The following is a 72,089-nucleotide window of genomic DNA, read 5'->3' as shown; positions in this document are numbered from 1 at the left end:
TGGATGGAAACTAATATTTTGATTTATTATTTGGTTTCAGTACTAAACTTACCACTTCCCACTTCAATAATGTTGATGTAGATTGCTAATATGCAAAATTGTTTTAATAAATCTTTTTTAGGAAGATGGTTTTACATATGAAAATGTGGAGAAAATTTCACAATAATGAAAAAGAGTGTGCATATTGATCCATTAGATGATGCAATGTCTCATTTCACAATGACGTAATTCTGAAATCCTTAAATATTAATTATTACATTAAATTCCTTATTATTACATCACGTTATTAGTGAATAGTTATTATTCATTTTCTAAATTTTAATACAACTAAGTTTTAAATACGACCATTAACTCCAACACCATTTGATAATGGTCATTTTACATGATGGCTCAAAATACAAAAGAAAAATCTTTAGACAAGCAAAATGTTTGCAATGCACAAGATAAGATATCCAAAATAGCAATTGGATGTGAAATGCATTTAGCACAGTTGATAAAATTCAATTTACGTCACCATCCCTCTATCTAACCATTGATTCACCAGCCATATGCAAGACAATTATGGTTGAATAACAAGTATTTCCACCATTGACAAGGGACTTTGCTTGTTCACTAAACTGGCCTCCTCCGCATCTTTGTAATCCAACATATCATAATGATGTGTTTGTTTCTCTAAGAAAGCACCATCACATTCACACTCCATATGAATCTTCTTCTTTACCATTTCATCTTCACCTTCACTAAGGGTCTTCTTCGAGGGAATTACAATAGATAAGGTGTAATATATTTGTTGTTTTCCTTCTATTCTTTGTCTATTCTTATCAATTTCAACAACAATGTCATATAGAACTCCCTCTTGATTTGTGTATCCCCTAACACATCTCTAGCCTATGCATTATGGTTGAATGTTTGGGGAAATTACAACCATATTATTGTGGAAACTAACCATGCATTCTCAACTTCTAATTCTTCCTCACGAATAGCAATCATCCTTTTTTTATTCTTATCAATAATAAAATACTTATATTGTTGACATTTGTGTCCAAGTGTGATCTATGCTTTATTACACCAATGGGCGTGTCTATTTTGGAATAGGGCTTCCATAATTTTAATTTAATCATCAATAATTTTAAGGTGGATGGTAGGGATATAACCTCTACCGAATATCCAGGGAATAGTTTTAGTAGCAAACAGAATAAAGGGTTAATATTTATCATAAAGTTAGTTACGTCTTTTTATTTTCAATTTAATCAAAATAATGTCATGTCCACAAGTGTCAGAGTCCACTCAGTTTTTATTTATGGTATTGAACTCTTATTTTTTATTGTTGCTTACTATGTTTTTCTTATTACATCTCTTTTTAAATGGATATATGTTTAACTCATACATCAATTCATTTTTATAAATAAATAAAAAATTGTAAGCTTGGTGGGACTACATCTTCATCATGTCCAATATATCACCCTGATCAGGGTGGGGAATTGAACCGGTGACTTCCAAGACCCATGGACAATTCATTTTTATAATTATTATTATTAATAATTTAAAATAAATTGTACTTTAGTTAACTTTTATGATTTTTTTAATCTTTGGCAATGTGAGATGTATCATGAAGTAAGTGGCTTGATGCTTACTATGGATTAATGCCTATCAGCATTTACCAACTATTTAGTTTATATGGTTGTGCTAGTTATACCACTCACTGAAAGTAGACTACTTACATTATTTCCTCTACATCTTCCTTTTCCTCCAACCCAATATTCTTCTCTACTACTTAACACAACAATAATCAAATTGAGATTTACCCTTTATAACACATACCAAACAATATTACTAGTAAAATATCCAAATGCCCATCAATCAACATACTAACCAACCTTGCCAATCTTTGAATCATTGTTTATCTACCATAAACACATGGAACTCTTCATCATCCTTATGTTAATCACATTAATACGTTTATTTCCTTATTGATCACTGAAAGAATGCTCTTTGTTGTGATTTTCATCCCATGATTGCTTCGTACAAACTCTCCCTATATGCCTTAATTTTCAACAATAAAAACATTTAATCACATTTCTACTCTTAACTAACTTGAAAGAGTTATCTCCATCATTATACCCCCTCTATTTGTTATCCATGTTTTTAAACTTCCCTATAATTTGCTAAAAAACGTAGTGTTCAACTACTCCAAGTATCATATCTTTATTAATACTAATAATGTTCAAGGTCTCAATCAAACTTACAAAGGAATAGGTAAATTTTTCAAAGTTATAATAATCATATCTTCTTCCATTTCCATATAATTTATTTCAATTAATCTACTCTCCTCGATTTTGAGGAAGTGATTTTGCACAAAGTCAATCCTCTACGTTTGAAGTCTTATGCATCTCAAATAGATTCCCCATATGATAAATGCATTTTACCACCTACTTTGGAAAGCACCTCATTTGATTCCTTTTATTTTGAATCTCTGTAAGTTTGTCCAAATATTTATATGTAAGGTTGTCCAAATATTTGTATCCAAATAAGGTAAACATCTTTTAAATATTTTCATTATTTAAAACTCTGACTTTAAACTGTTTAAACAATGTAAACTTTGAAACGGGAACCCATACTGTTACTCATTTTGTAGAGATAGCAAAAAAGTGATCCGATTTTGAAAATGGGTTATGCAGAACACACGTGTTTTTTAAAGCTTAGTTTTTGGCATTGTAAAAAATTTTATGTACATTGCGTTTTATAATGGTAGTGTTTTTTATGCTGAATTAAAAACGTGGTAATTCTACATCAGGCCCTTTTTTTAAAAGGTTCTTTTTTTAATTTTTTTAATTTTCTAATGTATGAAATGTAAATAATTATTTTGTAAATTTAATAATTTTTGAAGTGGTCTTTTTCTTCATATTTTCTTGTTTTTCAGTCACATTGAGAAGGAAGGAAGTTGGGAGCTTGCCATCATTAATTGAATGTATTAAGAAATCATACATGCCAGAGCCTACTTTTGATGTGTTGGAGGAAACTATTGACATGCGAAGGTTTATTATGGGATCATATGGTGAGGGGAAATGCATTGAACAACTTAATGACATTAGCTTCCAACATCAATTTCGTATCAAAAAAATTGATGGAAAAACACTAATATGGGGCAAGAAGTATTCAACCACTGTAGAATGGGCACCGTCATCAAGTTTGCAATTTTTGAAGTTCATTCCAGATCATCCAATATTTGCATCAAAAATATTGTTATTACAATCAGTTGGTGAAGTTCATAATGCACGCAAACAAAATAGAGATATAAATTATTCTGATTGCCTAGAAAAAATCAAAAAATGTATTAGATATACATATGAGTACTTTGACATTGTTGATTCAGTTTGGTGGGAGTCATTTTTCAATAATCAAAGTGATATCATTTCAACAAGAACAAATAAAGATATACCTTTGAAAAATCCATTTGTTTTGCCACAAAATGTGTCGAATGCACATGAGGAAATAAACATTGTTGAACAACAAAAATCTCAAGGTATTATTAATTCTTCACAGGCAGAGGAAAGAGAGATGTATATTGGTTCCAGAAGATCTCGTGCACAATGTGAAGCCATGGAAGACCTTTACAGGGGTTCAGTACAAGATATTAAGGAGGGTTGCATGATCGCAATGCTAGCAGATGGAGATCCCAATGGCTATCCATTCTGAGTTGCTAAAGTTATAAAGGTCTTTACAGAAAACGAGGATGTTACAAGTGTTGAAGTACATTGGTATGCCACAAATACACACCCATTCAATGGTGTGTATAAGCCAAAGATGGTAGTTGACAAAAAAATGGTGGAAAGAGAAAAAGAAAGGGTACGAATATAAATCGTCACAGCACGGACATATTGAAATTGGAGGATGTTGACATACTTGTTTATGACTTCAATTTAACAAAGAGAAGAACTCTTCGCTTCAAGACGATAGAGATTCTGAAAAGGTTGTTACCAGAAGGAACAGTGTTGAGATGGGAGTCTACTGAAACCAGTCGTAGATCAAGAAGAATTTTGAAACCTGAAATGATGGGCATGCATGTGGACTCAGATGGGGCACTAGTTGATGAAAGAGAAGAATATGGAACATCTTCGTCAGCATCCAATCACTCATTTGAAGATGTGAATTCTAATGGTGTGCAAGAAAATATGAGTGATTTTGAATAATTGTTTAACACAGTTTATCTAATTGATGTATGCATCGTATCTTGAAATAAAATTTTTGATTTCCATATGGTGTTTAATGAGAAGTTATGAGTCATTTTTATGTTGTTGGATCATTTTACTAGCATTTTTTTTAAATTTTGAAGATTGACCCTAAAATAAAATCATCATTCCAGTATAATCACTTTTTCGTTTTCAAGCTATATTTTGCACGAAAATTTTGTTTTCACTGCCATTTCTAAAACACGTTCAAAATTGTCCCTAAAAAAAAACCATTGTTCCAGTATTCACACTTTTCGTTTTTAGCATTGTTTTTGATGTTTTTTTGGCGTTTTTTTACCAGAGTTCCCGTTTTGAATTTATAGTTCACGTTTCAAAATTTACGTTGTTTTTATTTCAATCTAATAATAAATTATCAATTTTTTTTTAATTCAAGACAACCATGACAGCAAATTTAATAGGGAATAATGAAACCCTATTACAATCCATTATTTGTTTCAAGAAAATCTCAAAACCCAATTGCAATTTAAAAGTGTTTTTTCATGGAATCAACAAATATCACAAATTTAAAAATATGTTTGGAAAATCTTTTACAACTTCTCTCCCTTGTGGAGTTTTTTCACATAGAACTCTAACCAATAATCAATAGCAAACTTACAAACTTGTAGGTATGTGAAATCTTTACCAAATCAGCTAGATCTCTTACACAGCTTGCTTATCAAATTTGTATGGTTATTAATTGTACCATATTCATATGTAAACATTAATAATACCAAAACTCATAATCATTAGGCCACTTTTTATTTAAAGGAATTTCAAGGTGTTAAAATGACTATAAAACTTTAAACATAATCCCATAATCAAAAAAGAATTAAAAACATTAATATAAGAGAGATCGTAATCTATGTATCCCATATAATATATGTATCTATATGAATCATGAGAAATGCATCATATGTTCAAATTTTTGTGTCTAAGAGGCGCTCTAATATAGGGCAGATGTTGTAGTCAAACGTTAGATGAAGCATTAGATCAAAAAATAGTAATAATAAAACATAATATATTGTAATTTTGTGCTTATTGATAAATTATAACAAAAATTCAAAAATAAAAATTACAATATGCATATCAGATTAAAAGAAAATTAAATATATTGATTCATATTTATTTCAGAACGTATAACTAATAAACAAAGAAAAACATTATATATATATATATCTGTGTGTGTGAGAGAGATTTATATAGTATTATTAAGAATTAGCATAGATCCATCTTAAACTGAGAAAAAACAAATCTCTCAAGGTGAAAATGTTAATTTTAAGTATGTTCTATGCTTAGAGCAATTTATTTCAATTTTCACAGTTAGCTCAATATATTTTGCAGATTAGCAATCACATCAACATTAAAATAAACTGCAAATAGAACATAAACATAAATCCCAGAAGACAAGTCAAGACAAGAGGACACAAGCTATGGCGCTAGCCAGGGACAAACCCCAATGTGGGGAAACCCTTGATCAATTCTTCTTATATGTTCTTCAATAGTTCAGTAGAAAGAGAGAGAAAGAGAGAACATTTACAACAAAAGTCAACATTTTGACTTATCTAGATAAGAGCATAGATCATCTCTAAGAAGATGATACATGAGATCAGTTGAAGACATGCTGCTTCAACTGATTCTCCAAGGTGACTCCTTCACCTATCATTGTGTTGCATCTCGTCATCATGTTGCACCTCACCGTGTTGCACCATGTTGCACCCATCATCACAATGTTGGACCTCATGACCATGTTGTACACATCATACTGTTGCACCTTATGCTGCATTGTTGTCCCATGTGCCATTGTTGCACCATGCTAGCCATTGTTGTCCTATGTGACATAATGTTGTCCCACTATTAGTGACATAGCCATTCCATGTTAGTTTGTTGTCCCATTGTTTTTGTTGTTGTCCCATCATAGTATGTTGTTGTCCCATCACTGTCATCGTTGTTCCAATTGCTATTGCAGCACCATGCCTTGATGGTGTCCCAATTGCTATTGCAGCACCATGTCTTGTTACTGTCCGAATTATTAGCATTGTTGTCCTGAGCATGTTTGAGTCCTCAAACTCTCATGACGTCCCTGTTTTGAGGGTCACTTACAGCCCACCTTTTCATCTGTATTAGGCTTGCATATAGGGCACCGTAGGTTAGCGTTAGGGCTGCCTTTAGACTGTGTTAGGGCTGCCTTTAGACAGCGTTTAGGGCTGCCCTTTAGACTGCATTTAGGGCTTCTCTTAGACTGCTTCTAGGGCTGCCTTTTGGACAGCGTTTAGGGTTGCTCTTAGACTGCATCTAGGGTTGCCTTTTGGACAACGTTAAGGCCTCTCTTAAACTACGGCTAGGGCTACTTTTTGGACAGCGTTAGGGCCTCTCTTAACTGTGATAAGATTCCTCCAAGACTGCAGCTAGGGCATGCTTCCTTGACAACGTTTTTGACTTCTTCTTTGATAATGTCTAGGGCTAGGGCATCTCCTCTACGGCAGCTCCCTTAGTCTTCTTTCCTCCAACGTCTAGGGCTTCCACTCCTAGATTTCCCTTCCACTAAAACCCAAGACAAGTGGAGAGAAATCAAGATAGAAGTGTGTGTGAGAAATGACTCTCAAGTCATCTCCTTTTATACTAAAACGTTGAGCACTTGTGGGGTTTATTTGGTTGTTGGCCGACCTTGACGAATTGTCTTATAACACAAATAAATTCATATCTCCATGAATACTTATCGAAATCGGATGATCTTTAGATCAATCCTACACCTCTCAATGAGAGGGATCCAAGAAAAATATCAGCTGCCATAAATAAGATGACCCACATGGAGTTTGTCCCTAGTTGCCAATTTAACACTCCCTCTCAACTAGGGAGAACTCCATCCGCTAATCCATCTATCTGACTGTACTATCTCTGCCATCAGTGCCTTGCACTGCGCGGCTCTGCTCTGTTGAACCATGAAGAAGAAGAATTGATCGAGAATGTCTCATACCATTCTCTGCTGACCCAAAGTCAGTTTCATATGAGGAGAGTGTGTCCTACCACTCTTACTAACCCGAAGTCAGTTTCATTAATCCCAGATCAATATCATAAGAGAGTGTCTCAAACCACTCATACTGATCCCAAGTCAGTTTCATTGATCCCAGATCAGTGGAGGTCATCCTAGCATAGGGAGTACGGTAGTTACAACGATGCATCCATCGATAGTACTACTATGGTCCCTAACCCCATTTCCTTGCCCATTGATTAGATGAGAGGTACTTCCCATGAGTCCCAGACTGCATGGGTAGGATGCCTCGACAAGAGAACTAATCATCCTGTCCACAGGAGAACGAATCATCCTGTCCATTGGTCGCCACAGGAGAACTAATCATCCTGGCCCACAAGAGAACTAATCATCCTAGCTCACAGTCACCACGGGAGAACTAATCATCCCGGCCCACAGGAGAACTAATCATCATGTTCCATAGTTGCCACAAGAGAACTAATCATCCCAGCCCACAAGAGAACTAATCATCATGTTCCATAGTCACCACGAGATATCACAGGGAAAGGTTGAACCTGTGACCTTGTACATAGCACACCACCAGGGGAGGGTGAGTCGCCCTGTGGTTATATGTCGCTCCAATAAGTACCCCAAGCCCCCCAAAGCTCCCAGAGCTCAGTGCATGCAACATGTAGGACCCTTATACGAAGGTCTCTCAACGACTCCAAGTCGTTCGGGAAAATCACATATTTGACCTTTCCCCGGGGCTTTGACAAAGTGTCTGCGACCTATACATCAGTCTCAATGCGATGGAGCCTCCTCACTCATCGACTTACCATATCCCAGATAAGGTAGTATCTGATGTCTATCTGCTGGCATAATCGAATCCCCCCCTGGTTGTCACAAAGAATCACAGTGGTATTCATCGTGTGTACAAACAGCTCACTGATGAGCTTCCACAACCAGGTAGCTTCACACAAGATCATACTCGTAGCTATGTATTCAATGTTGACAGTGCTTATAGCAACCGACTTCTGCTCCCTGCTCATCCATGATATCGAAGCAGAATCTAGAGAGAACCAACACTGAAAAGTGCTCTAGAGATCCTCCACACTGCCTACCCAATCACTGTTCGAATAATCATGCAGCTTCATGTTTCCGACAGTTTATCTCAATCCATGAGAGATTGTGCCCTGAAGATATCTCAGAAGATTCTTGACACCAATCTAGTGAGGCTCAACCAAATATGAGCTCACCATGCTAACTGCAAAGCATATATACAGACAGAAGTTCACCAAGAACATCAATGCATTTCCCAAATCTGGTCCAGCGTCACCACCATATAACTTCATAAAGTTATGATCCTCAAGGTAGTCACGAGCTTGCAGTTTACCATTCCATATCTGGAATCCAACTCCTTCTTACTTTTGCAAGTGAGAGGGTCTGCACCTGTCAGAAATAGGTCGTTTCTCAAAAGGTGCCGATATGAGAGGTCTATCATCCACAACCTTCAAACAATGGTTTGGATCGGCTTCACTTTTAGTGAATCTCAGCTTCATCAGACAGCTATCAATCCTCTCAGATTAGGCCCGAGGTGTTTTGCTTCAAGCCATAGAGGGCTTTCTTCCACCTATATACATGAGATTCCCAATCATAAATCTCAAACCCCTCGGGTTGTTCCAAATTTGTGGACTTGCTACATGAGGGGAATGATCCCGTTGTAAGATTTTCATTCGGTACATCTCGGACATGTACCTTCATGCTCTTCTTGAATTCAAGCATCCCTGTCACCATTTGACTCACATCGGGTAAGGTCCCATAATAAGTAGACATTCAGTGCTATAGATGAGATATGTCAATTAACATGATCCCCAATGGACCATCCTGCAACTTGATACAAATTGCCAACCCTGAACCCATGAGAAAAAGTATCTTTGAAAATTTCATTTTCAAACACGTACCTTTCCATCAATGAATGCCACCATGTAGCCTTTGACTTCCATTGCTGAAATGGACACCAGGTTCTTCTTGCGATCAGGTACATAAAAGAGATTCTGTAAATGAATCAGGTTACCCTCATACAATTGAGGGTAACATTTCCTACACCCTTTCCGGGATAGGTGGCACTGGCTCCAAGTATAATCCCACGATTGTTTCTTACCAAATTCGAGAGAGCACCCTTCTATCCGATGAAGTGCCTTGAAGCACTATAATCAATAAGTCAAATTCTGTAAGGAGAGGGATAATACAAGATAACTTTATCTTATCAGAAACAACATTTGATTTTCCATACCTGGGGTTCCTTGCTTTCTCTGAAGAGTCGGTCGTTTCCTTGATGACCTGCGTTACCTATCATTCCTCTGACCATTGAATATGCCATGGAATGATTGTTATCATCATCAAGTGACATGTCCCTGCCATTCGAACACTCCTTCGCATAATGGCCGAACTAGTTATCTGCCTTTCCTTCCACCCTGAGATCTGATCTTCCCAATGAAGTGATCTTTAGGTAGGCCATATTTCGCTGCACTATTCTGATAATATTCTCTGCTTCGATTTCACCCTCGGTGAATTTGAAGAGGGATGAGGAACCCATTGATCCTTTTGTCCTTTCCTAACTATCTTCGATGATTGCTCTTTCACTCTTGCTTGGGCTTTGTCTTCAACTCAACTCTGATACCATGTTAATTTTAGATATGTTCTATGCTTAGAGCAATTTATTTCAATTTTCACAGTTAGCTCAATATCTTTTCCAAATTAGCAATCACATCAACATTAAAATAAACTGCAGATAGAACATAAACATTAATCGCAGAAGACAAACCAAGACAAGAGGACACAAAATGTGGCGCTAGCCAGGGACAACCCCCAATGTGGAGAAACCCTTGATCAATTCTTCTTATATGTTATTCAATAGTTCAGCGGAGAGAGAGATAGTACATTTACAATAGAAGTCAACATTTTGACTTATCGAGATAAGAGCATAGATCATTTCTAAGAAGATGATACATGAGATCAGTTGAAGACATGCTGCTTCAACTGATTCTCCAATGTGACTCCTTCACCTATCATTGTGCTGCATCTCGTCATCATATTGCACCTCATAGTGTTGCACCATGTTGCACCCATGATCACATCATATTGTTGCATACTGCACTGTTGTCCCATGTGCCATTGTTGCACCATGCTAGCCACTGTTGTCCTATGTGGCATACTATTGTCCCACTATTAGTGACATTGCCATTCCATGTTAGCTTGTTGTCCCATTGTTGCTATCCCATCATAGTATGTTGTTGTCCCATCAATGTCATTGTTGTCCCATCATAGTATGTTGTTGTCCCATCAATGTCATTGTTGTCCCATCATAGTATGTTGATGTCCCATCACTGTCATTGTTGTCCCAATTGCTATTGCAGCACCATGTCTTGTTGTTGTCCCAATTGCTATTGCAGCACCATGTCTTGTTGTTGTCCCAATTATTAGCATTGTTGTCCTGGGCATGTTTGAGTCCTCAAACTCTCATGATGTCCCTGTTTTGAGGGTCACCTACAGCCCACCTTTTCAGTGGTATTATGTTTGCATCTAGGGCACCATAGGTTGGCATTAGGGCTCCCTTTAGACTGCGTTAGGGCTCCCTTTCGACTGCCTTTAGGGCTGCCCTTTAGACTGTGTTTAGGGCTTCTCTTAGACTGCTTCTAGGGTTGCCTTTTGGACAGTGTTTTGGGCTGCTCTTAGACTACGTCTAGGGCTACCTTTTGGACAATGTTAGGGCCTCTCTTAGACTGCGTCTAAGGTTGCCTTTTGGACAGCGTTAGGGCCTCTCTTAGCTGTGATAAGATTCCTCCAAGACTGCAGCTAGGGCATGCTTCCTTGACAATGTTTTTGACTTCTTCTTTGACAACGTCTAGGGCTAGAGCATCTCCTCTACGGCAGCTCCCTTAGTCTTCTTTCCTCTAATGTCTAGAACTTCCACTCCTAGATTTCCCTTCCACTAAAACCGAAGACAAGTGGAAAAATCTAGATAGAAGTGTGTGTGAAAAATGACTCTCAAGTCATCTCCTTTTATATTAAAACATTGAGCACTTGTGGGATTTATTTGGTTGTTGGCCGTCCTTGACGAACTGTCTTATAACACAAATAAATTCATATCTCCATGAATACTTATCGGCATCGGATGATCTTTATATCAATCCTACACCTCTCGATAAGAGAGATCCAAGAAAAATATCAGCTGTCATAAATAAAATGACCCACATGGAGTTTGTCCCTAATTGCCAATTAAACATAAAACATTTCCTCAAATTTTGTGCTCAAAAAAAAGTTTGCATCTTGAAAGATTTGATCCCCTCTCAGTGTTTGGTAGATCCAAAGCTAAGATGGATCTATGCTAAGTGAGTACACTCCAATCCTTCTTAATCATGGGAGTCATGTTAATTTTATAACTCATGAAAACGAAGAAATTATAACATAGATTGTTTTTTACGTAAGCTAAGATGTTTATGATTTGGAACTTCCAAAGATCCATATAAACACAAATTGAATAAAATTCCTCATTAAAACCACCAAGTATATTATATTTTGTTGAGGATATTGATTATTCACTTCATCTCTTAAGCCATGTGAAAATGCATTAATTATTGGAGATCTTAGAGCATAATCAAGTGTAGTGTAGATTAATGCTTAATTCATCTTCTTGATAATTACTTGTGAGTGTTAGATGTCTTCTTATTACTTGTTATGCCCTCTTCAACAAGCAATTATAGAAATGTACAAAACATAAAGATCACACTGAGACAATAGACACCAAACCTAACCAAAATTAGGTTGTTAGCCAAAATTAAGTTGGCAGACCCCAGAATTAAAAGCATGCAATATAATGATAAATCAGCAAACACAACATCTGCAGGCATGGAAAATAAATAAAACTGTCCAATAATTTTACAAAATCAGAAAACACGCGCAGGTTGTAATGCACGAGTGAAAACGCAAAACTGGGTACACCTATTAATTATCAGGTGAATAAACTTCTATTAATAACCAAGGTAAAAATGGTCTGACCAGAATTAAAAACAGGCAACATAATGATAAATCAACAAACACATCTAGATGAAAGGAAAATAAATGAACCTGTGCAAAATTTTAGAAAATAAGAAAACGCATGCAAGAGGTATGCGAAAATGGAATGAACAAATGCTGTACACTACTTCAGCTTACTGCTGCTTCCATCTTCTTTGCCCCTCAAAATATTCTACCTCCTCTTCCTGCCTCTGACCGTCAAACTGAAATGCTTCCATCTTCTTTGCCCCTCAAAATATTCTACCTCCTCTTCCAGCCTCTGACCGGCAAACTGAAAAGCTCCAGATACAGGGCTGGAGGACTCCAGGATTTGCACAATGGCTCTTGAAAACTTGCAGAAACATGGTTTTTTTCAAGTAATGCAAACGCTGAAATCCAATATATCCAGCAGAGAACAATTGCAGAAGGGTAGGAACAAATAAGGCATCACATGACAAATGTAAAAGCAAGACTGAGAATGGCAACAGATGGAAGTGGATAAATCCAAGCTAAGACTCAAGGGTTCCAAAACTTGCACGATGGCTCTAAAGATATCCCAAAGACAAGAATCTACCATTAAGTAATGCCGAGCATTGCAATCCAATGATAAAGCGGAGAACGATTGCAGAAGGATAACAACAAATGAGAGTGCAAATGAGGAATATAAAAATTGGACGGAACGTAATGGAGGTCAGGAGATGACTCCTAACCAGCGCAATAGGAGGATGGTCGATGGCTCTTGAACATACGATTCCCAGTGAGCTCAAGGTGTGAAGAGCTATCAAAAATATGAATCCATCATTTTGCTTAGTCGATTATTATGGCAAAAAGGGGCTTATCGGATGTATGCCAAAGACACTGCTTGCTAGAGACGAGGGACTATCATCTAATTAGTAATGGTCCTTGGCTTTCTGATATAGAAAAATGGAATCGTAAGGGCTCATTATCGTATTGAGCCCGCAAATAAGTTGTGGCAGGGGGAAGTCGTCATCAAAAAAGCCAAGACAAAAAACAGCAGGCATGGCACTTAACCCAACAAACTAATTAGATATATCGATATGAGCTACGACGTGACAGATTTAACATTTCTACTTACAAACCTTGAAAGTGGCACGCAACTCAACCAGTGTGTTAAGACGGAAAGCTCCCCCGAGCAAATTTGGAGGTCTAGTTCCCTTTCCATTGATAGAGCCTAATTTCCATTATAGCCAGTAAGGGTGATTGCTAGGAACCAAATAGCATCACATTGCTAGCAAAACAAATCGAGGAAGTCTGCACTCAATATTGACACGAGCGCAATAAAACAAACTACAACGATAGAAAGTCCTCCACTGTTCACTTCACGTGAAAACTAAATTCCATTGCACTAAGAAAAAATAATAGAATGGTCGTATCTGCATGCATGTAACCATCAACACCATGACCAATACTTGAAAATTTACCTTCAGATTGATTAAACAATTCAGGTCGATCCAGCTTGGCATCCTGAATTGACTAATCAAGCCAAAAGGGTTCAAACGCTAGACAGATGAGTGTCACACTTGGCCGTCATTTCTAATCATTGGTCATCGTAGGCTATTGTGTGTTCTAGAAACCAGATAGTTTAGCTTGCAACAGCTTTTACTCGCTCAAATACTTAAGTTTGTATCATCTCTAACACAGTTCCTGAATTGATGAAAACGCCTCATTTCAGTCCATTTTTATTTTACTTGAATATTTGATTCTGCAAGGAATGCATCATTATGAACAACATATACATTTCCGAGTGAGAAAGATAGGCATGGGAGAGGAAGAGAGACCCATCTTTGACAGCCTTAGCATTCGTATAAGTAGAAGACAAACAGAGATACAAAACCTAAAAGACCGATAAATGCAAGAAAAGAACAAAAATAACCGGCCACTTTTGCCTTCATTTAATTTAGTAGTGTATGCTGAAAACAATTAGAAAAAAACTTCTGAAAATTAACAATGGATATTGTATAAAAATTACCAATACCATAAATACATTCATTTTAATGCAATGCATCTTACGACCTTTGAAGAAAATACCTATGGTTCTAGTCCTGGTGTTTTCTATGCAGCACAAACTGCATTTCTCATCTGAAAATGAAAAAAAAAACCCAAAAAGGAAGGTTCAAATGAACCACTTCATAAATGTCTTTCTCTCTCAATGCTTCCAGAACAGATATCTACTTTTTCTCATCTTTTTCTGCCTCAGCGGCCTTCTTCATCCGACCTCCAACCAACCGTTGGTTCATTCTTTCCACACGCAATTTGGCATATGCTTTGAAGTTTTTCATTTCATCTGTAACCTTGATAATTTCAACTGACGGTTTTTCTTGACTAATTGGCATATATGAGCCTTGAACTTGAGTAGCTGTAGCCAGCTCCTCTTGACTAGAATCACCCGCCTGCACATAGATATGCAATAATTATTATGCCTCGTAAAGGAAAAACAACCATTTTAAAAGAGAGTTTCCGATTTAAAGTTACTAAATAGCATTCAAAGAAAAAATCCTACCTTGAGCTTGCGAGCACTTCTTGGGAAAACAACCAACTTCGCTTTGTATGTTTTCAGCCGCTGAACATTGGTTTGAAGACCCTCTAGGGAGTGATTTTTCCGGCGATGATCAACTGCAATACCTATTGTTGGTGCATATTTCTTAGGAATGCCTGCTGCCTGTAGAACATGTCCAATGAGTTAACATTTGAATAAAATAGTCATCGTAATCCTAGCAATAAACATGAAAAATATAGCTAAGCATGGAACTCTTTAGAGGATTATATGTCCATTTAACTCGGATAGATCACACGTCAATTCAAACCCTTCAAAATTCTACCAAATTTACAACAAATTTCCCTACTGCTGCTTAAAAAGTTTTAAAATGATATATAGTTCACCACTATAGTAATTCTTAATTCACTAGCATTATGCATTTATATCAAGTTTAAATTTCCATGCAAGTTGACTTTTCAAAAACGACAAATTAACAGATCATTGTTAGTGTATTTGTAAAGAACTGAAACAAGAAAAAGTAACCCTCCATGGCCCTCCTAATAGGCCTGAACCAATTGTGAGCCATATGCTTTTAATAAATTAACTGAGCAAACTCACCTTCTATGAAAAGCTTCCAACAGCATAGTTAGATATCAAAAATGAAGCGGGATAGTGAAAAGATAAACAAGGATTCACACCATCAATGATGCTTCTTTGATAACAAATATGATAAATATCCATGTACAGAGAAAACTGTTTTAAAAGAAAAATGAAACTGAAACGACCATGGTACAAAGTTGGATCACAACTGTTAAGAGGGACTGAAAAGCAGCGAGCAGGAATGTGAGCCAACAATTTCCAAAAGACTCTGGGAGCTTTTCTATATAAAATATAGATTTACATATTTTGCTGCATATAAGTTTAAGAAAGAGCATGCAGAATGGTAAATTAGTTGGAAAATTTTGAAAACAAAGATCTTTGATTAATGATGATTAATCAGAGCATCAACAAACTGTAAGAGATAAACTGAAAAAGACAAATTATTATGCTATCTATTAAGCTTTTTTAAGCCTCTTGCCACAAGTAATTTCCAATCTCTTCTCCTGTGGTTTAATTCCGGGAGCGTAGGGAATTGTTTTGGTAGAATGGGAAATCATTCCAGGAGCAGGCTTCGATAGCAGGAACACCAGGGGGGTGGAGGAGTTCCTAGCAGCTAGGTGTTGAATGCATACTTTTCTACCATTTGGAAAACACATTGTCTGATCCCGTAATGTATATTCCAGCAAGGTTCTCACTCACAGGCACAATCTAATTCAAGATCAAGCTTTATCTAACTCATTCTGTTCAATAGGTTGTCAATCAAGAGACTACGATTTAGAAACATTAAAAAAGAGAATATATGGTGATTTAAACACACTGATAAAGACAATATACAATTTAAAAACATTCTGAGTGATGGAAAAGAGACCAGAAGGGTAAAAAAAGATAAGACCATAAGATAAATGATGATAAATAAAAGAAAAGATGACATTGTCTGACCAAACATAAGTACAATTCCATCTATAGAGCTTAATAAAATGTAAGTCAAATAACACAAAAACCTCTTTACTCTATACACAACAATTGAATATTGAAACTACAATCTCACCTTCAGCTCTTCAAGCGAAAATCCTCTGCCCGCACGAATTTTCATGTTGTATTTTTGTGTTTGGCCATGTACAATTGGTCGAAGAGGGCCAGATGTGGGGCGCGGAAAGATCTTCACAGCCTTTTTTTGACGAGCTGCAAAACCATGCTCAAACACTCAGATAAGAAGGCATTATTGAAGATATAATGAACATGTTGGACATGCAAAGCTCTCATCTTCAACAAGAAAAAAAATTTAAAAAATAAGCATGGTTAGGTTTATGGCATTACCAATGCGTCTCCTCTTCTTGCGGGCAGGCTGATTGAACCATGTTTTTACATAATTTTGCCAATGCTTCTTAAAATGCCCATTGGGCACTACATTGTTGTGCTTCACCATCGCTTATCTGAAGCACCAAAAAGATGAAATAAAAATACTGTTTTCACTTATTTAAAATATAAATTTCACAATAAATAAGCTTCAAATGATACTGACAATGATTTTCCACTTGTTAACTCTGTGTCAACACAAGTATGACAACTGATCATGGGCCCATTCTATGGCTAATTTATACTAACGTGCAACTGTATTGACGTAACATTTAAGAGAGCTTTTGTATTGGACCTTGGTCTAACACAGTGTTCCACCAAGGTTCCGGGACGAGGGGGCGAGGGAGCGAGGGGGCGTGGGAGCGGCCTATGCAAAAGCTCCCTACCATTTTTTAGGAAACGTGGGGGAGCATCAGGGTCTTAAAAATTTATAAATATAAAATATAATTTATTAATTGAGTCCACTATGACAATTTGCCAATTTGGTTTGAATTGAAAAGCTGCAAAGCATAGCATAGGCCTGTTCATGGTGAGATATGCATTAAACTGTTCATGGCTGTTCATGGTGAGATATGTATTAGACGCTGTTCATATATCAAACGCTGTTCATATATTAAACGATGTTCATGAGGTTGTTCATGGTGTGATATGTATACAAACGATGTTCATATATTAGACGCTATTCACATGTCAAATGCTATTCATGTCATATGAATATGGAACCATGTTAATGCAATATGGAGTCCATACATGGCATATACGCTGGAAATATATACATTGAATATATATGCTGGGCATTCATATAATACACCACGCAGTCATACACAGTCATGAGGATATCCACGCTGCTGATGAGGATGAGCCACGCAATAGATCCATTGACATGATACAGCCGCAGGCATAGATGGCAGCCACGCAGATCCGTTGTCATATAGCCGCAGTAAGGAAAGAAATTTAAAACACAGTCATGAAGGGAAATTACACGCAGATCAGGGAAACTTCTACGCAGTCTAAGAGACATGTAACTTACAGCCAAAAGAAGAACTGTTCACGCTGAAAAATGACAGGTGTGGCAGCCGCAGTCAAAGTTATAAACTCAGGTACAAGGTCCCACATTAATGGCACGTAGCTGTAGATGACAGCGTGGTAAATCCAAGGCTGTCTATAACAGTCTTGACATCTGATCTCGGTGGTTCTTCTGTAGCAATTTAAGCATGTTGGACAGCATAATATAACAGTGATTAGAAGATGAAAATCTCGGACGAAGGGACTGTGTTATACACAGCAGTCCTGGGATATCTCGGTAAAATCTCAGTGCCAGTACAAACATCTTGTACAGCAAGGAAACGCCCCCTCAGGGAAGGGAAACGCCCCCCTGGCACGTCCCCCTGAGTTTCCTCATTTTTGGGAGCGTGGGGAAACGTCCCCTTCTAGTCCCCAAGTCCCCAGAGCGCAGGGGAGCAAGGAAACTAGACCCCTAGGGGGGGGGGGGCAAGTCCCCATGGAACACTGGTCTAACATTAACTTCAACATTTAGTATTTACTCTATGAAAGAAAACTTGAAACCATCAGTATCCTATTAATAAACACTATTACAACAAATATCATTAGCACCTGATCCATTAACATGATGACACGTGGCTTTATATTGTTGCAGGCATAAAGCCTATATGACATACTATAGAAAATCACATTGCCGATTATGAACAGAGAAAATTATAGTGGCAAAATGACCATTAAAATGTTGAGGGGGGGAATTTTTATTAACACAATAGTTTACATGGTTTAGCCCAAAATGCATACAGTATTATGTCTTCAATAGCCAACAGAAAATAAACAAAAACAATAACAAAAAAACATAACAATGAAATGGAATTTGCAACCTCAACACGTCACATTGGAGCTTGACATTCACATGGGTTCTCCAATTCTCTGCAATGGAGGATGAAATTCGCCAAGGGCTCTTCAATTTTCTTGCAATGGAGAGGCAGATTCACCTTGGGTTCTCCATTTCTTTGCAATGGAGGGAAGAAATCACCTTGGTTTCTTCAATTCTTCACAAGTTACAACAGTAGCAGGTTCACCTTGATTGCATTTTCTGCAAAAGAGCACCAAATCTACTTTCTTTGAATCTTCACAATGGAGCCCCAATTTCATCTCAAAATGTCAGAATCCGGGATTAGATGGTCACCAAAGCAAAGTTTGAAGGGAAATAATTTTTCCTAACATGGGGTTGCTGGGGGAACTTGGAATCTTCATTTATTTGCAACAAAAGGGCAGATTTGCCTTGGGTTCTTCCATTCTTTGCAATAGAGTACCAAATCAACCTTCAGTTCTTCAAATCTTCACAATCGAGCCCCAATTTTATCTCAAAATGTCAGAATCAGAGATGACTGTCACCAAAACAAAATGTTTGAAGTCCAGAATTGTGTCCTAATATGGAGCTACTGTCCGCTATCTATGTAGCCACTTACCCACACCAGTACTCATTGGATATGTTCCTTGCACCATTAATACACATTCTTCCTCCATCTCATCTACAATCTTTGAACAGTGGCATACTTGATAACCAAAATCTCAAAGGGGAATCGGTGGACAACCTTTTGGTCTCTTGCTCATTTACAATGCAGCGCAACAGGTACTGCAATTGTTAAACTGTCCATAAACATGGAACAAGCCTCATTGGAGTAATGTCTCTGGACCTAGGTGAGGATTTCAATGGTCACTTCTAGTTATTTTAACCCTTAGTGAGTGGGGTACATAGACTTTTTCACAGTATCATTCACCACCATTGTAAGCCTAAGCTCACAAGTCAAAGCCATGTAAAAAACATATGAGGCCTTGTATTAGGTCTCCTAGACATGTGTCTTGTCAATTTGTCCATTGTGATTGGCCAAACCAATGCCCTGTCCTTTGAAAGCTTCATCTAGGCAATCTCATTCCTGAATCCTGACCAAATTGGAGGACCTTGGGAGGCTTCTCATGAGGACTCATGGTTTTATGGGAGCCTGCTTTTTGTAGGGGTGATCACTGGTGTATGGGCCAGTACAACTCATGTCAAGGTGCACCTATGTCATTCCACATGGTTAGTGTCTATAGATTCTGTAGGTGACCTTGGCCTTGGTGCGGTATTAATCATGAAACTCTCACAGCATAGCAGTCTCTTGTGACAACATTCGTGCTTCCCAAAGCAATTCACAATTCCCAATGCAAAATGGTCCAAGTCGTAAAAAAGTCAACCAAGACTCAAATTGTAGAGCGGGACTAGAGGATACCATCTGACATGGAAGTTTTCCATTCACGGCATCTGGTGAAAAGTTATGGCTCGATCATACTTGGTCAATAGTACATAGATTATTCTAGGTAGATTTTCACTTTCAAAGGTAAGTCGTGGCCTCTCTTGAGATGCTTGGAAAAATTCAACCCCCTTTGGGGAATTATCTAATATTTTCGTAATAATTTCAAGAAATTAAAAATTTCTAAGTCTCAAATTGTGTAAGACTAGCAATATTTTTAATGAGAGTCAACTAGGCATTAACTAGTTGTTAGAGATTATTCTAGGTAGATTTTCACTTTCAAAGGTAAGTCGTGGCCTCTCTTGAGATGCTTGGAAAAATTCAACCCCCTTTGGGGAATTATCTAATATTTTCGTAATAATTTCAAGAAATTAAAAATTGCTAAGTCTCAAATTGTGTAAGACTAGCAATATTTTTAATGAGAGTCAACTAGGCATTAACTAGTTAGAGATTTTTCTATAAACAACTCGGCTCTCCTCCATTGTAATTGTCGTTGTTCACTTGAGACAAGTGCTATCTAATAAAAAGGGCTTGTCTTTTTTGCAAACATTTGTGCTTTTGTGTAATTGTGGAGTGCCTATTGTTCATACTCTTCTTCTTGCTATTGCCATTGAGTATTAATTTTTTCAATTCTAATTTCATTTTGCTAATTAGTAAAGTTATCCAAGAACTAATGTTCTCTACCATTGAGAAGCTAATACGCTACGTAGGAGCAAGAAACTAGGTTGCCCACTTGTTTGTTTTGGTTTCGCAGGTAAATCGGTCTAAGAGTTCTACATTGCTTCAGAAGAGGGCATTATTATCCCAAGGGCTTCATATTTTGCTGCCCACAATCAACAATGGTTGTAAGGTTGATTAAGTTAAAATGGGGGTGATTTCCGAAAGTACCAAGGCTGCTGTTAATTTATGGTATGTTCTATGCTTAGTGTAGTTTACTTCGATTTCTTCTTATTAGCCACTGTTTAGCAATCATATAAACATAAAGTAAAGCGCTTATAGAACATTAATAGATCGACAGAAAACAAGCCAAGACAAAAGACACCAGATGTGGCGGCTAGCCAGAGACAAACTCCAATGTGGGGAAACCCCTTGATCAATTCTTCTTTAGTCTTCAATAGTTCAGCAGAGAAAAATAGTACAAATTCATAAATCTGTAATTTTATGACAGCAGCAGCAAACTCTAACCAGCAGAGTCAAATCTGGTCAAACAAGATGAAATTGACCTTCAATGTGTTTGGTCAATTTCCCGGTCATCTAGTCCTCCAATAGCAAGAAGCAGCCCATAAACGGCCCCAAAAACACAGTCAAATTGCAGTCAACTGAAGTCAACCTGCTGCCCCAAACTAGGGCAGTCAACGTTGGTCAAACCAGAGGACCGATTGCCTCAGTTTGCTTGCCAAAAATTGCGGCATGCCTAGGAGAGGCTGCCACACCAAAACCGCACTCCTGAAAAGTCAACACTTGGTCAATGTTGTCCTAAAACATCTTGTTGCAGCTTCTGCGTCCTCCTTCTCATGTGTGAGCTTCTCTTCCTTGTGTGTAAACCCAATCAGCTAAGGAGAGAAGAATGAATGAGAGATGAGATGAGTGAATAATGACTCAACCTCACTTGTATTTTATATGATATGCTAGGCATGTGTGCCACACATTTATCTATTGGCCGACCCTGACAATTTGTCAAGTAAATACAAATAAATTCATATCTCCATAAATACTTGTCGGAATCAAATGATCGTTAGATCAATCCTACACCTCTCGACGAGAGGAATCAAGGAAAAATATCAGCTGCCATAAATAAGATGACCCACATGGAGTTTGGCCCTAGTTGCCAATTTTAACACCTACTACCTAGACATGAATCAAACCTAGCAACTTAGAGGGATATCTACTTCACACTCCAACAAAGGGCGAAGCCCGAAGGCACTGGTAAAAATTTCCAACAACTAAAAAATTAAAAATATAAAATTCTTCAAATTTCTTTTACTTTTATGCACTAGAGTAGGATTTTTGCTTGCTAGTTTTTATTGTCAAACTAACAAAATTGCTAGATCTAAACCCCTCTTTGATACAAATTATTTCTTGCATTTACAATTGTATCTAGCCTTTTGGTTGCAGAGTACAATGTTAAGAGGGCACTCTGATTGCTAGACCTCCTTTTCAACCACCATAAATGACTTCTATTGGCCTACAAATAAGTATCTTGCATTATAACTTGTAATTTTTCAGCTCTATACTAGTTTATAACACTGTTTTAAAAATCGGCTGAATCGATTCCGAAACAGCTGAGTTAGACCGAGTCGTTGCATGACTGGGTCGACTCGGCGGCCAGCTCGGTTCAACCGGCCGGGTTGTTATCGAGTGGGTTACCGAGCCGGCCGAATTGGTTACCAACTCGGTCGGCTCGGTGGGAGCGATCGTAAAGCGTATTTTTTTTCAACTTGGGTTTTTGGGGACCCCAAAGCCCATTCTAATGTGCCTTTGGGTTCTTTGGGGTCCATTTCCCTCTCCCAAACCCTATAAAACCTACCCAACCCCTCTCATTTCCTCACAGCCATCTCATTGCATTTGAGTAAGAATTTGTGAGGAGTTTGAGAAGAGGTGTGGAGTTTGTTTTCGGAGCAGCAATGAGGAGTCTTCAGCAAGCATTGGAGCAAGGGTAAGGAGCTTCTTGGGCAGCCATTGGAGCAGCATTGAGGAGTTGGTTTGTCGGAGCAACTTTGAGGAGACAGTTTGTGCCTAGAGGTATTTTTTTTCACTTCTAAAAATCTGTTTTTGCTTATTTATTTTTTTGTGCAAATCTAGAAATTGAAAAGAGTGTTTTTTGTTAAAGAAATGAACATTGAAGCAATGGTTTTTTTTTGTTTTCATTTTCAGATTTTTTTTCCTTTCATTTCCAAGTCAAAAAATGGCACCTAGAGCGAAAGATGTTGCTTGGGCATATGTTGAAATGGTTGATAGTCAAATTCATTGCAAATTTTGCCATAGAAATATTAAGGATGGTCCTAGGGGCATTAATAGGCTGAAACAACACTTGGCAGGGATTAGAGGTCAAATTACTCCATGTGAATCACCACAAATTGGGGAGATTAGGAAGCAGTTGTTAAATACCTTTAAGAAGTTTAAAGAAGAAAAGGCTACAAAAAGAAATAGAGGCTGAAATTGGGAGGAAGAGGAGTATACAAAAAATTATGGCTACCAACCCCCATTTTGATTTTGAGGGTTCTTCTTCTATCCCTTGCACTGATGCATCCAACCCCTTCTGATATGTTCCTCCCTCTTTGGAGTCTATTCAAGAAAAGGGTAAAGGTAAAATGAAAAAGAAGGGTGATATGAATATCAAAAGTTATTTCACTATCACACCCTCCTCTCCATCAGATGCACATGGTCCTGAAGCTAATAGAACTTTGCAGCCCACTTTAGATGACCATTGGAAGAAAGAATTGACGGAGACTACTTGTGATTACATATGTAGATGGTGGTATGACGTTGATATCCCCTTCAATGCTTCCCTTGGGGGGAGACTACTTGTGATTACATATGTAGATGGTGGTATGATGTTGATATCCCCTTCAATGCTTCCCGTTCACCATATTATGAGCCTATGTTTGATGCCATATTTGTTGCTGGAAAAGGCTTCAAAGGCCCTACTATGCATGAGATAAGGGGGTATCGTTTGCAGAAAGAAATTTCCTCCATTAATGAGTATTTGAAAGATTTCAAAGACTCATGGGCAAAAACAAGATGTACCATCATGTCAGATGGATGGACTGATCAAAGGAACCGTACCATCATAAACTTTCTTATCTTCTGCCCACAGGGAACCATGTTTCTAAAATCAGTTGATGCATCTGATAGGGTGAAAGATGGACAATTGTTGTTTCAGCTATTGGATGAGGTTGTTGAGGAGGTGGGGGTGGCTAATGTTGTTCAAGTCATCACAAATAATGCCTCTAACTATGTTCTTGCTGGTAAATTGTTAGAGGAAAAACACAAAACCATCTTTTGGACCTGTTGTGCTGCACATTGTATAGACCTCATGCTTGAGGATATTGGCAAATTAGATTGGGTCAAAAACATTGTAGATCATGCCAAAAGCATAACAAAATTTATCTACAATCATTCATGGAATTTGAGCCTTATGAGGATACACACAGGGGGCAGGGATATTATTAGGCCTGCCATCACTAGATTTGCTATTCATTTTTTGACATTGCATTCTATGCTTTCACGACATAGAAACTTGCAAAAGATATTTCAAGTGATGAATGGAATCAAAGCCAGTGGTCTCTCAAACAGGAAGGCAAAGAATTGAAAAATGAAGAAATATTTTGGAGAAAGGCAGTAGAGATTGTGAAGGTTGTTGAGCCACTAGTTAAGGTTTTGCGGTTGGTGGATGGCGAAAGATTGGCTATGGGCTTCATTTATGAGGCTATGGATCATGCAAAAGAGCAAATAAAGAGGGCATACAAAGATAAAGTGGCTAAGTATGAGCCCATTTGGGCAATCATTGATGAAAGATGGAACAATCAACTCCATCGCCCTATAGATGCAACTGGGTATTTTTTGAACCCACGGTATCATTATAAAGCTCAGACAATAGAAGCTTTGAGTGGGGAGGTTAGAGATGGATTGATTGACTGCATTAATCACATGATCCCATTGGAGTGTAATCAGTTGGAAATACACCGACAGATCACAACCTTCAGCAAAGCCATAGGTACCTTTTGGGATGAACCTAGCAAAGATTGCAAGGGAAGCAAATGAGCCAGGTTAACAAAAATTGCAATTTTCGAATTCTTAATACTTATTTTGTTAAATTGTTTATAATTTGAAAGTTGGATATAATTTGTTGAGCTAACTCATTACACTACTATGTTTTTTGCAGCACAATAGTGGGAGGCCTTTGGTAGCCATTGTCCTCAATTGCAAAAGTTTGCAATTCGTATTTTGAGTCAAACTTGCAGTGTTACTGGGTGTGAGCGCAATTGGTATGTCTTTGAGAGGATTCGCACGAAGAAGAGAAACCGCTTGGATCAAAAACGGTTAAATGATCTAGTCTATGTCCAATACAACCTCTGGCTCAGACGCAACCAATTGTTGAACAAAAGACCTGATTCAGATCCCATTGTGTTGGAAGATATTGATCCAACATCAGATTGGGTAGTGGAGAGTCATCCAGCAGAGTTTGATTCTGATGAGGATCTTGATTTGGATTTACAGGCAGTGGCATCACTTGAACAAAATGTTCAGTTGAATGCAGATCCACTTGTACCAGCCTCAGGCCCAGCCCCAAATCCTCCAATTGCAGATGCTTCCTCTGCTTAGCCACGACGAAAGCGCATACCACGTCTATCAAAACGTGTAGCTGTTGCACAGCCTGCTAGTGTACCACTTCCACAGTTGCAGTTGGAGATGGGGATGAGGAGGAACCATGGGTTTCCATGTCTGACTCTAATTCAGAGGTTGAGCCAGATGATGTTGGCTCCTCTAGCAGTAGCCAGTAGTACTGTTCAGTGGTGACTAGTGATGTTTCACAATTTACTTTTGTTGTAGAGGCCATTTCTATATCATCATCATGTATGTATTGGACAATGCACTGGGTGCCATTTTGATATAATGGATATATTCATGAGCCTACTTTGATCATATGTTGTCTTCTATCTATATTCTAAAGCTTTGTGTTTGGAAACATGAATGAAAATATTTAAAATTATGTTTTTATTTTATAAAAAAAATAAATATTTAATGTATTTTTTACAACGACCAAGTCATTGAAATCAAACAGGGCAAGTCGATACCAAGTCGGAGTCGACCCTCGGTCGTTTCCGAGTACGAGTCAGAGTTTTAAAACATTGGTTTATAAGCAAAAACTTCATGTTAGAGTTGAATAATATTTATTTTCCAGCCATCAAAATTGCATAATAATTTTATAAAAAAATTCAAAGTTATTAAACATAACTCAGAAATCTGAAAATCAATTTCCAGCTAAGTTGGAAATTGTCTTGCCAACACAAATCTACTAGAGGGGAGACCCCAAAGCCTCTACAATCATCCTCTAACCCTTCCACGCTCTCAGGTAACTCCCTATAGGTATTTTTCACACAGTAGTTTAGCTATTTCAGCAAAATAGGTTGCTGCCCCTATGTTTCTACGCAGATTTTACAGATTGTCATACAAGACAGCAAATTATTTTGACTCGTAATTGCTTAACCAAACTTCAGAATTAATAGATAATTACATATTTGATTAGGGTAGCTCCATTAGACCAAAATCTATAGGTTATATGCTATATCTTTGAAGTACTTTCGCTACTAATATATGTTGTAGAAATCTGCACTGGTTTTAAGCAGGACAGCAGACATTTCAAGAACACCTCCACCCCATTGACTCCATACCAAAGCACTAGACATAAACCAGAGCTGTTGGGGGATATTTAGGGACTCCTCCCTTGGCTGTTTAGGAGGTGTTGAGCCTAAATAGCGAGGGCTTGTACCGAGGTTGTTGAATGGTGTTGTCATTAATGCCAACGTTAGTTAATGAATGCTTTTATATTTGTCTAGATTGCATCAAGTTGGAAGTTCCATTGAAGGATAACTGGAAACCCTAGCTCAAGGGTTTGGATTCCCTGGACGATGGACATACAATGCACTTGTTAGAGGTTTCTGAATAAGCAGATCAGTGAGTGTGCCTTGGAGACCCTCGCCATTGGATTCTCCTTGTCATGGAGATTTTGTTGATATGCGAAGCATCTCGTGGGCCTTCATGGTTTGTGAGTTATGCCCGTTAGAAGATGAAGGAGCCATCCTGTGGGCAAAACCCCCCAAAAGTTGATGATGTGGCATCTCACTATTTGATAAGATCGTGAAGTCAAATGAAATCTTCCTATTAAGAATAAATTAATTATTTTGAGGGCATTAATCATTTAATTAAAAAGATCAAGGATTGTGGCTCCAAAGTATTTATCGTTCAAATTTCAAATGGCTCTCAATCAATAGTTGGCCTCATCAAAAGGTATTTTGGCTCCATAGAATTCGAGTTTCAAATTTTTAATTCCCTCCAAACACAATTCAGGTACCTCTCATGTGATCTTCAAAATCTATGTGAAGGCATTTGATTTGACCTCTACTCAATGCAATTTTTAAACGTACATCTCTTGAGGGATTTGACTCTGTGTTTGATCTTCAGCTCTGTGATGAAGAAGTTATTCAACAATAGGCTTGAAGAGCAACCTAATCTCTAAGCAGTGAGGGTTTAAAGGGTAGGGTTTTTTTATCTTTGATCTTGCCACCTGGAATTCGTTGGTTATCTTTTACAGGACTCATCCCTTGTTAAAATTGGCAACTAGGGCCAAACTCCATGTGGGTCACCTCTTTTATGGCAGCTGATATTTTTCCTAGATTCCTCTTGTCTAGAGGTGTAGGATTGATCTAAAGATCATTCGATTCCAACAAGTATTTATGGAGATATGAATTTATTTGTATTTACTTGACAAATTGTCAAGGTCGGCCAGCAGTTAAATGTGTGGCACGCATACTCAATGAATCATATAAATACAAGAGAGGTTGATTCATTTTCTCAACATCTCATCTCACTCATTCTTCCCTCTCTCCTTAGCTTTGTGTTATACAATGAGCAGCTCACACGTGGGAAGAAGGACGCTGAAAGGAGGACGCAAAAGCTGCTGAAGGTCTCTTTGACCTGCATTGACCAAGCGTTGACTCATCAAGGGTGCGGTTTTGGTGTGGCTGCCTCTCCTAGGCAGGCCACAGATTTTGGCACAAAAATCGAGGCAATCTGTCCACAAGTTTGACCAATGTTGACTGCCCTAGTTTTGGGCAGCAGGTTGACTTCAGTCAACAACAGTTTGACTGTGTTTTTGGGGTTGTTCAAGGGTTGTTTCTTCAAGTTGTTCGAGGGCTAGTTGATCGGAAATTGACCAAGCATATTGGAGGTCAATTTCAACTCGTTTGACCAAGTTTGACTTTGTTGATCTAGGGTTTGCTGCTGCTGATATAAAATTACAGAATTCTGATTTTGTATTATTTCTCTCTGCTGAACTATTGAAGATAAAAGAAGATTTGATCAAAGGGTTTCCCCGCATTGGGGTTTGTCTCTGGCTAGCCCCCACATCTTGTGTCTCTTATCTTGGCTTGTTTTCTGTTGATAGTTTAATGTTTTATCTGCACTTTACTTAATGTATATGTGATTGCTAATCTGTGGCTAATAAGAAGAAAAGAAGTAAATTGCTCTAAACATAGAACATACCATAATTTAACATGGTATCAGAGTTGAGGTGAAGACAAAACCCAAGTAAGAGCAAGAGCAAGAGCAATCACCGAAGAGAAGGTTGGCAAGGCTATCCTAAAAACTTCATGGGGTCCTCAACACTCTTCCCCGCCGAAGACAAGCTCCGTGAGAAATCTGACTATCACGGATGGAAGATGTCTCTCAATCTAACTTTAGAAGATCAGGAAGTGTTGGACCATGTGAGAGGCAATACTGTTGCGCCTCCATCAAATGCATCCGTTGCTGCCAAAAGCAAGTGGTCCAAGGGAGAAGTCAAAGCAAGGAAGATCATCCGAGACTCTATCGACAAGCGCCTGGTGGCCTATGTTTCTAAGCTGACAACCTCCAAGGAAATCTACGATAGACTGGTGAGTTTATTTAAAGTTAATGATGCAAATCAAGTTTTGTTCCTTAGAAATAGACTGAAGGAAATTAAGAAAGGCAAAGATAAGAGTATGCAAGCATATTTCTTAAGGATCACCGAGATCAAGAATGATCTCCTATCTATTGGGGAAGTAGTTCCTGACAGGGAAATGACTATCACAACTCTTGGAGCACTGCCACCTAAATGGTATATATTCAGGACTACTCTTCTCAACAATAATGTCATCCCAGGATTTGAGGAATTGATGGCTAGACGTATTCAAGAAGAAAAAAGGATGGAAGAGCAAGAAATGCCCGCACTTAAAGGCCATCCCTCTGCCTTTTCTTCTCATGCTAAAAGAAGAAACAATTCTGGGGCTAAATCCAAAGGAAAGGTTGGACCAAAGGGTGGAAGAAAAGGTCAATGTTACAGTTGCAAAAAAATGGGCCACTATGCGAGGGAGTGCCCTGATAAAAGGGACTCACACCATGACGATGACCAAAATCACTCTCAAGGCAATCAAAGGAATGGCAGGTCCAATGGCAGAGGTAAAAGAAATGTCGAAAATCAAGGAAGAGGACAACCCTTCAAGAAGGCAAGAAACTCCAGGTATGAATCTAATGTTGTTAACAATAAGCAAGATGAATATTGTCTACCAGCAGCCCTCTCTACTACTGCTCCCTCAGACTCACTAGGAAATTGGCTTATTGATAGTAGTGCCTCAAGGCACTTCACTAGCTACAAAGAAGCTCTCTCCAATCTGATAGAAAAAGAGACCAACCTGGAAATTTCTCTTTGGGACAACGCAAAATATCTCGTGAAAGGCGTAGGGAATGTCACTCTTCAATTGAATCAGAGTAATACAATTCATTTGCAAGAAGTCTTATATCTATCTGATCTCAAAAAGAACCTGGTGTTTGTTTCGGCAATGGAGGACAAAGGCTACAAGGTAACCTTCATTGATGGCAAGGTACGTGTATGGAAAAAGAATTTTAAGGAAGCTTTCACTCTTGGGTTTCGAGTCGATTCATTATATCAAGTCAGAGGAAGTCTGCTGGGTGTCATGTCTTGTGACACATCACTTCAGTCCGAACTATGGCATCAGAGGTTTGCTCACCTTCATTATAAAGCTCTACCCAATGCAAGACAAATGGTGACAAGGATGCCCGAGTTCCAAGTAGAGCAAGAAGGTGTATGTCCTGGATGTGCCGAAGGGAAGCTCAAAAGGGGACCATTCCCCTCAAGCCAAAGCAAGACCTCTGATATATTGCAGTTGGTTCACTCAGACATATCTGGTATGATGCCTGTGAACTCTTTGGGAGGATATTTATATTACCTCACTTTTACAGATGATTATTCTCGCAAAACCTGGATATACTTCTTGAAAAAGAAGGATGAAGTGTTCACTTGGTTTCGTCACTTCAAAGCCTTGATCGAGAATCAAACCGAAAAGAAGATCAAGATCTTAAGGACTGATAATGGGACTCAGTATGAATCCAATGAGTTCCATGACTTTTGCAAAGAGGCTGGCATTAAGAGGGAGACTACAACACCATATACTCCTGAGCAAAATGGTGTGGCGGAAAGGAAGAATCGTACGATTGTGGAAGTTGTCCGTGCTATGCTCCATGATCAAAGACTTTTGAAGTTTCTATGGGCCGAAACTGCGAATACCGTCGTATATGTGCAAAATCGATGCCCTCATCAAGCATTGGGTTCCAAGACTCCCGAAGAGATGTTCACTAGTAAGAAACCTGGCGTATCTCATTTTAGAATTTTTAGAAGTCCAGTATATTTTCGTGGGCTATAGCGAAAACACTAAGGGCTATAGAATCTATGTCGCTGATCAAAGGGAAATCGAGATTAGCCATGATGTCACCTTTGACGAAGATATGGCTCTTAGCAAAGTTGACAATCTTCCTACTCAAAGGGGATCTAAAGAAGCTGACACCATGGAACCAAAGGAAAAGGAAAATGAGACGATGCCCGTTGTGGAAGAACCTATGGATCCTATTGAGCCCGCTCCACAAGAGCCTTCCTCTTCTAGGAAGAGGTCTTCATGGCTTGGGGGGACACTTGATGATGCTGAAGGGCACGTTGCACCTAGGGGAACCTTCCGGGAAAGTAAGAAGCCGACCAGGTATCAAGGATACTTGACCATCATGAGCATGATCATCCAAAATGAGCCTTCATCATTCGCAGAAGCTGTCAAGCATCAAATATGGAAGGATGCTATGACTGAGGAATATGAGTCCATCATAAAAAACGATGTCTGGGATGTGGTTCCCAAACCCCAGGAAAAAGTAGTTGTCACTTCGAAATGGCTTTACAAGATAAAGCATGCAGTTGATGGAAGTGCGGAAAAGTATAAGGCTCGTTTTGTCGCTCGTGGCTTCTCTCAAAAGGAAGGTATAGACTATGACGAGATATTTGCACCTGTTGCCTGATATACCACCATCCGCTCGATCATAGCCCTTGCTGCTTCGCAAGGATGGAACCTACATCAGATGGATGTCAAGACCGTGTTCTTGCATGGTTCGATCAAAGAGGAGGTCTATGTGGAGCAACCTGAAGGATTTGAGATTCATGATCGAGAATCTCATGTGTGCAGGTTGAAGAAAGCCCTCTATGGGCTGAAGCAAGCACCCCAAGCATGGTATGAGAGGATCGATAGCTACTTGATGAAGCTGGGATTCACTAGGAGTGAAGCCGACCCTAACCTTTACTTTAAGGTTGAAGATGACAATCCTCTCATACTGGTGTTGTACGTTGATGACCTCTTTCTAACAAGTGCAAACCCTCTCATTCACAAATGTAAGAGGGAGTTGGCTTCTGAATTTGACATGAAGGACCTAGGACTGATGCACTATTTCCTAGGACTAGAAGTTTGGCAGAAGCCTGGGGAGATTTTTCTATCTCAAGGAAAATATGTGGTGAAGATATAGGAGAGATTTAGTATGGTGGACTACAAGCCCATAACTACCCCGATGGAGCTTGACTTCAAGAAGTTAAGCGGTAGTGCTACCGGACCCGTTTTACGAAATGCTACCGAGTATCGTCAACTCATCGGAGCATTAATGTTCTTGGTGAACTCTCGTCCGGATATATGTTTTGCAGTCAACACGTTGAGTCAACATATGGTTGAGCCTCACCGCTCACATTGGATTGGTGCCAAGAATTTGTTGAGATATCTTCGTGGCACAATCACTCATGGGTTGAGATACACTGCCGGAGATGCGAGACTACATGGATATACCGATGTTGATTGGGTAAGCAGTGTGGTGGACCGAAAGAGCACTTCTGGGTGTTGTTTCTCTTTGGGATTTGCCTCGATATCCTGGATGAGCAGGAAGCAGAAGTCGGTGGCTTTGAGCACTGCCGAGGCAGAGTACATTGCTGCTAGTATGGACTCTTGTGAGGTAGATTGCTGCTAGTATGGACTCTTGTGAGGTAGCCTGGTTGCAAAAGCTCTTCAGTGAGCTGTTTGGATTTACATTGGATACCACCGTGATCCTGTGTGACAACCAGAGCGGGATTCATTTATCAGAGAATCTCGTATTTCATGATCGCTCCAAGCATATCAATATCAGGTACCACTATATTCGGGATATGGTGCAGCGGGGAGCAATAAGGCTCCAACATATCGGTACAGATGAACAGGTTGCCGACATTTTGACAAAGTCCATGGGAAAGGTCAAATTCTTGACTTTCCGAGAACGACTTGGTGTCGTTCAGAGACCCTCATATGAGGGTCGAGTATGATGTATTGAGCTCTGGGAGCTCCAGGGGGCGCAGGGTACTTCTTGGAGCGACATGCGACCACAAGGCGACTCACCATCCCCTCGTGGTGCACTATGTATAGGGTGAAAGGTTCAACCTTCCCTTGTGACAACCCGTGGCGACTGTGGAACGGGATCATTAGTTCTCCTGTGGGCCAGGATGATTAGTTCTCCGTGGCGACTGTGGAACAGGATGATTAGTTCTCCTATGGGCCTGGATGATTAGTTCTCCATAGCAACTGTGGAACAGGATGATTAGTTCTCCTGTGGGCCAGGATGATTAGTTCTCCTGTGGCAACTGTTGGACAGGATGATTTCTTCTCCTGTGGACAGGATGATTAGTTCTCCTGTCGAGGCATCCCACCCATGTAGTCTAAGACTCAGGGGAAGTACCTTTCATCTAATCAATGAGTAGGGAAATGGGGTTAGGTACCATTAGCAGTACTATCGATGGACGCATCGTTGTATCTACCGTACTCCCTATGCTAGGATGACCTCCATTGATTTGGGATCGATGATACTAATCTGGGATCAGTGAGAGTGGTATGACAAACTCTGAGACTGACTTCAAGTCAGTGGAGGATGGTATGATACATCCTCGATCATTTCTTCTTCTTCATAGTTCGAGCAGAGCAGAGCAGGGCCAAGTAGTGCAGGGCAGTGCATTTGATGGTTGGGATAGTAGCGATGGTCAGATGGATTGCAGATGGAGTTCTCCCTAGTTGAGAGGGAGTGTTAAAATTGGCAACTAGGGCCAAACTCCATGTGGGTCACCTCATTTATGGCAGCTAATATTTTTCCTAGATTCCTCTTGTCGAGAGGTGTAGGATTGATCTAAAGATCATCCGATTATGACAAGTATTTATGGAGATATGAATTTATTTGTATTTACTTGACAAACTATCAAGGTCAGCCAATAGTTAAATGTGTGGCACACATACCCAGTGAATCATATAAATACAAGAGAGGTTGATTCATTTTCTCATCATCTCATCTCACTCATTCTTCCCTCTCTCTCTCCTTAGCTTTGGGTTATACAAGGAGCAGCTCACACGTGGGAAGAAGGAGGACGCATTAGGGCAAGGAGGACACTGAAAGGAGGATGCAGAAGCTGCTGAAGGTCTCTTTGACTTGCGTTGACCAAGCGTTGACTCATCAAGGGTGCGGTTTTGGTGTGGTTGCCTCTCCTAGGCAGGCCGCAGATTTTGGCACAAAAATCAAGGCAATCCATCCACAGGTTTGACCAGCGTTGACTGCCCTAGTTTTGGGCAGCATGTTGACTTCAGTCAACAGCAGTTTGACTGTGTTTTTAGGGTTGTTCAAGGGTTGTTTCTTCAGGCTGTTCGAGGGCTAGTTGACTGGAAATTGACCAAGCATATTGGAGGTCAATTTCAACTCGTTTGACCATGTTTGACTTTGTTGATCTAGGGTTTACTGCCACTGATATAAAATTACAGAATTCTGATTTTGTACTATTTCTCTGCTGAACTATTGAAGATAAAAGAAGATTTGATCAAAGGGTTTCCCCGCATTGGGGTTTGTCCCTAGCTAGCCGCCACATCTTGTGTCTCTTGTATTGGCTTGTTTTCTGTTGATCGTTTAATGTTCTATCTGCACTTTTACTTAATGTATATGTGCTTGCTAATATGTGGCTAATAAGAAGAAAATATGTAAACTGCTCTAAGCATAGAACATACCATAATTTAACAACCCTCTACTCTGAGGCAAGTTTTTATCATTATAAGCCAGCAAAGATTGGTTTTTGGTTGTTACAAGACCACTAGCTCATTCGGCCTTATTTCTAGAAAGACCAAGCTCTGAAGGAAGGAGCAAGGGTCTTCTCTGTTTCGGCCCTATTGATTGCATTACATATCTAAGGATCCGAGCATCTAAAATTCCATACTATTATCTAGAATAGTTGATGCCTAATCATTTATGATGGATCCTTCAAGTGCATGAAACTTCAGTAATTAATTAGTTCGTTGAAGCGGTGTTTTATTCTTTATGCAGCCTTGTTCCCTTTTTGTACATCTTTGAGACTCATCTGGGAGCGTTTAATTTTTTAGTACAAGTGCACACTACTGAAAATTTATTGGCACAGTCAATCGAGTCTATTGTTGCAAATTAGGGCACTAGACATGATTATTGTTGAATTGTGGTGTTCAAGGTATGAGACACCACTCGGCTTCCATTTCAGAGATACAAATTCCACGTAATCTAAGGCTTATATTTCAATGATTTATTCACTCCTCATCTGGAACAGGCATTGCGTATATCTGTGCACCTGTGATCTTTGGGCAACGATTTTTTAAAAAGAGCAGCAATCCAATTATTGCAGACTCAACTATTAAATTGGCCTTCTTCAATTGCGACCTCGACTGTGATCCAAGACATTGTGCACAATTATTATTTTATTACATGCATTACTCTTATTCAGCAAGCTGATATCACTCAAGACTCAAGGCGGAGGTTGTTCTGGTTCCAAGTTCTAAACAAGTGGAATTGATCCAGCGTTGTGGTTAAATACATGGAGAAGACATGAATGTTTCAAATCGTCAAGTGTGTTCAATTAAAAAAGTGGAACAAGTCACGACATCTCAAGGGTTAATGTGGCTCTTGCGCAAGGTCCCCACCGTAGCTTTAGATTGACACATACATGCTCTCATAGGCACATTTAGGAATCAGCTTTTCCTGGTGACTCAATATATTGTTGTTTGATGAAGCCTTGTGAAACTTTGAGTTTTTTTAGATATATCATATGAGTACCTTGTTCGTGCATATGTAATATGGTAAGGGAGAGGTTGGGTCCCATGTTCAAATATTTTATTTGGTTGCAATTTTGTTGCACAGTTTACAAAGGTTGGTGATTGATGTTATATTTGGAGGGAGCATGGAAATTTATATATTGTAGAGTAATTATTTTGGTTTGATATGATCATATATTTGGATCAAAATTGGGAACTGGAAGACATTAGGCAATTTGTAGAATTTGTAGTTTACTATATGGTTTTTGAATGCTTTTATATTTGTGGTGATAATGAATGTTTTTATATTTGTCTAGATTGCATCAAGTTGGAAGTTCCATTGAAGGATCACTAGAAACCCTAGCTCAAGGGTTTAGATTCCCTAGACGATGGACATACCTAGCTCAAGGGTTTGGAATCCCTGGACGATGGACATACCATGCACTTGTTAAAGGTTTCTGAAGAAGCAGATCAGTGAGTGTGCCTTGGAGACCCTCGCCATTGGATTCTCCTTTTCATGGAGATTTTGTTGATATGCGAAGCGTCTCATGGGCCTTCATGGTTTGTGAGTTATGCCCGTTAGAAGATGAAGGGCCCATCCTACGGGCAAAACCCCCCAAAAGTTGATGATGTGGCATCTCACTATTTGATAAGATCATGAAGTCAAATGAAATCTTCCTATTAAGAATAAATTAATTATTTTGAGGGCATTAATCATTTAATTAAAAATATCAAGGATTGTGGCTCCAAAGTATTTGTCGTTCAAATTTCAAATGGCTCTCAATCAATGGTTGGCCTCATCAAAAGGTATTTTGGCTCCGTAGAATTCGAGTTTCGAATATTTTATTCCCTCTAAACACAATTCAGGTACCTCTCATGTGATCTTCAAAATCTATATAAAGGCATTTGATTTGACCGCTAAGCAATGCAATTTTTAAACATACATCTCTTGAGGGATTTGACTTTGTGTTTGATCTTCAGCCCTGTGATGAAGAAGCTATTCAACAATAGGCTTGAAGACCAACCTAATCTCTGAACAGCGAGGGTTTAAAGGGTAGGGTTGTTTTATCTTTGATCTTGGCACCTGGAATTCGTTGGTTATCTTTTACAAGACTCAGCCCTCTACTCTGAGGCAAGATTTTATAATTACAGGCCAGCAAAGATTGGTCATTCGGCCTTATTTCTGAAAAGACCAAGCTTTGAAGGAAGGAGCAAGGGTCTTCTATGTTTCGGACCTATTGATTGCATTACATATCTAAGGATCTGAGCATCTAAAAGTCCATGCTATTATCTAGAATAGTTGAGGCCTAATCATCTACGATGGATCCTTCAAGTGCATGAAATTTCAGTAATTAATTTGTTCGTTGATGTAGTGTTTTATTCTTTATGCGGCTTTGTTCCCTTTCTGTACATCACTCTGAGGCTCGGTCTGGCAACGTTCAATTTTTTAGAACAAGTGTGCACTACTAAAAATTTATTGTCACAGACAATCGAATCTACTGTTGCAGATTAGGGCACTAGACATGACTATTGTTGAATTGTGGTGTTCAAGGTCTGAGACACCACTCAGCGTCCATTCCAGAGATACAAATTCCACGCAATCTAAGGCTTATATTTCAATGGTTTATTCGCTCCTCATCTGGAACAGGCATTCAGTATTTCTGTGCACCTGTTATCTTTGGGCAACGATTTTTTAAAAAAAGGAGCAGCATTCCAATTATTGCAGACTCAGCTATTACATTGGCCTTCTTCAATTGCGACCTCGACTATGATCCAAGACATTGTGCACAATTAGTATTTTATTACCCTGCATTACTCTTATTTAGAACGCTGATATCACTCAGGACTCAAGGCGGAGGTTGTTCTGGTTCCAAGCTCTGAACAAGTGGAATTGATCCAATGTTGTGGTTAAATACACGGAGAAGACATGAATGTTTCAGATTGCCAAGTGTGTTGAATTGAAAAAGTGGAGCAAGTCACGACATCTCAAGGGTTAATGTGGCTCTTGCACAAGGTCCCCACCGTAGCTTTAGATTGACACATACATGCTCTCGTAGGCACGTTGAGGAATCAGCTTTTCCTGGTGACTCAATATATTGTTGTTCGATGAAGCCTTGTGAAACTTTGATTTTTTTTTAGATATATCATATGAGTACCTTGTCCGTGCATATGTAATATGGTAAGGGAGAGGTTGGGTCCCATGTTCAAATATTTTATTTGGTTGCAATTTTGTTGCACAGTTTACAAAGGTTGGTGATTGATATTATATTTGGAGGGAGCATGGAAATTTATATATTGTAGAGTAATTAATTTGGCTTTTTGGTTTGATATGGTCATATATTTGGATCAAAATTGGGAACTGGAAGACATCAGGCAATTTGTAGAATTATTAGTTTACTATATGGTTTAATATGATTTTTGAGAGCATTATTGAACCAAATTAAGAACTGGGAAAAGCATTGAGATCAGAAGCATTTGCAGTAGTTGATGATGCCGGTATGAGCAACTAGGGTTTTGTTACAGTATATTGTTTTAGCATCCTATGATCCCAAGCTCGTCAAGGATAAAACTTACAGTTGGGCATAGGTCAAACTGGTGGCATCTAGGTTTGTGCTCGTGGGCACAAGTAAACAGTGATAGCAGTTGCAATATTACAAGATTGTGATGCTTGAGCAGATACAGTTCAGATCATTGTGTTAGTGGATTGGATGTACTACTACTAGGGTTATTAACAAATATATCTATACGACAAGCAGAGTTGGGTTTCAGTTGCAGAAGTTGAAGTACATCATTGGGATTGACAGCTAGGTTTTGATAGTTGAACATATGAAATTGTTGCATCTGTTGATGACTTTGTGCCAGTATTACAAAACGACTAAAGCCAACAGTTTATTTGATGTTATTTATTTCATTGAGCACAGGGGGATCGAGTCTGAAAATTGTGAAACATGATCCGTCGGTTGATCAGGGTGGTTAGGTGGTGCAAGGCAGGAGAGTGGAGTTTCCTTAGGTTGGATTCTAAGAACTTGATGTAAATCTTTGAAAGACAAATATTAAGAAGCGTTTGATGGTTTTTGTCCCGGAGGGGTTTCCACCTAAAAATATTTGTCCATTGTCTATTGTCTCTATTTGTTATGCATTATTGAATGGTATTGATGAAGTTTATGCTTATCTTATGCTAATAACAATTAATTCTTTGTTGAATTAAAAATATACTAATTGATAAGAAACACCGATTCACCCCCCTCTCAGTATTTTCAAAGGTAAAAGTGGGTCCCATGCCATATGTGTGCCCAAGACCTTACGGCCCCAATAAAAAGATCAGTAATAACTCCCTTGAAGAACCTTCTTTATTATGTCATATGGAGAATTTGGTTACAAAGAAATCAAACTTTATTCGAAGGCAAAGGTGGATGCCCCTTGTGCATAGCACACAAGGTTCGAACTCCCTTTAAAGAAAAGGAGGTCACTATAAAGATAGGCAGGCCCCCTTCGAGCACCTTTGTTCAACCAGTTAATAGCATGAACTTATTTTGATGGTGCTTGTCAGGGGATTCCAGGCAGTTGTGGAGATGGTATTGTGTTACATCTGACCTCTGATCATTTTTTTCATTTTAAACTAGGAGTGGAATTGGCACTAATAATTGGGCTGAGAATATAGCCCTTGTGGTGCTATTAAACTTACTCAAGAAAAAGGAATAAGACTTTTATAAATGGTGGGTGACTCCAAGTTAGTCGTAGATTGGTTTATGGGGAGGGCTCACCTAAATATTATAGCTATGTTACCTTGGCAGCGTAGAATCCCAGAGTTACAGGAAACTTTTGAATCAATCTCCATAGAACATGTCTATCAAGAGTTTAATCTTCAGTCTGAAGCTCTTTCAAAGGAGTTGATTGCTCTACATGAAGGCCTTTTGGTTTGCAAAGAATTCCAAGGTAAGGAGCACATCCCAGAAATACAGTCTTTTATCCCTTGATTGTTGGTTAACAGGTTCAGGAGGAGGTCATTTGGTCTTTTTGTTTTTGGATAATACTGGTGTCTTTCTGAAGGTTACTCTCAGAGTCTCGATGTATTGTTACTTTCTGTAACCAGTTGAGGTATCTGTAAAAGCTGGAATGTACTATTGACAATACTGGCTGCCTGTCATAAGCGTCTATCTGGTACATACAGTACTCTTTCTTGACATGTCAAAACCGTTCTGTGTATATTTTGAATTCTACTTGATATTAGAAAATATAAAGTATTTTTCTTGGTAGAAGGAAAAAAATAGATAATTAAGCATATTCTAGCTGTTATGTAACATGAGATTTAAAATGTTGGAACTTGTATCTAAGGAAATTTCTGTATATGCCAGAGCAAGCAAGTGTTGGCTGGCCGTAGAAAATTAAGGGCAAAAATCTGGCCTTACATCTGTCACTACAGAAAGATACCCCCTTTCTACCTATTTCAAAACTGCTGGAACTTCTTCTGATCATGCATAAAAAGGAAGTACATACATACTGTAGATGAGTAGATAATACCAAGTTTGCAGAGCTTTGATTCTTGCTTGTTTTTCTCCATATCAGTCTTTGGTCTTAGGGCGTGGATTTTGTGGCTCATCCTTTGTTGGGCATTTAGGGAGTGGTCTCCCTCAGGCGGACAATTTCTGGGTGACAGAGGGCAACTCAGCAGGGGGGAAGAGAGAATTTTAGAAATTATGTTTAGAAAATCAGGGAGGAAGAATACGGAATTGGACATGCAGGAACTGCAGACTGAAATCATGAATGAAACTCAAATACAATCAGATGGCAGCCACCTTCACTTTCTCTATGGACCAGATCAATGAAATGAAGATTAAAATTAACCAAATGGAGGACAACATGGCTAGCCTGCGAACCCAGATTAAGGACATGAACCAGAAGATAAAGCTTGACCAGCCCTCTGCATCTGACAACTCGGTTTGTGTCAGCTCCAAGTACATCCCAGATCTGAATTTGACTAATCCTACTCAACAAGTGAACCCTCTCCCTAGGGAGGCATATACACATCTCTAACTCTGTGAATGAAATGTAAATTTTGTCAGCTTTTAGAAGTTTTTGGAGAATGTATCAATGGAACAATGTATGGATCAAAATCCTCTTGAATAGCTAACAATCTAGATCTAAAAAGGACAGTAGAGGAATTCCTCTTTTTGACCTATTGTCCAATTTTTTTATCAGACTTTAATATAGGTGTCTCTAGTGTATTTGTTGTGACACCAACACAACATTTCAATATAATATAAATTCTCGATTTCGGTTTAAAAAGTACACATTTAGAAATCTATGGATGTATGTTATAGGATTTTGGTGCAAAGGATCTAATAGGATTAGAATTGTTTTGAATCATCCATGAAAAACCTGCTCTCTAAACATTGGTTGTATATTGTTGTGCCCCGGGCATAGATTATGCTAATATCATTTCTATTGCTATCGTTTACAAAAACATTTTGTGAACAAAAAATGGCATTTTCCATGTATCAACATAAATGTTTAACAAATTTACTTGGGCAAGGTGCCTCATAGAATTGATAAGTATTTGTGAGAAACCTTTCAAGAATTGCCATTTCTAATTTTGTTCACCCTTTATTAGTAAGGTTCATCTCTCAACTTGCAAATAGCTCAAGATAAGGATAGATTTATCTTCATCAAACTTCCTCGATGTCACTGGATGATTGTAAACCAATATGTCCAAGTTAGGAACCTTAAACAACAAAAGTGATGCCTTTATCAGTCATTTGACTTCTCTCCACCCAAGCGAGTATAGGTAGTTCCCTTCAAAATAACAATATGATATTATAGAGGAATCCAAACTGGATTAGAGTTCTTATTTCATATGCTAAAAAATGGTTGAAATTAGCAATGGTTTTATACTATATCAAACAATTCACCAAGAACTTTTATGGTTGTTAAATACAATGGAAGATTCACCAAGGATTTTTATAGTTGTGTAAACTTGTCGAAGATTAACCAAATCATTAGAATTAGTAAATTAGCCAACAATTTTTACGGCTGTATGTACATTAGCCTGGGGAATTTTATACATATAAAGAAGATTTGCCCAATTATTACCCTTAGGCATCTGTTCAAAAGGTCCCTGAGCATGGAGCAGAAGGTGACCCAGTCCCACTAAAGTTACTTATTCTGTAGATAAAGCATGAAAAATAAATCATAAAAATTTCCAGGAATTAACATGGCACAAAGAGTACTAAATAACAATTTTTTTCAACTGAATGCAAATACACATCTAATTGAGTCGTTGTGCATTACTGTCAACCAATTTGTTATCAACTAAACTCATCATCTTTCCGAGGAAGAGCGAAGAGTTTTAATTCTGATTTTGATTATAATATGGAAAGATATACATTACAGCAAGTACTTATTGGTTTCCAGCATCTTTACTGCCTGGAGTGATAATTTACATAATAAACACAGCGGTCAAGAAGGCAGAGGAATACTGAAAACTGGATAGGCTTCGAATCAAACCTAGAAATTGGGACATGCCCACAGCCAATGATCTGCTCTACAAGTGAGCTACATGCCCATTCATGATCAACAACCTTACCAGCCAACTAAAGATGTGTAAGAATTTGGGACATGCCCATAGCCAATGATCTGCTCTACTAGTGAGCCACATGCCCCTTCATGACGAACAACCTTACCAGTCAACAAACGGTCTGTATTCATCCATCGAATTGAACATTTTAGAAAGGCTTCGGTAATAGTTTACTTAGTGGACACCAACAGTCGAACACCACCTGGCGATGTTGAAAACTAATGAGTGGGAATTTTAGAATTGAACCTGGAATCCTTCAACCTAGGACCCGCCACCAGTCAATAAGTTGTTTTACCACTGAGTTACATGCCCGTTCACAGTTGCCACCCATAGTAATGCAACCCAATGGTGGATTACTATATCGAACACCCCTTTCACTTACAACTCCTAGCCATCTCAGCCCTGTTGCAACGTACCATGTTGCAACTAAAAAAGGTAGGTGTACAAAGCCAGCTGACATGCTGTTCTGCAAATGAACTACATCCGATGTCATGGAGCGTTTTAGGAAACAACAGACCATCTAACACGCACAACGCTAACGTATGGGATGGGAAAGGGATTATCTAGAAAACTAGCAGCCCTCCACAATCTGCACCATTGCCACTATCTACAAATCCAACGTAGGGGATGGAAGAGTGATTTCGTTACCGTGACAAAATCCAAAAGAAAATGAATGCTGCTACGGGATCGGGACATGAGTTTCTTTTAATGACATTAGTTTATTTTAATGACAGTGCAGATCCAAGTAAAAACTATGTTACCAAAAACTAGCAATGAAAAAGGGAAACGGGAATCGCGGTTTTACAAAAGGAAACCTTCCGGGGTTTTTTAAATACAAATGCGAGAATACGACTATCAACAATCATCGTACCTACATTGTGTATCAGACTAGTCAAAAGTGAACCTGAAGGCATACCTTGCAGATCTCCGCTGCTCCTCTTTCTGATGCCTGCAAAAGATTGCCCTTTCCTGCCTTCGGCTCCCCCCGGCTCCCCCGTGGCTCACACAGAGCCTAAAGAAAGCTTCAGGCGACCCAAAGCGATTGTTTATACAAAGATCCTAACCCTAAAATTACTTAATTTTTTTCAATCATTTCATGGGTTCTATTTTATTACAAATGATTTATACGTTAAATTTTAGTTGAAAGTTTTACAGGACGACAGGGAGAGACAAAGAACACATTTCCCAGTAAAATGTGGAGATAAATTCATCTCTTTTTAACCAATATTTAACTTTTCAAAAATTGATGTATCATATTATAAGTCAATAAAATGCGCTATCTTTACGAACTTTTCCATGTGGATATGTTTAACTAGGCAGGTAAAGTCCCATCTAGTCTATAAACATGTATGATGTGATTACTGATTAATAATGTTGGTTTGTTTTTTGGTTTTTCTAAGTTTCACTTAAGATGAGTATAGTATCCATTTAAAACGTTAGGAATAAAAATTAAAATATAATTATTTTAAAAGATTCATTATTGTTATTATTAAGTTATTTATTTATTTTTTATGGAAGATATGTTTCTAGTTTGAGGCATGTGATTTTCAGGATCATTGGAAGGGTTATCAAGGAAAAAGATTAATGTGATCAAGGAAGAAGATTAATGTGATCTAACGTCGTGAGATGATATTGTGGAGAGAGGTCATTATTAAGGGTTTGGTTTGCTTTGGGTCTATTGAGTTCATATGGAGGGTTATCTAAAAACTATATTATTGTGATCAATGTTATAAGAGGAATCTTTTGAGATAGTTCTCACATATTGACCTATATATTGAGGGTTATTTCCATGTGCAAGAGTATTTACTCCTCCCTAAGTAGTTTTGTGCTAACGAAAATCTTAAATTCCTTATACTCCAAGTTATGTAGGAATTTCCTTCCTATGTTACACAGGTTAGGGCTTGCAAGGTCTAAAGAGCAAAGGAGTGTCAAGTTCTTTAGTACACATGAGGGTTTCCAACAATAGTGCTTTGTTGGTCATTCACGATGCTAACTAAGGAGGATAAATGGTACCCTTAACCATACTACCATATTCCCTATAATATGAGAGTGATCTCTCGAAGTGTTATTCTTGGTGTACTATTGCAACAAGGTGACTAACAAGTTTATGTAAGGATGGTTTCTAGTGCATCTAAGGGGCTTTTAATATACTCGAGGGTACATGGAAGATTCAATTCATATACAAGATACGTCTAATGCAACACTACTTGACAAGTACCAACAAAGTTGTACAAGTGTAACAGCCCTCATGAAAATTCCACGTAATAAAAGTTAATAAAGGTAAAATAATAACCATGGTTGATGGGACACTTATTCCAAGTTGAATGTTGGGCAAGACATCATAGTGTAGGTGTTCATTGGTTTATTATGGCTAAGGAAATTGGCAAAGGCAACGGCAAAGGCTTGGGAAAGGCAAAATGGCATTTTGGCACATTTATTTATGAAAATAATGGACATTAGTAGAAAAGGGAGATGAAAGGTCACATGTTGCATGTGATGAGGAAAATGAAGGAAAATAATGGAAAACGAAGAAAATAGAGGCTTCATTAATAAAAAAGGCTTCTAAGGATCAGTTCATGGACTTTTGTTAGTTCAGTTTTGGAGCTCTCTCTCTATTCTCCCTCTCTCATACTCTTGGACACTTAGAGTTTTCTTGGAGCACTCTTGGATAGTGTGGCATACTTGGAGTTTTGGAGCAAGAAGGCAAAGGAAGAGCAGGAAAGCGCAAGAAAACATCGGGATCAGTAGCTACAGTGGGTTTTGCTTGTAGGTACCGAGTTGCATGTATGTTTTCCTCACTAGTTTGGCATGCATGGCATATGCATGTGGTTTATTGGTCATGATCTATCGCTGGCATGGAGGATTGCCTGGATTAACAATGGATTTACCTAGCCTTGTCATTTCCTAGATAACCATGGCGTTGTGGGTTCATTTCTTTTTTTTCTGGTTAGTTCTCATGTTTCCTTTAGCTTGGGTGGAGTTATTAGTTCCTCGAAGCCCTTTAATAGCTTGGGTTGAGTTACTAGTTCTAGAAGCCTTGGTTGGACAAATGCTTTGGAAGCCCTTGGTGGGTTGAGTTACTAGTCCTGGAAGCGTTGGTTAGAACAATGCTCTGGAGCCCTCAAAGGCTTGGGTAGAGACCAATTTGGTGATGGTTTTGTGATGTCCAGTCATGAAGTGGAATCATTGTTTGATGGGTTGAGGTGGTTTGGCCTCTAGAATGGTTTTGATTGATGTGTTTTATGAGGTCCCACATTTGTGCTTAAAATATGGCATGGGGGTGACTTGCTAAAGAGATATTTGGCTTAGCCATGTCTACAGTCGAGTGGTTCGTGGAAGTCCCACAATTGGTTGGCCTTTGCATCATTAATATGAGGTTATTTCTCCTCGTTATTTCTTGAGTATTATATTGGTTTATATGTGGATGATATGATTGTTGTTTCCTTTGTATTTTTGTTGTTATTATGTTGGTTATGAACATGTATTACGATAATGGCTATGCATGGCTCTCATCATGTTTTTACTTGTAAATGAATGAACAATGTATCTATGGCCTAATGGATGGAACTGCAGCTAATGTGTTGAGGCATCAATGCTTCTTAGCGATCCTCAGATGAGTATGAGACCCCTATGCTCAGATCTGTTGTTTAAACCTGTAGGTTACGTAATTATGACATGTTTGATGAAATCCTTGTCATGGCTAGTAGGGGTCCAGTTAAGTCCTTGTTCAAGTAATTGTATGTGTATCAGTATTCTGTTGTTATCTTTCATTTCTGAAAGTGGCATTTAGTTTTGGCCAGTGACCTGAGCTTTGGGCCTAAAAAAGTGGCTCAAATCCTAGAGATGCAAGCACAACCCTGGGCAGAAATGTCCCTGGACACATTCATACTCATGTTGTGGGAGCGTTTTGGGCCTCATGGACGCATGCTTGTCCATATCAAGGGAGCGGCCGAGGGTTTAATGGTCTAAAAACTTAGTGGGACCCAGGGGTTGGTTACCTGAGTGCTTGGGATGGTTCCTGGGAGTCATTTTGTCGATGTGTAAGGTATGTATGGTGTGTTTCTATCAGTTCCACTTCCTTAAGGTGACTTAGGAGGTTGAATCATATCATAGTAACTTCTCGTCACATGTTTACCCCGGTTGGCCGATTACTTGGGTAGATGTGGGAGGAGGGTACTACAACAAGGTCATTTATCTAGGTGACTCTGCTTGTATTCATTGCATGAATGCTTGCCAACCTCAATTTTACCTATTGAACAATAAATCTCTATGTTTAAAGACACTAAAATACATCTCTAACCTTCTTTAAAAAAACAAAAGAAATCTAAAATTTGGGTGCATATCGGCATGTGAAAGTGTTATGATACCACTTGTGGTGTCTCTTAATAGTTGAAAGAAAAAACCTAGATTAGTAATCATAGAAGTGTAAAGGTGGAAAGCAATAAGATGAAACCAAAGGATGAAGAAACAACAATAACCAAACCTTTATTAATATTCTAAGTAGGAAGTAATGTTCACTTGTCTTTTCAAGGGGGAAATTTCCAATTGAGTAAGAACCCCAATACAATATTAAAAATGTGGCACCCAATTACATGGCTTCTACTACTATAAATAGATGATATTATCCCAAACCTTAACTACACGGTGGGTCTTCATTAATGAGACTACATCAATTACCTAGTGGACCTTCTTCAATAAAACCAATTTCTATTATTGATTACACATTATATGTCAGGTAAAACTTGACTAGATGAAAGAGTCAAAGTTGCTCGATCAAACAGTGGTGGTTTTGGGCACGTGATTTTAGTTTCCCGTGGGTTGCATGTAATGAAGCCTTTAAAAGGCTTAAAAAGACTCCACTGCAATGGTGCAAGGGAGGTGAGTGGTGAAGGCTCACTTAGTTGAGTTTTGGCCAAGGAAATAATCGAATTATGCTGGTTGGTTTTTCCCTCAATTGGGTTTTTCCAAGATAAACATTGTGTGCATTGTGTTTATGTTTTCTAATTTCTAGCTTATTGTTTTTAATATTCTCTCAATAAATTTATTTCTCACTGGTAATTTTAACATGGTATCAAAGCCAAAGGTTTATTTATGGCTTGGCTACTTGAATGTGATGGATATATCAGAGTTGAGTTTTGGCTTCAAGGGAACACCTTTGTTGTCAAGGATTTATTTGGCTTGGTGGATGTCAAATATTAAGAACTAGAGCAAGAGATCAAAAGTGGTTGCTCAATTGTGGATCAAAAAAATTGCTTGAATGAAGTGATCGAGATGAAGGTTTGACAAGGTGAGAAGGAAGTGAGAGTTGTAGAGAAGCCTTATTGGGTTTCAATCACTGGACACATTGATACATATTGAAGTTAGAGCAATTGTAGAGTGAGAGGATATTTTAATTGCATGGTGATAGGATGGGAATCATAATAGCAACAATTAAAAAACAAACAAACAACACAAACTATATCTATCTATCTATCTATCTCTCTCTCTCTCTATATATATATATAGATAGATAGATATATAGATTTAAGGGGGCCCAAGTCAAGGTTTAAGGGGGGATTGTTAGGTAAAAATTGACTCGATGAAAGAGTGAAAGTTGCTCAGTTAAACATTTGTGGTTTTAGGCACATGCTTATGGTTTCCCATGTGTTTGTGCTCGTGGATTGCATATAATGAAGCCTTTAAAAGGCTTGGAAAGACTCCATTGTAAGGGTGCAAGGGAAGTGAGTAGTGAAGGTTCACTTAGCTGACTTGGTTGGGTTTTGACCAAGGAAATAATAGAATTATGTTAATTGGATTTTTCCTCGGATTGGGGATTTCCCAAGATAAACATTGTGTGCATTGTGTTTATGTTTTCTGATTTGTTGCCTATTGTTTTTAATCTTCTCTAAAAAAATACTTTTCAGTGGTAATTTGCCTGGATTAACAATGGATTTGCCTAGCCTTGTCATTTCCTAGATAACCATGGTGTTGTGGGTTCATTTCTTTGTTTTTCTGGTTGCTTCTCATGTTTCCTTTAGCTTTGGTGGAGTTATTAGTTCTTGGAAGCCTTGTAATAGCTTGGGTTGAGTTACTAGTCCTAGAAGCCTTGGTTGGACAAATGCTTTGGAAGCCCTTGGTGGGTTGAGTTACTAGTCCTGGAAGCCTTGGTTGGAACAACGCTCTGGAGCACTAGAAAGCTTGGGTAGAGACCAATCTAGTGATGGTTTTGTAATGTGCGGTCGTGAGGTGGAATCACTATTTGATGGGTTGAGGTGGTTTGGCATCTAGAATGGTTTTGATTGATGTGTTTCATGAGGTCCCACATTCATGCTTGGAATATGGCATGGGGGTGACTTGCTAAAGAGAGATTTGGCTTAGCCATGTCTACGGTCGAGTGGTTCATGGAAGTCCCACAATTGGTTGGCCTTTGCATCATTAATATGAGGTTACTTCGCCTTGTTATTTCTTGAGTATTATACTGGTTTATATGTGGATGATATGATTATTGTTTCCTTTGTATTTTTGTTGTATTATGTTGGTTATAAACATGTATTATGACAATGGCTATGCATGGTTCTCATCATGTTTTTACTCGTAAATGAATGAACAATGTATCTATGGCCTAATGGATGAAATCGCAGCTAATGTGTTGAGGCATCAATGCTTCTTAGTGATCCTCAGATGAGTAAGAGACCCCTATGCTCATATCTGTTGTTTAAACCTGTAGATTACGTAATTGTGACATGTTTGATGAAATCCCTGTCATGGCTAGTAGGGGTCCAGTCAAGTCCTTGTTCAAGTAATTATATGTGTAGCATTATTCTATTGTTATTTTTCATTTCTGAAAGTGGCATTTAGTTTTGGGCAGTGACCTGGGCTTTGGGCCTAAAAAAGTGGCTCAAATCCCGAAGACGCAGGCACAACATTGGGCAGAATAGTTCGTGGACACATGCATACCCATGTTTTGGGAGCATCTGGAACCTCATGGACGCATGCTTGTCCATATCAAGGGAGCATCTGAGGGTTTAATGGTCTAAAAACTCAGTGGGACCCAGGGGTTGGTTACCTGAGTGCTTGGGATGGTTCCTAGGAGTCTTGTTGTTGATGTGGAAGGTATGTATGGTGTGTTTCTGTCAGTTCCACTTCCTTAAGGTGACTTAGGAGGTTGAATCATATCATAGTAACTTCTCATCACGTGTTTATCCCGGTTGGTCGATTACTTGGGTAGATGTGGGAGGAGGGTACTACAACAAGGTCATCCAACTAAGTGACTCTGCTTGTATTCATTACATGAATGCTTTCCAACCTCAATTTTACCTATTGAACAAGAAATATCTATGTTTAAAGACACTAAAATACATCTCTACCTTCTTAAAAAAAAACAAAAGAAATCTAAAATTTGGGTGCATATTGGCATATGAGAGTGTTACGATACCACTTGTGGTGTCCCTTAATAGTTGAAAGAAAAAACCTAGATTAGTATTCATAGAAGTGTAAAGGTGGAAAGTAATAAGATAGAACCAAAGGATGAAGAAACAACAATAACCAAACCTTTATTGATAGTCTAAGTAGGAAGTAATGTTCACTAATCTTTTCGAGGGGGAAATTTCCAATTAAGAGCGAGCCCCAATACAATATTAATAATGTGGCACCCAATTACATGGCTTCTACTACTATAAATAGATGATATTATCCCAAACCTTAACTACTCGGTGGGTCTTCATTAATGAGACTACATCAATTACCTAGTGGACCTTCTTCAATAAAACCACTTTCTATTATTGATTACACATTATATGTCAGGTAAAACTTGACTAGATGAAAGAGTCAAAGTTGCTCGGTCAAACAGTGGTGGTTTTGGGCATGTGATTCTAGTTTCCTATGGATTGCATGTAATGAAGCCTTTAAAAGGCTTAAAAAGACTCCAATGTAAGGGTGTAAGGGAGGTGAGTGGTGAAGGCTCACTTGGTTGAGTTTTGGCCAAGGAACTAATAGAATTATGTTAGTTGGTTTTTCCCTAGATTGGGTTTTTCCAAGATAAACATAGTGTGCATTGTGTTTATGTTTTCTAATTTCTAGCTTATTGTTTTTAATATTCTCTTAGTGAATTTATTTCTCACCGGTAATTTTAACATGGTATCAAAGCCAAAGGTTTATTTATGGCTTGGCTACTTGAATGTGATGGATATATCAGAGTTGAGTTTTGGCTTCAAGGGAACACTTTTGTTGTCAAGGATTTATTTGGCTTAGTGGATGTCAAATATTAAGAACTAGAGCAAGAGATTAAAAGTGGTTGCTCAATTGTGGATCAAAAAATTTGCTTGGATGAAGTGATCGAGATGAAGGTTTGACAAGGTGAGAAGGAAGTGAGAGTTGTAGAGAAGCTTGATTGGGTTTTAATAAGTGGGCACGTTGATACATATTGAAGTTAGAGCAATTGTAGAGTGAGAGGATATTTTAATTACATGGTGAGAGGATATATATATGTGTATATAATGGAGTTGAAAAATATATTGCATGTAAATGGGCATACGGTTGTAAGACCTGGTAAGGCATGTGTAACCCAGGGAAATTATTGATAAAGTCTAGAGTTAGACCTAAGTGTTAAGGTGCATGCCAAATTAACGAATACCCTGGGTAATAACTTTAATCGGGGTAGGACTTGGAAGTGAACAATGCTGACTCATTTGGTTGGTTTAGCCAAATTTGGTCAAGGGAAACCCCAATTCAAGGTTTAAGGGGTAATTGTTAGGTAAAACTTGACTCGATGAAAGAGTGAAAGTTGCTTAATTAAACATTTGTGGTTTTAGGCACATGCTTATGGTTTCCCATGGGTTTGTGCTCGTGGATTGCATATAATGAAGCCTTTAAAAGGCTTGGAAAGACTCCATTGTAAGGGTGCAAGGGAAGTGAGTAGTGAAGGTTCACTTAGCTGACTTGGTTGGGTTTTGACCAAGGAAATAATAGAATTAAGTTAATTGGATTTTTCCTCAGATTGGGGATTTCCCAAGATAAACATTGTGCGCATTGTGTTTATGTTTTCTGATTTGTTGCCTATTGTTTTTAATCTTCTCTAAAAAAATACTTTTCAGTGGTAATTTGCCTGGATTAACAATGGATTTGCCTAGCCTTGTCATTTCCTAGATAACCATGGTGTTGTGGGTTCATTTCTTTGTTTTTCGGGTTGCTTCTCATGTTTCCTTTAGCTTTGGTGGAGTTATTAGTTCGTGGAAGCCCTGTAATAGCTTGGGTTGAGTTACTAGTCCTAGAAGCCTTGGTTGGACAAATGCTTTGGAAGCCCTTGGTGGGTTGAGTTACTAGTCCTGGAAGCCTTGGTTGGAACAACGCTCTGGAGCCCTAGAAGGCTTGGGTAGAGACCAATCTGGTGATGGTTTTATAATGTGCGGTCGTGAGGTGGAATCACTATTTGATGGGTTGAGGTGGTTTGGCATCTAGAATGGTTTTGATTGATGTGTTTCATGAGGTCCCACATTCATGCTTGGAATATGGCATGGGGGTGACTTGCTAAAGAGAGATTTGGCTCAGCCATGTCTACGGTCGAGTGGTTCATGGAAGTCCCACAATTGGTTGGCCTTTGCATCATTAATATGAGGTTACTTCGCCTTGTTATTTCTTGAGTATTATACTGGTTTATATGTGGATGATATGATTATTGTTTCCTTTGTATTTTTGTTGTAATATGTTGGTTATGAACATGTATTATGACAATGGCTATGCATGGCTCTCATCATGTTTTTACTCTAAATGAATGAACAATGTATCTATGGCGTAATGGATGAAATTGTAGCTAATGTGTTGAGGCATCAATGCTTCTTAGCGTTCCTTAAATGAGTATGAGACCCCTATGCTCAGATCTGTTGTTTAAACTTGTAGATTACGTAATTGTGACATGTTTGATGAAATCCCTGTCATGGCTAGTAGGGGTCCAGTCAAGTCCTTGTTTAAGTAATTGTATGTGTAACATTATTATGTTGTTATTTTTCATTTCTGAAAGTGGCATTTAGTTTTGGGCAGTGACCTAGGCTTTGGGCCTTAAAAAGTGGCTCAAATCCCAGAGACACAGGCACAACATTGTGCAGAATAGTCCCTGGACACATGCATACCCATGTTGTGAGAGTGTTTGGAACCTCATGGACGCATGCTTGTCCATATCAAGGGAGCGTCTGAGGGTTTAATGGTCTAAAAACTCAGTGGGACCCAGGGGTTGGTTACCTGAGTGCTTGGGATGGTTCCTGGGAGTCTTGTTGTTGATGTGTAAGGTATGTACGGTGTGTTTCTGTCGGTTCCACTTCCTTAAGGTGACTTAGGAGGTTGAATCATATCATAGTAACTTCTCGTCACGTGTTTACCCTGGTTGGCCGGTTACTTGGGTAGATGTGGGAGGAGGGTACTACAACAAGGTCATCCAACTAAGTGACTCTGCTTGTATTCCTTGCATGAATGCTTTCCAACCTTAATTTTACCTATTGAACAAGAAATATCTATGTTTAAAGACACTAAAATACATCTCTAACCTTCTTAAAAAAAAACAAAAGAAATCTAAAATTTGGGTGCATATTGGCATATGAAAGTGTTACGATACCACTTGTGGTGTCCCTTAATAGTTGAAAGAAAAAACCTAGATTAGTATTCATAGAAGTGTAAAGGTGGAAAGTAATAAGATAGAACCAAAGGATGAAGAAACAACAATAACCAAACCTTTATTGATATTCTGAGTAGGAAGTAATGTTCACTAGTCTTTTTGAGGGGGCAATTTCCAATTAAGTAAGAGCCCCATTACAATATTAATAATGTGGCACCCAATTACATGGCTTCTACTACTATTAATAGATGATATTACCCCAAACCTTAACTACTCGGTGGGTCTTCATTGATGAGACTACATCAATTACCTAGATGACCTTCTTCAATAAAACTACTTTCTATTATTGATTACACATTATATGTCAAGTAAAACTTGACTAGATGAAAGAGTCAAAGTTGCTCGGTCAAACAGTGGTGGTTTTGGGCACATGATTCTAGTTTCCTATGGATTGCAGCCTTTAAAAGGCTTAAAAAGACTCCAATGAAAGGGTGCAAGGGAGGTGAGTGGTGAAGTGGTTGAGTTTTGGCCAAGGAACTAATAGAATTATGTTAGTTGGTTTTTCCCTGGATTGGGTTTTTCCAAGATAAACATTGTGTGCATTGTGTTTATATTTTCTAATTTCTAGCTTATTGTTTTTAATATTCTCTCAGTAAATTTATTTCTCACCGGTAATTTTAACATGGTATCAAAGCCAAAGGTTTATTTATGGCTTGGCTACTTGAACGTGATGGATATATCAGGGTTGAGTTTTGGTTTCAAGGGACACCTTTATTGTCAAGGATATATTTGGATTGGTGGATGTCAAAGATTAAGAATTGGAGTAAGAGATCAAAAGTGGTTGCTCAATTATAGATCAAAAAAAATTCTTGGATGAAGTGATCGAGATGAAGGTTTGACAAGGTGAGAAGGAAGTGACAGTTGTAGATGTAGAAATTTTGAATAATAAACACTTATTCAACAGAGATTATCCTGATTATACACTATTGCGGAATACATGCATAATACATAACCTCCTCTACTTTTATCATCAATTTAGCAGCATAAAAAACAATGAAACATCAATAGCATGCACACATTAACACAGTGTGTAACCCGGGGAAAGCTTACAGCTGAAAACCCCACACTATCTGTATATTAATGATTGAGAACATGTAACATTACATAATACAATACTCCTCACAAGTATCCAACACTATCTCCACCTGTTACACACAAAACTAGCTCAGATCTGACCAAGTCACAGGTTCAAATCTCCTTCGCTGCTTTGCCTGCCTCCACTGCACAATGCTTCAAGGGAATCACTAACACTGAAAATCACGTGAGCACAGGCTATAATACTTGGTCTTGGCCCACACTACGCAGTACTCATTGGCATAACTCAATCCCATTGATTGTGCAAGATCTCATGCACAACTATAGTCACAACTGATAGCCATCTTAACCTCTAACACCTGTCTCCACTGAACTGTACATGCACTGAGTTAACCGATGTATTCTTCAGTTGCTTTATGAGTTAATAATTAATTCACATAACTCATCACTAGTCTAATTGCAGTTAGACTAATTACAACTAGTTTAACAAAGTCAAACTAAACACAACTCCATCAACTCCACATCCAACTCCACAGAACTCACATGCATGAGTTCTAACTGATGTCCTGCATGCAATAGCTCAACTGACTCACAAGAAAAGCGTATTTCCTTCTGACAACTGCATGTGCCACATCTGTAGCTCAAACTGAAGTGCTCCAAGAGGATAAGATAATGTTTATAGTCTAAATATTATTATGAGACAATAATATTTGACTTTTCTATTTTTAGCCTGGCAGTCTAAAAATAGACTTTGATCACACCGCTGTGAACCAGAAATAGAAGTCCATCTATTTTTCCCAACATGACCAATCATCCATAAACAACATTCTGCAACTCATAGACCATGATCCATATGTCTAAAAATAGACTTTGCGCCATAATTTGCCTACGGGCCCACTTAGTGAAGGCGACTCCTTTCCACTAAGCTCCATCATCTTGTTTCATTCTCAACACTCCCTCTCAACAAGATATGGATTATCAGCAACCCCTATCCTGCCTCGGTGGTATTCAAATTTGCTCCTGGTGAGCGCCTTCGTCAAGATATCAGCATCCTGATCCTCCGTTGGAATGTATGAAAGTAACATGATTCTCCGCTGCACACAATCTCTGATATGATGGTACCTGATGTCGTCTGTTGAGCTCCCTGCCCAATCTACATCCTCCTGTCTGTACCAAGATCCATATCCCGATGTGCCTCTCTTGAGCCTGCACACATGCGACTCCACCAACTGTCGATAAACAGTGGCATCCACTACCTCCGCTGAAGTAGTATCCTCCTTCCTCCAACCTCCAGGAAGGAACGCAGTCTTCACATCCATCTAATGGATGTGCCACCCCATCTGCACCACTTTGTAGATCCATCTCGAACCCACCACTGATTTCCCTTCCGGTCTTGGAACAATCTCCCATGCACTGTTTCTGACAATCGAATCATACTCTTCCACCATGGCGTCTACCCATGCGGGATCCTCCACAGCTTCCACGAAAGAGGATGGCTCAGTCACAAAACATTTGCTCATAAGAGCCATATATCCAGTGTACCGATCAGGTGACTGTCTCTGCCTGCGTTGGGCTGTAGGTGGTCCTACAACTTTCTCTGCATCTTGAGCCAGTCGCTCAGCTTCTGTCAAGCGCTTTCGCCCTCTGATGGTTGGCACTGCATGAGTGGTCTCTTCCACTCCATGAACCTCGTCATGTGGCTGATTGACGTCCTGAAGCTCATCTTTAGGAACTAATAGCTCCTCATCTGCATGCAAGTGTGGCTCCCTCTCAAGCGAACACTTCATGGCTTTCTCCTCCTGAAATTTTATATCCCGTCGCACAACGGTCTTACCACTGTCTGGAAAATACACACGATAGTTGTGGGGTGTATCAGTGTACCCCACAAATATCCCAACCTCTGCGGTCGGCTCCAACTTCTTCCTAGCATCCTTCGTCACATGCATGTAAACGTTAGCACCAAAAATCCTCAAATGAGAAAGATCAGGCTTCTTACCAGAATAAGCCTCCTCGGGTGTACTCATGCCAAGTATCCTGTGAGGACAATGGTTCTGCACATAAACTACTGTATTGCATGCTTCTGCCCACAAGTGAAGGGGTAGGCCCTGATCATGCAACATCGCCCGTGCAACACCCACGATCGTTCTGTTCTTCTGCTCAACAACCCCATTCTGCTGTCGGTTATGGGGAGCTATGAGCTCTCTTCGAATCCCTTCTGCTTTGCAGAAATCCTTGAACTCGCCAGAGATGTATTCACCACCATTGTCGCTCCTAAGAGCCTTCACCTTCTTCCCCGACTCCTTCTCAACTAGTGCTTTGAACTCACAGAACTTTGAGTATGTCTTGCTCTTCTTCTGCATGAAGAAGATCTAGCACTTACGAGAGAAATCATCAACAAAGATCACATAATACCTATGTTTTGCTGTCGAAGCTACTGAGAAAGGTCCACACATGTCTGTGTGAATTCTCTCAAGGATCGTCGTGGCGCGACTATCCTTCTCGTGAAAGGTGGCTTTCACAAACTTTCCCAAAGTACACCCCTTGCACTGATCTGACTGCGCAAGAGTGCCTTTAGGAAGCCCTGTAATGATCTGCTGCGGTATCTTCAAGGCTCCATGGTGAAGGTGACCCAATCTCTTGTGCCACAGCTTGCCATCATCCCGGCTCACCAATCCTTCTGCCTTGCATGCCATTGCTGCGCATCCATCTACATGCAACTGATAAAGGTTCCTCACTCGAACCCCTATCTTTCGGGTTTCTCCAGTTGTCTTGCTGCGCAAGAAAGCCTTTCCCTCGCTGAAAACAACATCATATCCCTTGTCTTCTAACATCGCCACAAAGATAAGATTCTTCTTCAATCTTGGAACATGCATCACTTCCTTCAATACGAAGGGTTTACCAGACTCCCTCTCAAAGGAAATGGTACCGATACCGATCGCACTGTATCTACCATCATTGCCCATCTCGTTGTGCACTCCAAGATCTTTGTCCTCAAGATCAGAAAACAAATCTCGATCTCCTGTCATGTGAAAAGACGCACCACTGTCCAAGAACCACATCGATCCCATCACACTTGAAACCAAGCATGCGATCAATGAAAAATCAAGCTCAAACTGCGAGGCTAGAGCCTCTCCTGCTGCAGATCCAACAGCTTGCTTGTTCTTCTTCTTCTGCGGACAATTAGTGGCATAGTGTCCGTGCTGGTGACAGTGAAAGCACTTCACCTTGGACATGTCCTGCTTCTTGCCTTTCGCACCAGACTGAGAAGCTTTCTTGTTCTTCCCCTTCTTTGCTTTGGCAGCCAAAGCGCAATTTTCTTCATCAAGTCCCTGTGATGAAGATCCGTCCCTGGTATTCCGCCTAATCTCCTCCTGCACAAGATCTGACCAAAGTCTTTTCCATCCTGGCAATTTCTCCCAACCATTGATAGAGTCCTGATAGGAATGCCAACTCTTCGGAAGACCAAGGAGAGCCAAGCTCACCAAGTCCTCATCATCGACAGTCACCCCCACACTTCCCAGCTCATCTCTGCACTGAGTGAACTTCGTGAGATACTTGGGCATACTGTCTCCCTTCTCACATTTGATGTTTCTGAGTTTATCCTTGAGCGCCAGCTTCCTATGATCGCTCTTTCTTTGGAATAGATCTGTCAAAGCTTTCCACATCAAGTATGGAGAAGCCTTACCATGCAGGCTGGACACAATGTGATCCTTCACGCCCTCCAACAGAATCCTTCGACACTTTGTTGTCTTCTTTTGCCAAGCATCAACCTGCGCAGCATCAGTAGGCTTTGGGACATCAACCTCTATGAAATCCTTCAGCCCATTATCATCTAACACCACCTCCATCATGTCCTTCCATGCAATATAGTTTGAGTTTCCCTCAAGAGCATACTCCAATCGCAATTCGTTGAAAGACATTGCAACGTTGACACCAAGAAAACATTGCTGCAAATTCGAATTCCACCAGCTCCAAACTCAACTGCCTCTGATCTAGAATTCGTGAGAACAAAGTATTTCTCATACAGAGATTGACTGTATGGGCTTTTACCAGATATCTCACCTTCCAAAGGAAGGATGAATCCAGAGGCTACCTGGCCCAATTACAGACTCTGCCTGAAGAAATAAGATGTAAACACTTTCTGAAATAATAGATCTGATGATCAACAACTCCGATACCATGTAGAAATTTTGAATAATAAACACTTATTCAATAGAGATTATCCCGATTATACACTATTGCGGAATACATGCATAATACATAACCTCCTCTACGTTGATCATCAATTTAGCAGCATCAAAAACAATGAAACATCAATAACATGCACACATTAACACAGTATGTAACTCGGGGAAAGCTTACAGCTGAAAACCCCACACTATCTGTATATTAATGATTGAGAACATGTAACATTACATAGTACAATACTCTTCACAAGTATCCAGCACTATCTCCACCTGTTACACATAAAACTAGCTCAGATCTGACCAAGTCACAGGTTCAAATCTCCTCCGCTGCTTTGCCTGCCTCCACTGCACAATGCTTCAAGGGAATCACTCACACTGAAAATCATGTGAGCACAGGCTATAATACTTGGTATTGGCCCACACTACGTAGTACTCATTGGCATAACTCAATCCCATTGATTGTGCAAGATCTCATGCACAACTATAGTCACAACTGATAGCCATCTCAACCTCTAACACTTGTCTCCACTGAACTGTATATGCACTGAGTTAACTAATGTATTCTTCAGTTGCTTTATGAGTTAATAATTAATTCACATAACTCATCACTAGTCTAATTGCAGTTAGACTAATTACAACTAGTTTAACAAAGTCAAACTGAACACAACTCCATTAACTCCACATCCAACTCCGCAGAACTCTCATGCATGAGTTCTAACTGATGTCCTGCATGCAATAGCTCAACTGACTCACAAGAAAAACGTATTTCCTTCTGACAGCTGCATGCGCCACATCTGTAGCTCAAACTAAAGTGCTCCAAGAGGATAAGATAATGTTTATAGTCTAAATATTATTATGAGACAATAATATTTGACTTTTCTATTTTTAGTTTGGTAGTCTAAAAATAGACTTTGCACCATAATTTGTTTGCGGGCCCACTTAGTGAAAGTGACTCCTTTCCACTAAGCTCCATCATCTTGTTGCATTCTCAACAATAGAGAATCCTGATTGGGTTTTAATGAGTGGGTATGTTGATACATATTTAAGTTAGAGCAATTGTAGACTGAGAGGATATTTTAATTGCATGGTGATAGGATGGGATTCATAATAGCAACAATTAAAAAACAAACAAACAATATATATATATATATATATAGATATTGGATTTGAAAATATATTGCATGTAAATGGGCATACGGTTGTAAGACCTGGTAAGGCATGTGTAACCTAGGGAAATTATTGATAAAGTCTAGAGTTAGACGTAGGTGTTAAGGGGCATGCCAAATTAACGAATACCTTGGGTAATAACTTTGACGGGGTAGGACTTGGAAGTGAGCAATGCTAACTCATTTGGTTGGTTTGGCCAAATTTTGTCAAGGGAAACCCCAAGTCAAGGTTTAAGGGGGGATTGTTAGGTAAAAATTGACTCGATAAAAGAGTCAAAGTTGCTCAGTTAAACATTTGTGGTTTTAGGCACATGCTTATGGTTTCCCATGGGTTTGTGCTCGTGGATTGCATATAATGAAGCCTTTAAAAGCTTGGGAAGACTCCATTGTAAGGGTGTAAGGGAAGTGAGTAGTGAAGGTTCACTTAGCTGACTTGGTTGGGTATTGGCCAAGGAACTAATAGAATTATGTTAATTGGATTTTTCCTCAGATTGGGGATTTCCCAAGATAAACATTGTGTGCATTGTGTTTATGTTTTTTGATTTGTTACCTATTGTTTTTAATCTTCTCTCAGAAAAAATACTTTCGAGTGGTAATTTTAACATTATAACTACCTAGTGAATTTGATTTAATAAACATGGCAAATATACATCAAGTAACAACATATTCACTTAATAAAAGAAACTAGGTAAGACCCTAACAGCCACCCTTTTTTAATGTTGTGTCTCTCGTATATTACTCACTTTGATCAAGCTCAATCATTATATTGATCCTTTCTTTCTCAATATATGTTATGGTTTCTAATAGCAAATATCATATAACTAGTCAAGGCCTTCAACATTTTGATAATTTTATTCTTGCCTTGTTGGTGCTCAATTGCAACCATGTTTTATATATATGTTTTAACATATTTTTCTTCAAAAACAATATCACCTTGCAGTTCCCGTGCCCATTATTTCAATATTATTGCACAAACCATGAGATTGATTATTTAACTATCAAACATCTTTAAGCAATATATCTTTGTTATTTAGGTTATCCATGCTTACCTTCATCATGATCCTTAAGGTTATTCTAGAAAAATCAAAGTCATTATTGCTTCCCTTTCTAGGTTATCTAGAGGGCCCGAATGAGGTGGGATGCATGCACAAAAACTATGATAATACTATGCTCCTTAATCTTTTGAATTGATGTTTTTCAGTTCCAACTTCTCTTTTCAACTTTTCAACTATTTCCTTCCATCATTGAATTGCCAACAAATGTAATTACCCAATTTAACTTTACTATGTATGTGGTAGCTATATGAGAAAAATTTATTTAATATGTGATATTTATATTTTCTTGTTGCCCTTTCCCTTATATCAAGTTGAATTCATTACTAATGAATTATTCTTGTCATCATATTTTAAATCATGAAGGTTAAGCAACTCATGCTCAAATGGTGGTTGTTGAATTTCCTAAATAAATTCAAATATTCTCTCTATAGTGTTCAATTCAAATACAGATCACTTGGGTGTTGAGAATCAAATTCTCTCAATTCTCAAATTGCATAGAAATTCAAAGTTATTATTGCTTCCCTTTCTTGGTTATCTAGGGGACCCAAATGAGGTGGGACACATGCACAAAAACTATGATAATAAAATGCTCCTAAATCCTATGAATTGATGTTTTTTAGTTCTAACTTCTCTTTTCAACGTTTCAACTAATGCCTACCATTCTTGGATTAACAACCAATGTAGTTACCCAATTTAACTTGACTACATATGTGATAGCTATATTAGACTCATTTATTTAATATGTGATATATTTATTTTCTTGTTGCCCTTTCCCTTATATCAAGTTGGATTCATTACTAATGACTTATTCTTGTCGTCATATTTTAAGTCATGAAGGTTAAGCAACTCATTCTTGAATGTTGGTTGTAGGATTTCCTAAATAAATTTCAATATTCCCTTTCTAGTGTTCAATTCAAATACAGGTTACTCAGGTGCTCAAAATCAAGGTCTCCCAATTCTCCTCCTCTCCCTCAAGTGGAAGGTTTTATAATGATTACAAAAATAATTTGTGAATACATGAGAATACTTAGATAGTTCTTACCAACAGGAGTGTGTGTGTATTCAACTTGCTTTTGTTTCCTATTGACTTTAATATTATTCTTTCTCTCCTCTCATTTTATCTTATGTTTCTAGGCCTTATTGAATTGTAGTAGTCATTGCCATCTCCTCCATAATGTCCATAATAGAATTCAAAGGACTAAAGTGTATTGCAAAAGTATTGTGATGGCCCCACCAAGGAATGCATTATCATCAACAACTTTTGTAGATGTTGTTTTGCATAATTGTTGCATAGGTGGAAGCTCATCTTTGATAGAAAGCTCAAATGCCAATGAAAAGTTGAATCCATAATTCAAATTCTTCAACTAATCCATTAGACGGTGGTGTGACAAACTAATGACATGTGGAGTAGATTTAGATACTCTAACTTCATTCAACCCCTGATTTTCCTCTATTGAGGATTGCGTCTTGTATCCTTTATCAATACCTTCACATTAATCTCAACCTGAGAGAGGATTAAGGGAATATTCTTCCTTGAAAATCACATCGACATCAACTTCACCTTTTATGATCCCAACAATCTAAGAATATTTTTCAGTATTTCTAATATTCTCTTTGTTTATAAAGGTTTTTGTCTTGAATAACTCTTAATAGTTAATTTTTCCATGTGTGTTAGGTTACAAGCCCTTTGGATCACATCCATCCACCTCACTTGTGATAAATGATACAAAATCATCTGACTCCATAGTCAAATTATTTATATGCCCAATATTTAAAAAAAAATATGTTCCCAAATGAAGAGGTAATGGGATGAACTGCTAAATTTTTCTTACATTTGAGAGTTCATACCAAATTTGTATTCAAAACAAATATCTAACACAAACCATATTTGACAACACATAGGATTGTCCTAAAAATCCATACACAAAAATATTTTGAATGATTTATCCTTACAAAAATGCCCAAAACATCGAACCACCACAACATTGGATCGAATAGGTTATTTTTGCATGCAATGGATGTTACAAGCTTTGTATAAATACCTATATAAATTTACATGAAAATATACTATAACTTGTGTGTAAGCATATTAAATAATATTTTATAAAATATTAACATAAGTGTTTTAAATAATGTTCTATAAAATGTTGACATTAGTGTCTTCGTTAGAGGGCGGGGGGGGGGGGGGTGGAGTGCAACTCCTCTTTTAAAGATGTCACTAAGTCTTAATTATATACTAAAAAAGCATCCAAAATAATAACAGTTAATATAAATAACTATATAGCATAAGATAGTAATAATAGATAATACAACCTGGATGGGGGATAACTTTTGATGTTGAGGGGTATTGAATCCAATCTCTAAAAGCTAATGGAAATCCATTGACAAATATCTAAACCTTAGCCTTCTCATCATTAATATATAGTACATACCTCAATAGCTCCAAGAACTTAGTCGTATACTCCTCATATGTCATCGATCCCATCTTTAGTCGTAAAATTCTTTGGCCTTGCTGTCTTGGTACCTTTCTGATAAGTACTTCTTCCTAAAAAGTATTTTGAATTCATGCCAAATCAACACTGCTGTCCTGATGTCTCTAATCCACCTTACATCTTGCCACCAATATCTGCTTTACCTTTAAGACTGAATGTTGTTATTCTGGCCTTCGTGTTCTCTGAGTAATCATGCATTTCAAAGAAATTCTTCATCCCAAGTAACCAAGATTTTTCATCCTCCGGCTTCTTCAAATATCCATCAAAAGTAGGGGGCTTAGCTTTATTAAACTCATCTGGAAAATATCCCCTTTCACTCCTCCTATAAGAATGATAACGATGACGATCATAGTGCCTGTCAGAATAGTACCTATCTCCATTACCTCTCCTATCTGGAGTGTCCAAGAACCTGCCATCTCTAATTATGTCATCCCTATCTGACCTGTGCCCACCATGAGATCTACTACCATATTCCCCATTAATTTTGTCCTCTATCCATGGTTGATCTGAAATGGTCCCTATCCCTGCAATTATGATGAAATCTGAAGGATTACTGCATTAAATTTATGCTTGTTTCTGCTGTGCCTGAATGATTATGTCATTATCTACTTTGAAACTTCTTAATTCTTCCTTCAAGCTTCTCAATGTGTCTGCTAAGTCAGAAGAGTGCCCAACATCACACTGCTCATCTGATCCATAAGGAGAATCTCAAGAATTGTAGTGTACCATCTTTCTAGTCGTATTTGATATCTTCCTACAAAACATATCATGTTAACTAAACCAAAATATAAACATAATCAACATACCTCAGTGTAGCTCGGGGAGGATATCTCATCTGCAAGGTCAACCAGATTAGCACAATACATGTATAAACATAATCATAACAGCATATAGGTATCATCCTAACCATAGTTTAGTCATCAATACATGACCATATCAACCACACATTATGACCTCATGCATGACAACTACACCCATATCAATGTATGCATAATCAAAATATGTACGACATGCGTGCATACACAATACATACAAAACTGAAATGCATAACCAAGCTATACTCACTATAAGCACATCCAACAACACACTATCAACTTACACATGGAGACACAAACACAACCATGACCAACACCATGCATATGCAACAAGTACATAGACCACAAGTATAAGGAACACATATGCAACCGACATGAATGCATGACCAAAGCACCGCCCACCTAGTCCAAGGGGTAAACCACGCTCTAATACCACTTTGTAACACCTTACTCCCACATTTACCCAAGTTAATCGGTTCACTAGGGTAAACATGTGATGAAAGGCTACTGTGATATGATTCAAATCCCCATGTAGAGTTAAGGAAGTGGAACAAACACCACACGACCAATTTGACCTTCCACACATGATACAGAACCTTTAGGAGCCAACCAACCTTTCCAGATGGACAAAACCTGAGGAAACTTAACATTTTACTGACTTAGAGCCTCAGTCGCTCCCATGACATCGACATGCATATGACTGGGACCCTCTAGTCGCTCTCACAACAAGGGCATGCAAGCGACTGGGGTCTTTTTTAGCTAGTTCTGAGCTTGTGACCCCAGATTCGGTGCCACTTTTCAAGGCCAAGACTCAAGCCATTGCCCAGAACTCCATGGAACTTCCAAAAATGAAAAGTAACATCGACACAATGATACAAATGAAAATACTTGAACAAATACTTGATTGGACCCCTACTAGCCATGACAAGAATTTCGTTAAACAAGTCACAAATATGCAATCTACAGGTCATAACAACATATATGAGCATAGGAGTCCCATACTTATCTCAGAATCATTATCAAGCATTGATGCCTTATCACATTAGCTGCATTATCATTTATTAGGTCATATATTCATCATTCATTCATTTAAAAATCAAAACATGATGAGATCCATACATCATCAAAGTCATAAAACATACTCATAGCCAGCATATAAACAAAAGAAATGATAAGGATACATAAGCCATAAATGCCACATATGAACTAGTACATTTGCTCATAAAATACTAATGAAAGGAACTCTTATTAATGAATGCAAAAGCCAACCAGGTTTAGGACTTCCACGAACCACCCGACCATAGATTGGTTGAGCCAAATTTCTCTTTCATCCAATCACCCCCGTGCCATATTCCAAGCATGAATGTGGGACTCATAACGAAAAAATCAACCAGGGCTTCCCGAGGCTACACCACCTCACCCTAATCAATAGAACCAGTCTTTACCGTAATCCTCACCAGATCACTAGGCCCTAAACAAGCATGGATGCCACAGGATTTCTCCACCTACACGTGAGGAATTTTCCTGCCTCCTAGTCTCTAGGCTTTACAGCAATCCACATCGGATCACTAGGCCCTAACTGAGACTCCAGTCTTTGGGATTTACCATATGTCCCATCCCAGGATTCCTAGGCCCAATCAAAACTCCACCCTCAAGTCTTTACCGTATATCCCATCTTGGGATTCCTAGGCCTGATGGAGAGCATCCACCTCTAGGCTTTACCATATATCCCGCCATTCATCGTTCGAGGATTCCTAAGCCCATTGAGGTAACACAAAATATAGATTTACTGCAAACCACAGTCCAGTTCAGGGGTCACTAGGCCATGTGTTTTTTCTTTCATATACCATCTTACTTAGTTTCAAATCCATCTAACAATCCAGCTCAACCAAAAACATGAGAACCCATCACACCATAGCTATCTGGAAAAGGAAAGGTTAGGCTGAAAAACATTGTCACACCTAGAAAAACCCATGCCCATGAAAGCAAGAGAACCAAGAACACACATGCATAACTAGGCATGCTAAATCTAGCAAGGAAATCACACATGCAAATCGATACCTACAAATAATCTCGTTGTAGTTGTTGGATCTCGCTCTTCCTTGCTTGAAACTTTTGCTTTCCTTTGCCTTCTTTGCTCTTCTTGATCCAATGTTGAAGTTCTCCAAGAAAACTCTAAGTGTCCAAGAGTGCGACAGAGAGAATAGACAGAGAGCTCCAAAACTAAACTAATAAAAAGGTACCAAGTGATCCTCAAAACCCTTTTAATTAATGAAGCCTCTATTTTCTTAAATTTTCCATTATTTTCCTTCATTTTCCTCCTCACATGCAACCTATAACCTTTCACCTTCATTTTCTCCTAATTTCCATTATTTTCATAAATAAAATGCCAATTAATGCCTCAAGCCTTTCCAAATCCTTTTCCATTTCCTTTTCCAATTTCCTTAGCCATAATAAACCAAATGAACACCCACACTACGATGTTTTGCCCAACATTCATCTTGGAATAAGTGTCCCATAACTGTGGTTATTATTTTGCCTTTATTAACTTTATTTACATGGATTTTTTACCAGGGCTATTACACCCCCTTCACTCTAGCACCAATTCAATTTTCCGCCATAGGATCGCTTCCTATGACCATTGGTTAAGCCTTTAGGAGCTAAGCCACTCTACACCCTTTGCGGGTCAGATTCATTTTATTATATGCTTCGCACCCTTGGTATTATTTCTATGTGAAATGACCAAGCGCCAGCGCTAAGGCTAGATCTCTCTATCCCGAAGCTTTTGTTTGTGATTTGTTAATAAACCTTCGAGCTCATGCCTTTGGGGTGATGCCACTTGTCATCCTTTGATATGCTACCACTGCCAACTTGTTTGTCCTTCGTTTCCTGACACCTTTTCTCCCAGCGCATTCCTTTTTCAAGCCTTAAATTTCCTCCGGGATCATTCTTGCGGACTTAATTTATTATTCCTCCATAATTTCCTCTTTGGGCTAGCCCTAATCGGGCTGAGTTGTTGGTGTCGAGACCTCTTGTTCACTTTCATTATTATATGCTCTATTGTCGTGTCCTGACGACTATCTCCTGATTCATTCCTTTTGTGCGCCAAAAGGTTATGTCAGGGTGATACCACCGGGCTTGCCTTTGTACGGTGGGATCCGCTTGCGCTAATAAGAAGGCTTTTCACTGCACTGTTGGAACTCCAAGTCAGTTCATCTGATTGCATCCCAACACTTTAACTTGTGTGCCCTTTGTAAACTTTAGAGGTACAACTATCGAGGTAACTCCGTCAGGTGGGTTCCACCTGAGCCAATAAAAAACGCTCCCTCTACTGTGTTGTCAGCTAAGTTAGCCCAATCCTCCTTTGGTTTCTTCGCTAACTTTGTTGTTGGGTTTGGCAATTATGCCAAACATGGCTTTACTCCAAAATTATCTTCAAGCCTTTTATCTCTACACATTTTGACTTTTGGGGTCCATAGCTTTGACTGGCTCTATCTTTTGATCTAGGAGGACATTTCCATATTTGTACATGCTGTTGGAAAGCTCTTTCCAAGCACTAACCAACTATGCAACTTCCATGAGTATCTGAGCTAATCTCTTGATCCAAAATCTCCTTCAAATCTTGGGACTCCCATCCATCATAGTCATCATATTATGGCTTCATAAGTAAGCCTTCTACTATGATGATTCTCTACAAGAGATAACAGCAACCATGGGGCTCCCCCTAAGACCAATGCTAGCGTGGTTGACATCAATGCCAACACACAAGATCCCACCATCCATTGAGGCAATACCAACTGCTCAATAATCTCCCTCTTTTGCATTGATCGTAACCGATCAAGCTCCCCATGAAATAAGGCATGATTTTATCCATCGTTGTTCTTCCCTTTTGTATTAATAAACTTCTCCCCTTTGACATCAATGGAAAATGATGCTCCCAAAATCTCCCCCTTAAACACTACAACCTACTCTTCAATTGATCCAACAAGATGAGTAGTTGTCAATACTCTTTGTATTTGAGTCATTTGAATGGAGGAGTCACCACTCCTATCCATTGTCAGAGATACACAAATGGTTATGTTGCTAGTGGATTAGTGAAAATGTCTGCAAGATGCTCTTTAGTGGCCACATATTCAAGTCGAACAACATTAGCAGTAACTTGTTCTCTTAATAAATGAAACTTGATAGGAATGTGCTTGGTCTTTGAGTGCATGACATGATTTTTTAGAAATGTTGATAGCACTAGTGTTTTCACACATGATTGGAATTGGATCAATCAACTCTACCTTAATTTCTTTTAACATCTGCTTCATCTAGATAATTTGTGAGAAACAAGTGGTAGCTTCAATATACTCTACTTCAGCTATTGATAAAGAGATGGAGTCTTATTTATTTTTGACCCAAGATACTAAGAAATCTCCTAAAAATAATGTTGCACCAAAATTTCTCTTCCTGTCATCAATGTTGCCTTCCCAATCAACATCAATATAGGCCTTTCATACCATAGACCATAGTCTACGGTGCCTTGCAAGTAATTGAAAATCCTTTTTACAACAATCATGACTTTCACGGGGGTAGGTTTGAAATCTGACCACCAAACCTACTACTGGCATGATGTCTGGTCTAGATGGTGTAAGGTAAAGAATTCTTCCAATCACCGGTCTATAGACTATCTGATTTACATGAGGTGTCCCATATTCCTTACATAACTTGTAGCCAGTAACCAATGGAGTGATAACCAACTTGCATTCTTCCAGTCCAAATTTCTCTAGTGTTTCTCACAAATTTTTGGATTGAGAGATGAAGATGACATCCTTTGATTGAGAAATTTATAGCCCTAGGAAAAATGATAGTCCTCCTATCATGGACATCTCAAATTGTTTTTTCATATAGTTTGCAAATTGATGTCCCAACTACTCCAAATCGTTGCCAAAGATTATGTCATCTACATACACTACCACAATCAATAGGTGGTCATCTTCAGACTTTATATACAGATTTCTATCTGTAGTGCCCCTCTTAAAGCCTTGTTGTTGAATGTATTTATCCAATGTGGCATACCAAGCTTTATGGGCATGTTTGAGCCCATATAGGGCCTTTTTCAGTTTGCAAACAAACCCTTCTTTTTATGTGATCATGAACCCTTTTGGTTGCTCGATGTATACCTCTTCTGCCATATTTCCATTGAGAAAATTAGAACTCACATCCATCTGATACACCTTGATATTTTTGTTAGGTCCCTATACTACTAGTGTAACCCCTTATTGTTATTAGTACAACCCCCTTATTATATTTTTGTGCCCATGTAGTCCCCATGTTGTTATTATTGTTAAACACACATGGGAAACGAGAGAATCTGAAGGATAAAACATGAGAGTACGATTTTTATTAACAAATGATTTACATTTATATACATGTTGTGACCCTTGGGTTTCACATCCCAAGGTCTCTTGGACTCCTTTTGTCCATTCGGCTTCCACACTAACCCATTTAGGATTAGGTGTCCAACATTCCCCCCCTTAATCCAAAGGGTTATGTATGAGTCCAAGAAGAGAGCTGTAATACAAAATGTGCAAAAATGCATGGCAGAACTAGGCTGAATGTGCTCTCTGAAATGTTGGTATAAAGGGCAGTGGTTTAAGGATGACCACCAACACTGGAACGCTTAGTGCAGTTCCCAGAACTCTTCCAAAACTGGCAAGAGGCTCAAGTCTTCTGCTAGAGGAAGTGCTCCTATTGTTTTGAAGAGGGAAACCTTCAACCAATAAAGGGAGGTCTCACCCCGCATAAAAGGGAGAACTTCGACCTAAAAAGGGAAGTCTCAACCTGTGATGGTTTAAGGATGACCAACAACTCTGGAATGCTTAATGCAATTCCTGGAACTCTTCCAAAACTGGCAAGAAGATGAAGTCTTCTGCTAGAGGGAGTGTCCCCAATTTTGTTCCTGGAATTCTTCCGAAACTGGCAAGAAACTAAAGTCTTCTGCTAGAGGAAGTGTCCCAGATTGCCAACTGAAGGCATGCTCAGGGGCATCTTTGTCTCTGGCTACAGCTCTGAAACTGGTGTGGCAGGTTGTGGCTCAGGCTCGCTTGATGTGACTTTGAAGCTTGTAGATGACCATCATTTCCCCCACTGTCAGATATAAGGTGAGATGATGGAGAAAACTCAACTGCAAGATTGTTCAATACTCTGGAAGAAGTTCTGACATGTGTTTGGAATATCTTCTTGGCTGTTGATGCCCATTGCCAAGAAGCGATCCATCCAAGATGAATCTTTGTTCTTGCATGACGTTTATTTCTGAAGCATCTGTGTGAAGAATGGGTGGTTTTATGACAGTGCTTACATGGATGAAGATCAAAACAATGATCTTCCAAATGGCCAACTTGGTCATAGTGTTGGTATTTCACAATTTGTTGTTGTTGTTGTTGTTGTTGCTCTGGAAGAGGGGCAGAGTCTGGAACAGCTGGAGGTGAACTGTCATGAGGAGCACGTGAAATTTCATGAATGAATCTAGCACTCTGAAACTGAATGGGTTTTGAGTAGTCTGGAATATGAAAGGACAAGTCCTTGTCATATCCAAGACCGGTTCTGTGCTTGTTGTGGACAAGCTGTTCCCAAGGTCTGATGATGGGCTTGGGAATTGCAGACTGAGTTTCTGCATCTGCATGTACAACTGCTGCTTTATTGGGTACTAAATCTGAATGAACTGTAACATTATTGTCTTGTTGTTTATGGGAGTTTGTTTCAATCTTCTGAACAGAAACAGGTTCAGAATGATGACTCCACTGCTGTAATTCTTCCTGCTGTAGCTTTGTCTCAAGCTGCAAAAACTCAATATTCTCCTATGCATTTTGTAGACATATTTTAATATTGAATAGAGAGGTTTTGTTGATCTTAACCATCTCATCAACAGTGGAATGTATCAGAGTATTTAACAACTCTAATGCATTATCAAGTCTGGTCATTTTCTTCATTATCTTATACATTAAAGAAACTGATCACAACTATTAACCAGTGAAGAAGAAGCAACAATCACTCACAATTCAATGTCACTGCAATATCCTCCATAAATGTGCACCAAATAGCTAGTGTGCAATAACTCTATTCAATGTACATACCAGGACTTCAACTCAAAGACTTATCCTTCATCCAACCAACAGACAACAATGATTGTAATGTATTCACAATCCACTACATATGCATAAAAGTTCACTCATGACCAGCATATAAAATTAAATAGAGCAACCACCAGACATCTATGAGATTAAAACAAAAGGATCCATGACCACTAGGACAAATCTTAAACCGTGGTTACACATGCTATTTTATTTTATTTTATTTATTTTTTATTTTATTTTATTTTTTTTGCTTTGCAAGTCAAGCACAACACCCCCCCACTAACAACAGAAAATACACGCTCAGCTCATGGGGTTTGTAAAGCTCTTGCTGCACCTATATATAGGCAATAGGAGCCACGATGAATATAAAGCAAAGCACAACTATCCTACCAGTTCAGTTCTCCTCTCCAGATGTTGATCTCTGTTCAGAAATGGCTCCACGCAGTAGGATAGCAATGAATGGCTCAGTTTTATGTTGTTGTACCTCCAAACGCATCAACAATCGTAAGGAATGGCTCACGGCATTCAACGCATTTCATATTTCTTCTTAATATATTATATGCCCATCATATATGTGAAACATTACCAACCATTCACGCCACGACCTTCAAAAATATATCCTCCTTTTAAATCAATGATTGATAAAGGGCATTCAATAAAATCAACGCACATGCAAAAGAACATTCGGACGCCGAGGTATTTCCCAACTTGTTTCACAGTTCTAGTTCAATACGTTAAGGGAATGGCTCTATAGTCTTTGGCAAAGGGTTATTTTGCAACTTTAACCAAAATTCACAGTTCCAATGCATAGGAGTTTAGTCAATGCCAAAACAGAAATATGACCATGGACTCTGCACAGGGACAACGCAGAGACTTCACATCGGGTTCACCATTTTTCTTCAAGACAGGTCGGACCAGCGCATCATAAGAATTCAACGCAGAAATTATGAATCCAACATTAATTCATACTGTGGATTGAACACACGACCTCCAGGTTGCCATCAAGGCGTATTCACCATAAAATTCGCCAGCAAGCAATATTCCAGTCAATACTCAGAGTATTAAAAAACACATATAATAAATTAGGGAGTGGGACTGCATATATAAACGGAGAGGTGGAGCATTATATTAGCAGAGTATAGCAGCGTTCAACATACTTCAGTCTTTGATAGCAGCGTTCAAGAAATTATTTAAAAACAGCCTCGTTCCTCGTTCCTGCGTGGAGGCACTAGATACGCATCCCAAACCGGTGACCAAAATCCGTGAAGTAGACTTGGCTGTCGCTGGACTCTGCTGCTGCAGTAGCGTAGCTATGGAAGAGCGCTTTCTTCTCTGTAGCAGGTGCTGGATTAAGTGTTGGTTGTTCAAGCTGACAACTTATTTTTTCGGGTCTGGTGCAACTAAAAACGTAAAATATCAGTGCTCAAAGGCCGTTACCTTATGTTTTCTTCAATGACGGAGAGACCGCACATAAGGTTTCAAAAAACACTCCCGCATAAGCTATCATCTCAGCACATAATTTTCCATTCCGTAATGCATAAGTTCAAAATTCCATATGCAACATATTTGCCAATAATTCACCAATCACAAGATTTATGCCGACACCAATTTACTTCAAAAATTTCACACACCAACGCTCAATTTGAAATCTGAGATGCGCCATATCAGTTTGAAATCTGGCAGGTGGAGGTGGCATTTAATAGATTGAAATTCAAAAGACTAAGATGACATTGAATAGTTTGAAACTTGAAAGACTAATATGGCAATTGAATGCATAGTTGGACGTTTCATCCAAGCATTAAATACATGTGAATGGTGGAGCAGACTGAAC

The 72,089-nt window shown here is 38.7% G+C and overlaps 1 protein-coding gene across 1 annotated transcript; it reads right to left on the bottom strand.

The window, feature by feature from the left end:
- Positions 1-14,133: 14,133 nt before the first annotated feature.
- Positions 14,134-42,824, bottom strand: LOC149254394 (large ribosomal subunit protein eL13z-like). The gene is made up of 5 exons (XM_089460146.1): positions 42,665-42,824; positions 16,667-16,782; positions 16,398-16,531; positions 14,774-14,932; positions 14,134-14,663 (listed from the first exon to the last, which is right to left on the bottom strand). Exons 2-5 carry the CDS (start codon positions 16,773-16,775, stop codon positions 14,442-14,444), a joined length of 624 nt encoding a protein of 207 aa, XP_089316272.1. The 5' UTR covers positions 16,776-16,782; positions 42,665-42,824; the 3' UTR covers positions 14,134-14,441.
- Between the last annotated feature and the right edge of the window lie 29,265 nt (positions 42,825-72,089).

Source organism: Pinus tabuliformis, chromosome 7 (genome assembly GCF_031772625.1).
Source record: "Pinus tabuliformis cultivar Carrire ecotype Pingquan chromosome 7, CPIR1, whole genome shotgun sequence".
NCBI classification, from domain to species: domain Eukaryota; kingdom Viridiplantae; phylum Streptophyta; class Pinopsida; order Pinales; family Pinaceae; genus Pinus; species Pinus tabuliformis.
Note: the sequence above shows the minus strand (reverse complement) of the source record. Positions and strands in the feature narration are given on the sequence as shown.

Excerpts from the sequence above, each read along its gene's own strand:
- LOC149254394 (XM_089460146.1), bottom strand. The coding sequence starts at position 16,775 with ATGGTGAAGCACAACAATGTAGTGCCCAATGGGCATTTTAAGAAGCAT. Across the intron at positions 16,532-16,666 it reads CAAGAAGAGGAGACGCATTG|CTCGTCAAAAAAAGGCTGTG; the intron begins GTAATGCCATAA and ends ATGGTTTTGCAG. Across the intron at positions 14,933-16,397 it reads TTTCGCTTGAAGAGCTGAAG|GCAGCAGGCATTCCTAAGAA; the intron begins GTGAGATTGTAG and ends CATGTTCTACAG.